At 42.2% G+C, this 72089-nt stretch overlaps 4 protein-coding genes, 2 long non-coding RNA genes and 1 pseudogene across 6 annotated transcripts in view; 1 reads left to right on the forward strand and 6 right to left on the reverse strand.

Moving 5' to 3' along the window:
• On the reverse strand, window positions 11910-14504 carry LOC110429612. Its single transcript, XM_021445804.1, has 4 exons — window positions 14001-14504; window positions 13146-13192; window positions 12792-13049; window positions 11910-12235 (listed from the first exon to the last, which is right to left on the reverse strand). Exons 1-4 carry the CDS (start codon window positions 14157-14159, stop codon window positions 12226-12228), a joined length of 474 nt encoding a protein of 157 aa, XP_021301479.1. The 5' UTR covers window positions 14160-14504; the 3' UTR covers window positions 11910-12225.
• LOC8084741 lies at window positions 19026-28408 on the reverse strand (annotated as a pseudogene).
• LOC110429640 lies at window positions 34062-36669 on the reverse strand. Its single transcript, XM_021445893.1, has 4 exons — window positions 36141-36669; window positions 35286-35332; window positions 34932-35189; window positions 34062-34387 (listed from the first exon to the last, which is right to left on the reverse strand). The coding sequence occupies exons 1-4, from the start codon at window positions 36297-36299 to the stop codon at window positions 34378-34380; spliced, it is 474 nt and encodes a 157-aa protein (XP_021301568.1). The 5' UTR covers window positions 36300-36669; the 3' UTR covers window positions 34062-34377.
• On the reverse strand, window positions 37725-49174 carry LOC110437671. Its single transcript, XR_002455586.1, has 3 exons — window positions 49162-49174; window positions 48922-48924; window positions 37725-37811 (listed from the first exon to the last, which is right to left on the reverse strand). It is a non-coding gene; the product is annotated as an uncharacterized LOC110437671 (long non-coding RNA).
• On the reverse strand, window positions 42811-45381 carry LOC110437670. Its single transcript, XM_021466236.1, has 4 exons — window positions 44870-45381; window positions 44033-44079; window positions 43679-43936; window positions 42811-43136 (listed from the first exon to the last, which is right to left on the reverse strand). Exons 1-4 carry the CDS (start codon window positions 45023-45025, stop codon window positions 43127-43129), a joined length of 471 nt encoding a protein of 156 aa, XP_021321911.1. The 5' UTR covers window positions 45026-45381; the 3' UTR covers window positions 42811-43126.
• LOC110437493 (G-type lectin S-receptor-like serine/threonine-protein kinase At2g19130) lies at window positions 68421-68984 on the reverse strand. Its single transcript, XM_021465956.1, has one exon. It carries the CDS (start codon window positions 68982-68984, stop codon window positions 68421-68423), a length of 564 nt encoding a protein of 187 aa, XP_021321631.1.
• The window catches only part of LOC110429939, a 2993-nt gene continuing 484 nt past the window's right edge, over window positions 69581-72089 (forward strand). The window contains exons 1-2 of the long non-coding RNA XR_002447130.1: window positions 69581-70489; window positions 70638-72089. The exon at window positions 70638-72089 is cut by the window's right edge and continues 484 nt beyond it. This is a non-coding gene — a long non-coding RNA (uncharacterized LOC110429939). The remainder of the gene's footprint in view (window positions 70490-70637) is intronic.

Below are 72089 nucleotides of genomic sequence, written 5' to 3' on the forward strand. Positions count from 1 at the left end.
CTTCCAGCATAGTTGGCCAAAAGTAACCTGCTCTCCTAATCATCCATTTCATCTTACGAGTAGACTGATGTGCACCACAAACTCCCTCATGAATCTCCCCCATCAAACTTTAGCTTCTTCTTGATTAAGACAATTGAGGAGCACGCCATCAACTATTTTATGATATAGCTAATCATCAAGAAGAACAAATTTAAGAGCTTTATACCTTTGTTTCCTGGATACTTGTTGTGATGGATCCTTTAAATATTTAATGATATCTTTTCTCCAATCTTCTTCATCAACAACTGCATCAGCTAAGATCTCAACAATCTGTCGATAACCAGAAGCACTATGAGCCACTTGATTAGTTTCTTGCTTCTGACTCCTAGGAATATGCTTCATAATAATGGAAGAAAAAGAACTAAGAAGCTCTCGACATTCTTGATAATATTTCTTCAATATATCATCTTTGGATTCACATAGGTCGAGCAATTGATTAATCACTAATTGAGAATCACCAAAAATTTCAACACACTCGGCATTTACCTCATGTAGAAGTTGAATTCCTCTAAGTATAGCTTCATACTCAGCTTGATTATTAGTAGATGTCGGTTTTATAGGAATAGCATATTCAAAATTCATTCCCTATGGAGAAATCAATACAATACCAACACATCCTCCTTGTTTGCAAGTAGATCCATCGAAGAATAAAGCCTAAGGAGTTATTTCTAATAGTGTTATTTCCCCTTCTCGATGATAAGTAATGAAACCAGCTATAGCTTGACCTTTAACTGCCGTTCATACCTCAAATCAAATTATATGCAAGAATCCACTTACCAATCCTTCTATTTAAAATAGGCATACAAAGCATATGTTTAATCACATCAAACTTGGACACCACTGTGCATTCAGAAGATAACAAATAATGTCGAAGTTTAGTGCATGAAAAATATAAGCACAAACATAGCTTTTCAGTAGGAGAATATCTGGTTTCTGGATCCAATACTTAAATAGAAAATTACTCTTTCTTTTCCTTCAAATTCTTGCATTAAAGCCGATCTAATAGTAAGGTCACCGGCTGCTACGTACAACTTAAAAGGCCTCCCTTTCTAAGGAGGGATTATACTAGTGGAGATTTCATATACTCTTCAATCTCCTCAAATGCCTTTTTTAGTTTATTTCCCCATTTAAATTCCTGATCATTTTTGAATTTCAACAATGTGGAGAACGGCAAAACCTTAGCTAATAAATTTGATATAAACCTTCTGACGAAATTAAATTTGTCGATCAGAGATTGTAACTCAGTTTTCAAAGTTGGAGGTATTGTCTTACTGATTGCTTCAAAGCTCTTCTATCCAACTTTAGTTCCCTTCTCATGCACAGTGAAACCTAAGAACTATCCAGCTGATACTCCATATGCACATTTATGAGGATTCATCTTTAACCCATGCTTTATTGCACATATAAGAGTTTCATTAAGATCTCTCAAATGTTCTTGATATCCCTTGGATTTTACAACTACATCATCTATATAAATCTCAACAATTTTGCCGATCAACTCATGAAAAATATAATTCATTGCTCTCTGTTAAGTTATACTAGCATTTTTCAAGTCCAAATGTCATAACCACCCATTCATATAATTCCAATGCACCAAGACACCTAAAAGCTATTTTATGAATATCCTATTCTGCCATAAATATCTAGTTCCAGCATTACCATCTATGAAACTAATCACTTTATGTCCTACTGCTGCATCCACTAACATATCAGCAACAGACATTGGATAACTATCCACATGAGTGGCTTTATTTAAATCTCTAAAATCAATACAAACCCTGACTTTACCATTTCTCTTATATACAGGGACCACACTAGAAATCCATTCGGCATACCAACATTGCCAAATAAATTTTGCTTCATATAATTGGGTATTTTTGCCTTGACATCGGCCATAACTTCTGGTTTGATTCTTCTTGAAGCTTGCTGAAAGGTCCTAATATTGCTAGAGAGGGGGTGAATAGCCTATTTAAAAATTCTACAAACTTACTAGAGCACGAGGTTAGTAAATAACAAAGCGAAGCTTTTTGCTCTAGCTCTAATGAGGTGTTTGCAAGCCGCCTAACCAACAATTCTAGTTGCTATAATCACTAGGCACACAAGACCTATGTCACTACAAGATACACTAGTGAACTATGCTACACAAGGTAAGACTAGCAACTAAACTAGTCACACTACTTTCTGGTAAGTAAATAGAGAGGAAGAGACATTTATACCTCCGTGTATGGGATGAACCAATCACCAATATATAGAACATCAAGCACCGGGAGAATGTCAATCAATCACAATTGAGATAACGATTTTTCTCCCGAGGTTCACGTGCTTGTCGGCATGCTACATCCCCGTTATGTCGACCAACACTTGGTGGTTTGGTGGCTAAGAGGTGTAGCACGAACCTCGTCCTCACTAGAACACCGCAAGAACCTACCCACAAGTCAGGTAGCTCAATGGCACGAGCAATCCACTAAAGTCGCCTTTGGTTCTCTGCTGGAGTAGGCACAACACCCCTCACAACACCGGAGCCGGCCACGAACAATCACCAACACGTGTCGGTCCTCCACCGCAGCTCCAAGCCATCTAGGTGGCGGCAACCACCAAGAGTAACAAGCAAACTCGCTGCTCAACAATCACTAGTGCCACTAGATGCTCAAACTCTAAGCAAATGCAACTAGGATCTCTCCCAATCTCACTTAGGATGATCAAAACTCAAACAAGATGATTGGGATGTGTGGGAGTGTGCTCACAAGATGTATCAACAAGTTAGAGTGTCAAGAGAGTGAGCAAGAGCCAGCCAAGACATATTTATAGAAGCCCCAAGCCTCAAAGAGTCGTTGGCCAACACATCCCACAAACTACACACTCATCGGTCGCACTTCATGTTACACCGGACGCGTTTGGTGCCTGTTGAAATAGTGTTCGAAGCTCAAAGCAATCTAACCGTTTGAAATCTAACTGTTGCCGCCAACGGCTAACGCGCGAGTTCCCCTGAGGCAGCAACACCGGATGCTCAGCCGGTCCACACAGGACTCGTCTAGTGCACACCAGACCTATACGCAGAGAGCAACACAAACTGTGGGGGCAACGGACGCACCCTCAATCAGAAAGCTCCAGAGATAGTGTCCACACTGGACACGCCACACCAGACGATCATGGCACACTGTTCCTGCGTCCGGTGCTGTAGAAGAAGCCTCTGAAGGTTGTTACAACAGCTGAACTTCACCGTACCAACTTCAACCTCTTCCCTTGCTTCCATGTGCCAGCACCAAAGTGTTTCAACACTTGTGCACGTGTGTTAGCAATTTTCAAAAGCATTTTTCAAGGTTAATTATTTAGTTCACTAGGTCCTAATGCATATGCAAGGAATTCAATCACCTAGTGGCCCTTAGACAACCGTTTTCATAACTAGATCACCCCTCTTAATAGTACGGCTATCTATCCTAAATGTGATCACACACTCTATGGTGTCTTGATCACAAAAACTAAAACTCTAAGCAATACCTTTGCCTTGATCTCTATAGGGCTTTGTTTTTCTCTTTCTTCTTTTCCAAGTTGAGCACTTGATCATCTTATGGTCATTACCATCATCATTATGATTATCACTTGCTCCATCACTTGGCATGTACCAACCTCATTAAGTCTACACACACTTAGTATAAAGATTAGTACTAGGGTTTTATCAATTATCCAAAACCAAACTAGGGCTTTCACTTGCTTGAAAGGCCGATATCCAGGTTTAATTGGTAGTCGATGTTCAACAAACTTTCTGTTAAGACCAGGCATTTTATAATATTCCCAAGCAAAACAATCTTTGTATTCTTTTAGCAAAGCTATCAACTATTGTTTATACTCAGGATCTAACTTAGCACTAACATATGTTGGCTTAGGCTTATCACCATCTCCTATATCCACTGCTTCTAATTCATCAGCCGACATAAATCCTTTGTCCATCTTGCATTTGTCTTCATCGACTAAAAAATCCATTAATTAAAGCTTTGAGAGCTAACTGCTTGAATCGACAATTGATCATCTTCAAATACTTTGATGATACTCCTTCATATATCTTTCCAGAGAAACATTCCATACCTTTAAAACTCCACTCATTTGCCCTAGCATAAGAAATACTAACAGAAGAGTCAGCTGGGACAACTTCCATATTATCTTCAATCCACTTAATAAAACTTTGGTGCATAGTAGATGGAATACAACAATTGGCATGGATCCAATCTCTCCCAAGAAGTATACTATATGTTCCTTTAGCATCAACCACAAGGAAAGTAGTAGGCAAGTTCTTACTACCAACTGTTAGTTCAACATGCACAACACCCTTGGTCACTGAAATGTTACCACTAAAATCTATCAATCTCATATCGGTTGGACATAAATCTTCTGCCTTCTTACCAAGTTTTCTAAATGTTGAATATGGCATTAGATTGACAGTTGCAGCCCCATCGACTAACATCTTATTCACTGCCTTCAAATGCAAATGTTTCTCAGGCTTCTCAAAGGTTGCATTTTCTGCCTGGTAAACCCACTGAGCCATAGCTATCTCTTCATCTGACTCTCCCTCATTGTCATTAGCTCTAAACTCAGCAGGTAACATGAAAATAGTAGAAATCTCAGCTGGTGTCTTGCCTTTACCTTTGTCAACTATTTGTTTAACTTGCCAGACTTTATGTCAATTTTGATGTAATTCATCATTCCTCAAACGTTGAACTCTCCTTTTCTGACTTCTTGTAAGCCCACTTGGACACCAATGATTTTCCTACCAGATATACTCCTTGTCATTTATTTCCTAATCAGCTATCTCTTCTTTCAACCAATCATGAATATTTTTTATTTTTATGCGCCGACCTGCTCCTCCAAAATTTAGTCGCTCATGTACAGGTCGGTGGTTGACTCTTGCCTGATGATATTCCCAATACTGATCACTACATTTAGGACAGTTATTGAGAGTTGGCAACTTCAAGCCTTCATTCCAACAATATCGAAAGAAAGGACAATTCCAATGATATTCATTCTCTTCTTAAATTCTCCTTCTGTCATGCATCTCTTGATATCTCCAATAATCTCTCTCCTGACGCATCTAATCCTTTTCTTTCTGCCTCTGCCATTTATTTAACAGGATCCTAACAGTAGGACGCCTACGTATTCACCATCCTTAGAAGTCTCGGGATGATCATATCGACTATTTTGTTGATCCTATTTCTTCCTAATCTCTTGATATTCTACAGCCGATATTTGCCTCTCAGAGTCAACTGCCTTAGTTTCCCTAGCTCTATCAGAAGTAAGCACCTTGAATTTCCCTCTTGGGAAAGAAGATGCAACCATATTTGTCAGAAAAGGATGATCATCTATACCCATACCACCTTTAGTTTTCTCTAGCCCAATTCTTTCTTTGTTGATGGCTTACTAGATAATATCTCTGAAAACCTTACAATCATTGGTATTATGGGTAGTAGAATTATGATATTCGCAATACTTTTTCTTCTTGAGTTCTTCAGCCGAAGGTACCCTATGATTTCCTATCAGCTTAATTTGTCCTTTCTCCAATATATAATCAAAGATTTTGTCAGCTTTAGTGATATCAAAGTTAAATTTCTTTCCCTCTTCATCTTTGGATTTATTCTTAGCTCATGGAATATATTCAGAATATCTCTAGGTCCAGTCTACGACAGCTACTTCATCATCACTTTCAACCTCTTCATCACTGTCATCAACTATTTCTTCAAAGACGCCTCAATCAGAATCATAGCCTACATTGCCTACCTTCTGAGGCTTATTAAAACGTGCATATTTGAATTGTGCCTTCATGCTAGATAATTTTCTAGTTAAAGCAGCTAAATTAGGACAATCAAACTCAATATTTTCTTTAAAATAGCTAGTATTAGTCCTCGAATTGCAATACTAACCAACTCAGCTTCTGAAAGTGTTAGAGTGTAGCATTGATTCATGACTTCTTTGAACCTCTAGAGGTAATGGAGTCCGGATTCATTGTTCCCTTGTTTCACATCGACTAAATCCGCAATCCCCTTCTCTATGACCCCCTGAATCAAAGTACTGAAGGAATTTGGTTTCCAAATCTTCCTGTCCAACAGTAGAGTCATGTGGTAGAGATGCAAACCACGAAAATGCTGGTCCTAATAAAGAAAGAGGGAAGAATCTCACTTTAAATGCAGGCTCATGAGCAACTTCCCCAAGCTGGGCCAAGTATTGACTGATATGTTCCATGGTTGACGTTGAACCTGTTCCAGTGAATTTGACAAAATCAGGTAGCCTATATCTTGGTTGTAACACCACTTGATCATATCATGTTGGACATGGTTTTCTATATGAAACTGTCATATTCTTAGGCTTTAAACCGAACTGGCGTTGAACCAATATCGGTCACTTGATTCATGAGCTGATCCACTTGAAACTATGTCCCTTGCTGATTCATATTATTTGGTTCTAGATAACAAGTATTCTTCCCTCTTGGAGGATTAGGCTAATATCTAGGATTCTCATAAGCATTCAGAGTATAATGCTCAGAAACACAATGATAGCCAGGGGTACCTCTCCAAGTGCTATTCTTCCTTGATATTGTGGAGCATTGAAATCCCTAACAAGTCTTTTTGTTCTGAGGAGCAATTTTTATAGCTGAATGACCATTGTTATAATCTATTGTCGGTTGTTACACTGACTGCGTTACCTCCATTAAAACGATGATTTCCAACCAATGTTTCCCCAGATGCTTGTTCTCCTAATGTTTGCCCAACAAATATTTGTCTAGTTCCAGCAGGGATGGAATATGTTGGACCCCTATTCTGTAATACAATTCACAATGGAGAAAATTCCTTGGTTGCCACTAAAAATTATAGCACTTGTTTCATAGCCATCGAAATTTCTAAAATTCCTTGGTTGCCATCAGATAAATTTTGCGTTTCCCTGATTGCCACTTTCCGTTAAGTTATAGTCACTGACAGTTGGGTCCTACCGTTTCTCCTCCGTTACGATGGTGTCACCCGCTTACCGAGTCCACAATCCTCAACAAATTAAACATGCCCTGCTGTGCGCTCGCAGCCGCAGCGTGATGCAATGGCCAGGTTGACGCTGAGCTACTCCACGATCGTGTCCCACACTAGCGCCTTCCTCGCGGAGCAAGCACGGCTGCCTTCAGCTCCAGCTCCGAGGCCGTCGCACGGCGGTATTTTGCCGCGACGCGAGCACCAGAAGGTTCGACACGTCGCTGGCGAGCACGAGGTCCGCGACGGGGAGGTCGATCGAGCAGCGTGGCAAGGTCGTGCTGGAAGCTCCCGCACGCGCGACCACCTCTTCTAACTGAAGCAACAGGCACATGCGGCTGCACGCGGCGCAGTCGGCCGGCCATGACACGACCGCCTTGAATTGAACCGCTGCACAACCAGGAGGAGAGCTCCCTGAGGCACAGAGGCGCGGAGCGCGGCAGCAGCGCAATGGGTCGTCGAACACGGCCACGAGCCCACGAGCAGGCGCGCCCGTCTCGCCACTGCCGCAAAGACCGATGACAGGTCCCGCGCCAGCCAGGCAGTGCAGGGAGCGACAAGAATATGTATGAAATGTAGTTTGATTTCTAAACCAGCGTATTTTTCAAAATGAAGGATCTGCCTCACTAGTTGTGGTGACTCGCGCTAAGGAAGACATAGAGCAACTTTTGGGAGAACTTTTAGTGGGATGATTGAGTCTTTTTGGCTATGGGCGTTTGTATCCTTTTGATAGTTCTAGTGTGAGGGGTGTTTCACCTTGCCCTTCGAGGATTAACTTCATTCTCTCTATACTATTAATGCAAGGCACCTGTCATTTTTCTTAAAAAACAGTAGTTTCTATGAAAAGCACATGGACATGATTATAGAAATAGTACTGTAGTTCGGGCACATATAGTTCGGTTGTATAGCAAGGACGAACAGTACTTATACTTCCCTGATCTATCGCAGTCCTCTGATTCAAAAGCAGTTTTTTAACTTCCCTCGACTTTTAAAAACCGTTCACTTTTGCATCCTAAGCGGTCGGTTTGATAGTGGTTTTGCTGATGTGGCGCTACATCAGAGGAGGTAAATCAGACTAAGTTGGAAGTTCAAAGAGGTAAATCGGACTAGAAATATATTTTATAAAAAATATCTAAAAACTTATAAAAAAATTTAAAAATTATCAAAATATATTTTGTATGAAAAATAATACAAATAAAAATCCAAAAACCTAGTTTAAAATTCATACAAAATTTGTTTTATCTTGGAAAATTATGAAAGTAGTTTTAGATTTTTTTTTTCAAGACATACTCTATGTTATGGTGCCTAGCTTGAAATATCTTGTTCATGTCACTTGATTATATCTGTATAAATATCATGACCCGTGTGCTACCATCTAGATTTTCATGTCACGTTATGCTTCATAATTCAAGAGGCCTTCATGAGGACAATAAATTCTGCATTTTGGATGGAATTAAACGTAACGCTGAAATTTTTGGCACTTTGCATTCCATCATTTTAATGTAGTTGGCATTTTGCATTTTGTTTTTTTTAACTAAACACCCCCTTAATTAAAGTGAACCTTACCGAACTAAGACAAGCATCTTTGAAGAATTACATTTTAAACCTCACTCTCTAAATTGAATACCTAGCTCGATTGATGAGTTTACATGAAACATCAATAGGGAATTTATTCTTAGCTGCCATCTCTCCGTCTATTTCTTTGCATGCATTGAGCCCACTTCGATTTCTCTTTCGCATGCAGCGCTGCATTTGGATACAGATGGCAACATTCCAGTACGGTTATATCTTGTGTGTTGCTGATCTCCAGATTGATGATTTTCAAGTGTTGGAAGGTGTAAGATGCTTCGTCGCATATATCAACACCACGATGTCCAATGCAAGTTGAGAGATGGATGCTCGGCTGGAAACCATATTCTTCTAAGGTACAATACCATATGGTTGCTCACCGTGCGATTGTTTTCTTTCTGAGATCGAGTAATTTGCATCTGCAACAAAGGTTGAATCTTGAGCGATTGTTTTGCTCAGTTTTCTGAGTTGGGTTTCTGAGTGAAACTTAATGTACCTCAATGGCAAATGCTGAAAGGAAGCCGCGGATTAGGTGTCCATACTTGTTATGTTTTCAATGTCTGATGCTGCTCTCATGAAACATACGCCTTACCTAGCTTGATGCATCTGAACAAAGGTTTGTATTTTGCCCCTGCATTTACACATGTGCGTGAATCTGCAAGCAAAATGGTTGAAAAGTTCACCATTGTTGGTCAGGTGTTGTAGAGTTAGTTGCAGATCATGTAGTTTTGTAACGAAGGGAAACCCCTTTCACCAGAAGATGCACAAACTCTGGAAAGGTCATCTTGTTGTAGAGTTGCTATATAATCTGAGCTGCGTATTTGATTTAAAATGAACCTAATCAAACTAAGAGGGACATCTTTCAATTTTAACTGTAATTAATTACATTTTGACACCACATTCTAAAAATTAAGTACCTTGGTTGATGAGTTTACATAAGACATCAATAGGCAATTCATTCTTAGGGCAGTCCTAATGAAAGAAACTATGTAGTTTCTATGACATAGGATGCCGCACCAAGAAACTGCTCCTTTGCAATTCATGATTTCTACAACTTCATTAACATAAATGATAACTTAAATGCAGTACTAAAAACAGATAGATCAACTGTGGCAACTATTTTTACAACTAACATATGTCGACAACACACAATTGCAAAGAACCATAAAAAATTGTCATCAATTTCCAATAGCTGCCGGCCAGCAAATCAACACGATGGCAAACATATATATAATGTTCCAGATGAATCATCGTGCTGAATCAACCCATATAGCAAACACACTTTCCAGAACTAAATATTATCATATAGCAAACTGGGGAAAAAGATAACAGTTAGCACATATGCAAAATAAAATAGTAAGGTGGCATGTCCATATGCCAGGTACTGTTGCACATGCACTCCAAATCACGTGAACTGAAGCCAAGCCGCACGTCTCCAGATGCCAGGTCTCCTCAGTACTGAAGCCATCACATCACTGCAGAAGCCATCACGTGAAAGGGAAAAGGGAGCAGGAGCGCGCACAGGATAAACGAAGGCCGCGCGCGGGAAGTTTCTAGCACGGGTGCGGGAGAAGCCACGCGCTCGCAGGAGAAGCGGCCTGCCGCCGCAGGCGCACTCGATCCCATCAATGCCGATAGAAACAGACGATTTCTCCCCGGTGGTGTTTTTGGCGTTTCCATCAGCCTCGTTGCGAGCGTAGACCTGGTTTCTCAGGGTAGAAACGATTTCTTCAGTTTGTACTCTCTCCCTTCATTAATTCTACTGCCACATCAGCAAAACAGTGAGTTGACAACATAATTAATAGAGATAGAAACTGCTCATTAATTACTATTGGGACTGCCCTTACTGCTATCTGCTCTTCATTAGACTATATTAGAGTGCTCAGTAATAGTCCAGTACCTACCATTTGTCCATCTCTTAACTGTTGAAATCCGTCATCATGTTTTATACTGGTCTATTTCTTTGGTTTGAGCCCACTTTGATTTGTCTCTGGCAACACTTGCTTGGGATACAGGTGGCAACATTCCGGCTATACCTTGTGTGCCGCTGGTCTTCCTCACAAGCTGATGATTCCTCTTAATCTTGTGTTTCCTATATGCAAGGCGTGCTTGCTGTCTTGTGTTGGGGCAGTTTTTGGTATTGTGCTTCGGCCATGTACCCATGAGAGTTGGAATTTTGATAGACGCGACCTGCAGAAATTCTGCTATTGCGTTTCCTCACTCTGTCCCATCTTTACCCTGGTGTTGGAAGGTGTAAGCTGGTTAGTATATCATATCAACAATATGTCCAAGTTAAGAGGTTGATTCATTGGTAACGTATATTCTTGGAAGGAATTGCTGCACATCAAGCTATTGCTTATGAGATCATGGAGTATTTTGCATGTGTGAAGAAAGTTGAACCTAGAGCAATCATTTGACTTCAGTTTACTGATGAGTTTGGTTTCGTCCTGAGACTGAATGTATGTTGCTCAATGACAAATGCGCAATCTGTGCCTGATAGCTATGGAACGTATGGTTGATTAGGTTCCAGTCATTAGATGTTTCCACTGATGTGATGCTGCATCTCATAATGAAACATGTGCCCTGCGTGGCTCTTGCGTGTGGTGACGAACTGGGTGAGTGATTACACTGACTGACTCAGTGCTTAGAGAATGGGAATCAGTACTAGAAGCAGGAACACATTTTGTTCCTGCTGGTCAAATCATTCTGGGTGAATGATTTGACCAGCAGACCAAGTAGCTAATTGCAACAGTATATATGGCCAAAACTACAAAATGAATGAAACAACATAATAACAGCCTAAAGGGACACAAATCAGAGCAAACGTTGAAGAGCAGACTCGACCTCTGAATCTCTAACAACTGATGGCACACTTAACTAACACTAACAGTAGTTCCTGATTCCAGTTTATCCTCTTAACATTTCAGCTACAGCCTTAATTTCCTTGTCCTTTATTGGAGTATAATCTGGGAAAAAGGGCTTAATCCAATGCAATATTGAGCTCGGATGTCGCAAGCTCGGCGGTCCTTATGCAAGCTCCTACCTCCTTGACTGTACAGGATTCAAATTCTTATATTTCAGTAAACAAAGTGCATCCCATCAATAAATCTTACTCTCTTTCTGACCTCAACAACTGCATCGGGTACTCAGTGCCGATACTTATTTCGACTTGAACATGTTTTCAATCTAATCTACTCAGGAGTCAGGACCATCATCATCCAACCCCTACCCTGCCCTTACCTAAAAAGAACCAGTAACCGAAAAGATCAGGATTTGCTATGGGAGAGGAGCAACAAACCATTCAAATCAACACGTGCAGGTTATTACTTCCTTGATTCATTCATCATGTCTAGATCATTGGAAACTATTTTCATTACAGTCATGAAGCTAACAGATGCTATCACAGACCATTTTTTGTCGCCGCTCAACAAAGAAGATACAATTTTGTTTCTGATAATCAATTATCATAAACAAAAACAAAAAATCACACATAAGTTGCTCGTCTTTGATCTCCATTGTCAGTTCCATATCATTTCTTGTCATCCTCATCCTCCTCCAAGGATTGTTTGAACTCTTGTTTCCAATGATCACCTTAAGCCACCTAAGCAACATGCTCTTACTTTGTCCTAGATGGTGCACAGAACAATAAAAGTTAGCAATTTGCACTGCTGAAAAGCGAAACACATGTAGTTGATGCAAATAGCTAAAATGAAACCAATTGTGTTTCAACCAAGTAAGCTTACGCACCAGAACCACACAACTGATCACAATTGATATAACAATCATAGACCACCAGACTAATTATGATATAAATGCCATGCACTTTCTAAAATGGTAGTGTGTAGTACAATAGTATGCCATCTAATATCGATTTGTACAAAATAGGTCATATAATATTATTTTCTGTTCAGCAGTAGTTCCCCTCGGATTATTGCTGCATCCATTTCAAACTACAAGTGCAACCGAATTCCGAACACTGATTTGCCTTATTTCATATTTATTATTCCTGATAGAATGATGGACCTAGGAAAGTAATCTCAAATTGGAAATGAATGAAAAAACTTTTTTTGTGTCACAAAATGTGTACCATTAGATGAATCACTGATCAAAGATGACAAAGTTTGAAAGTCAATAAGTATGGGCAGCATATAAAAAAATAGAGAGTATAATTAAAACTAATACCCGATGCCCGTAATCCTTTTGCCTTCAAAAACATCTGTAGCTTCAATCTGACTTTCCTTATTAGAAACGAGGATCGCACGTGTCCTTTCATGGCTTTTCTTAGTCTCTTCCCTCAAGGAGGCCCATGATTGACGTTGAGCGTCCAAGTCAGCCTCTATGCGGTCCAGTGCTGGACTGACACTAAAATGCATAAACGCGATGCCACCCCAAAGGAATAAAGTTACAATGGATGCAGCTTCGTTGAATGCAACTATGGCCCTGAAAAGAAACAAATGGATGTAACAATTCGTACAAACAATTATCAGTTGTTGTTTCTTTATAGATAGAAATCGAAATTGGAAGGAGAAGTCATACCTGTACCCCAGACTGCTGGGAACTTCCTGGTTATGAGTTTGCGGGCCCTAAAGAAGAACAAACAGCATCATCAATACCAGTAATATGATGGTTATCACAATCACAACATGTATCTAGGTTCAAATGGTCACATTGAGCTAGCATGACAAAAATCAGCCATTGATATTACTAACTTCATTTCATGTAGAATCATATAAGAATAATAGTAATCTCAAGTAAAGGATCAAATGTGAATGTGATCCGGTAGGATCAGAATGTGACAACAAACATGTCGACATTGAGAATTTATAGCAATTTAGGTTTATGTAGCTTAATAATGATAGATATGACGATAGGTGATAAGCTTCATGGTAGAGAGGGAAACAGCTCTGATCAGCAGCTAAGGCCCTAAACGACCGGGCTTTGTAACCTTAAAAATCAATCTTCTATGTCAAACGACAATATAATTTATAATTGCTTAAAAAACAGTATATCGAGTAACATTAATAAACAAAATTAAGTAAGTTGAATAGAAGTTGCTACATAAAAGGTTGTAAGAGAATAAGAGATTGGCAAATCGTTATTGCTTCAGATTCAGTTCGACAAAAGAAAAAGAAAATATTTTTCCCCTCACCTACGTTTTCTTATATAAAGATAAAGGTTATACTTTTTTTCTATAGTAAAGAAAAATTTATATGAAAGATGTTTTCTAATAAAAATTATACCTTTTTCTAATATATATATGAAGGAAAGATGCCTATAGTCTACTAATTACTGTCCTATGTGGCCACCAAATTTAAAGACTACCAAACCAAACCAAATCAAAGAGGAGCAGCGTACTCAAATCTCAAATCAGAGACCTAGCTAGCAGCATACCTGGTTGGCTGGCTGCGGCGTAGAACCAGTAGATGTAGAGAATCTAGAACCCGTTGAGAGTCGGCCATGGCGCTCCAGGGCAGATGGAAGGCGGCGAGGCGGTGCGCGGGCCATCTTGGTTGCCACGGATCGAAGGAGCGCTGCTCCTGCGGCTGCCATGATGGATTTACCAGAAAGGGATCGGATTTTGTTCCTTCTTGGCGACAAGAGAAGAGTCCAGTCGAATCGAATAAAGGATAGCTAGGGTTGACGACGTGGTTTGGGTTCTCCTGATCTCTCCTCGCCCCCCTCTCTATTCGGCTGCTATTTACGACGGCACACAAAGGGGCGGCGGGAACGGAAAGGATTAGGTTTTCCTTCTCGGTAATCTTCGGTCGGAGCTCGGGGTCGGGGCCAGAACTTCCTCCCCCACGGAAACGGAAACGGAAACGGGCGGCGGCTCCCCGGCTCTGCTCGGAGCTCTTGGTTGGCGCGTGCGCGCTAACAACAATCGCAACGCGTGCGTGCCAATTTAGATTTTACGAGTTTTTTTTTCTCTTTCGGGATAGCGGGTTCGTGGGAGATAAAAAGGTCGAGGAGATAGTTTCTAACATCTAAATAGTAGAAGTACTACTATTTTTAAAAATTTATATATCTTTCTATGTTCCATAATACTTTTGTACAGGATTAATAATTCAACCAATAGAAAAAAAATAAAAAAGTAGTTATGAAGTTTAAAAAACTAGAAAAATGAGTATATCTAATTTGTCGAGATGCAAATAGCTAATATAAAAGCACACACGATTTCTGTTCTTCGGTACCAAAATAGTTGTCAATGAATACCCAGTTTAAGGCCTTGGTTTAGTTCCGAAAAAATTTCGGATTTCGGCACTGTAGTATTTTTGTTTTTATTTGACAAATATTATCCAATCATAGACTAACTAGGCTCAAAAGATTCATCTCATGATTTACAGACAAACTGTGCAATTAGTTTTTATTTTTGTCTACATTTAATGCTTCATGCGCTTCAAGATTTGATGTGACGTGGAATCTTAAAAAGTTTTTGCTTTTCGGGGTGAACTAAACAAGGCCTAAAACTTTAAACTAATACCTTATACACTTTACACTGCTAGGTTCAAAACTTTAACTCAGGATTTATAAACTTTCAACTGATATGACAAACTTTATACTTCTATGTATAAAACTTTGAGCTATGATATTTAAGACTTTGTGCTTTTAGGTAAACTTTCAACTATGACACTACATATTTTAAATTGCTAGTTTTAAAACTTTAAATTATTACACTACAAGGAGTGTAAAAATGGCCGACAGTTGTTATACTGTTGGGCATTTACTTGCACCGTCGGAAAGTGTAATGCCCGAGCGTATACCGTCGGGAACCTCCCGTCGGGCATCCATGGTCGGGCATTCCCCCTTTTACCGACGGGTAGTCGGTCATTGTGTGGCCGACCGTATGTTTCCGACGGTTAACGCTCAACAATTAGTTTGTAAACACACCAAAAAGACTTTGGTCGGACATGAATTGCCGAGGGTACCCCGGTCGGGGACTTGTTACTTGACAGTTTTTTAAAACCCATCGGGAAATATATATACAGTCGGAGTTTTGTTGAATGACGGCTTTTTAAAACCCATCAGGAAATATATCCAGTCAGGAATGCATTGCATGACGGGTTTTTAAAACCCGTCGGGAAATATATTCGGTCAGAGATTTGTTGCATGACAGTTTTTAAAACCCATCGGAAAATATAATTTGTTGGGAATTTGTTGTACGACGGTTTTTTAACCCATCGGGGAACATATTAGCAACGATGTTTATTAACTATTAGGAAATATAATCGGTTGGGGATTTGTTGCATGACGGTTTTTGAACCCATCGGGAAACATATTAGTAATGGTGCTTGGGATATTTTGTAGCCATAAATAATTAATATTTAACAATGAAGATCAATTCTAGATGTACATTCACACTATAACTCACGATATTTCATAACCAGCTCTACAATATTGCATAGTACAATGAAAGTTTGAAGCCCAATGACAACTAAAGAAAGGTACGAACAAGAGATTCCAAAAGTTTCTAAGAACATTCTTCAACGTAACATAAATTAATGTTTAGACTAAAATACTTGACTAAGATGCCGCTATTCACAAGGCATAACAAATACTACTTAAAAGTGCCACACACTTCATATGTTGCATAGAATCTCTTCTCATCAATAGGCGCCATCATCATCATAACCATGGTTCACATAATATTTGCCATCATCTTGGGAACGATAGAATTCATCTTCATAATCATAGGTATCATCCTCACTGTCATCACCACTATAGTTTTATCCACCAATGTTATCCTACAGAAGTTGTAAAATTATTTCTATAAACATATGAACTAACTTGAATACATATAAGATAGATTTTATAATACTTTGGCATGAATATGCAACACAAATAATACTTACATGTTCAGATGCATTAGGAACAGTTTTCTTATGCTCTCTAGAGAATGCAACCTCGGATTCAGAAGTAGGCTGCATGTCATGCATATATTAGTTTATACTTTGAAGATCAGTTTACTTTAATAATTTGTGCTATGTGAGGTAGAAGTAAAACTTACCAAGTTAATCAAAGTCCATTCCTTGTTTAGCGGCAAGTGTCTGTAAAAACATCATAGGTTAGAAATAGGTATTTATTTGTACGCATGTTTTTATTCTAATGATAGTTACCCGCACAACATGTTCAAGGTTGCTATATTTATTTTGTAGCTGCAAATTTTCCCTTTCAAGTCGCTTCTCTTTAGCAGAAACAAGTGGTTGGGCACTTCTTTTTCTTGTCTTGATTGCTTCTTTCTCATCAACACTAATTGCTCCATCACCAATTCCTAGCTTACCATGCGGCATTCTACCTACACACTCATAAATGACACTTGCATCTAATTCTGGATGCTCAGTTTTCCAATTCGTGCCATACTTTTTTTCCATTCCTTCTTCATATTGTGCCTTTTTCCAAAAAAACATAGAAAAGCTAAGGTTCAGTTACAAGACAAGTACAAGAGCTATCTGTTAGATAATCCAACCCCCAGACCGTTGGCTATTGGACATAAAAGCCGACGGTGTCACCCAGACCGTTGGCTATTATACTTCCCTCTCGGCATTCTAGTGTAGTTTCTGACGGGTTGATATCTAACCCTCGGGAATAGGTTGTACCGTCGGCTATACTACACATGAGTGACGGTGGACCTTATAACCGTCGATCACATATTCACTGTTGGCCATTCACGGTTTGGCCAACTACCCATCGGCTATTATACTTCCCTGTCGGCAAAGGTTGTGTTTCTAATTATATTAAAAACTTTATAATACTCGGTTGAGAACTTTAAACTAGATTTTATAAACTTTTGATCCACGACAATCTAAACTTTGTATTAATATATTCAAGATTTTGATCTATCATAATATAAACTTTGTACTACTAGTTTTAGAACTTTGCATCCAAAATTTATAACCTTTAAAAACTATGATACTATAAACTCTATATTTCTAACTTTAAAACTTTATACTCCGGATTATAAACTTTGAACTATCAAATTATAAACTTTGCACTACTAGGTTCAAAACTTTACACCTAAAATTTATAAACTTTCAACTATTAAATTTAAACTTTGTACCATTAGATTCAAAAATCTTTAAACTATCACACTATAGGCTTTGTACTGCTATGTTCAAAACCTTACACCCAGAATTTATAAACTTTAAACTATTAAATTATAAATCAAAACTTTATACTACAAGATTTAAAACTTTATACTACAAGATTTAAAACTTTATACTTCTAAGTGCAAAACTTTATCATCACGAAAATTGTTTCAAAACATATTCAACATGGATCTACTTTTATAAATCTTGTCATAACAAACATAATGGTGCAACCAAAATTAAAAATAGATGCTTGACAAGAAAATTATCATATTATAAAATTTTGTGTACCATATACATATTTCGTATAAACATGATCTGACGCAGATCTAACATACAGGTGCACCTCCCACCCCCTCTCACGCGTCCACCCTCTATGAAAAGAAAGAAAACAGATCCAAAATATAAAATGGAGATAGCTAAAATAGAAAGTAGACACGTACTACTCATGATCAGTGACAGTAAAAAAAATAAAAAAAAAGCGTGCGTTGAAACGTCGCTTGGCGCACACACGCTGTATAAGAATTGTGGTATGTAAAGTATTAATGAGACCGTTTGTTACGGATTACTGTAGTGACTATTCACGACATAAAAAATAGCACCTTTACAAATTAAGTGTCATAACCACTGCAGTTGTGCAATAAAATGAGGTGAAAATATCAAACTTTTGATATTTTTTCTCCATACAACGCACGGATATATTTACTAGTTGGCAAAAAAAAAAAAGAGAAAATCCTGTCGAAGAACCTGCCCCTACCGCTGCTACAGTACTGCCACTACTACCAAATCTCTCCAATGAAATGAACAATGGTCTGAGATCATGGGAGCACCAATACCACTCTAGGCGACTGATATTAAGCACTAATCTCTAACATTGGTGGTTGGCGAGCACCAATACTACTCATGCACAGCCAACTCCAATTCGCCTCATGAAAAATGAACCACAGCTTATATCATCGTAGGTTACTTGTTAGAGACTCATTCTATCGGAGGAATACATGTAACCAATTGTTCATAATCAAGGAATAACAGTAAGTGAAATGATATAAATGGAACCACCTGCGTTCCTCGCAAGTCCAAACCGTGGACTGTGGAGGGGTCGTCAATGCAAACAGAGAACCAAAGGGACGGCATCACCAACAGATCGGCTTCTGAGCAGTTGAGCTGGGTGGCGAGTCTGCAGAGACGAGGCCGCTGCGTTGGGGTGACCACGAGGTGTCTGTTTAGAACATGAATGAAATGTTTTAAATAAAATATTGGAAACCTTATTCATTGTGCTGGAGAATGAATCAGTGAAACCTATACCTTCTCTCATTTCTTTCAAGTGGCGATATTAAACGAAGCGCTTCCAGCGGATGTGTGAAATCTGTGACCAGCTTTCTCCATCAGGCTCTCGGCAGTTCTTCTTCAAGTCGTCACAACCATATATATTTATGCGCTGGAGGGAGGATGGCAGAACTGGTAAAGATGTTATGTTGGGGCAATTGCAGATATCAAGACTCTCCAGACTTGAGAGCAATTTTAGATTTCCTGGCAGGGACTCCATTTTGCAGTCCGGAAAGTACAGGTGCTTGACAGATAAGAGATTTGCACATTCTCCAAATGAAGCTGGCGGCTCCTTGCAATCACAAAGAGCAATATTTGGTGGGACTATAAACCCTTCAGCCTTGAGCATCTGGTTGAGCAGTACGAAACTACTGACAGTGAGCCATTTCTGGACACGAAACTGTGAGATGCACTTGGCAGTGAGGTTCGGAACATCTATCAAACTTAGGTCATCAATTTGCCAGGAAGACAAGCCTTCAATAGAGCACAGATCGGGGAGATGATGTAAATATAATGATTCAAGGGAGGTCAGGTGGCCAATCGATAAGGACGGGAAGCTTCTGCAACATTTAATTAAAAGAGATTTTAGGTGTGCCAAGCCATTAATGAATGAATCGGCTGCAAGAATGCAGCCACATATGTATAGGCGTCCAACAAGGTTGAATGACATAAATTCTTCTCGACATGCCAGATCTAAAGAAGGGCAATCAATACAACGATGTCTGGAAAGAGATGGAGCAGCACTTAAGCCCCCCCAGTGATCTGAGACACCAACAACCTCTTATAGTCAACGAGTCAAGCTTTATCAAATGCTCAAACACCTCTTCTAACGGAAGTGCAGATAATGCCATATTATATTCCAGTCTGAACTTTGTCAATGAAGTGAGGCCACGGAGGCAAATAGCTAAAGCTTCATCTGTAATACTGCATGAAGAAAGACGAAGTTCACGTATTCCTGATGGTAGAACCAGTGGCACCTCCATGGTCCTTCCATAAATGACTGTTATCCTCTGCTCATGGCAAAAAAGCCATGCCTTGATCATATTTTCTTTCACCGATATTATATCTCCTCCTTCCTCCAGGCCACTTTCAATAACTTGAAGATGTTGCGATATATCAGCACCCATCTGCGTTGTTAACTGCTTCAGTGATGAATAGCCCTCTTGAAGAATCATGCACCGCTGCTGCTGGACCTATGCACCGCGCCATGGGCGAGGCCACGGTTCAGATTTGAGTCCATCTGGGTACGCTTCGATGGCTTCTTGGAGGTTGTCAGCTCGGCTTGGGTGTGCACCCTACCGCACGTGGATCACTGCCAGGCACTGGACTACCTTCTGCGGAGGACGGCCAAAGCACTTAAGTGTTGGAGCGCAAAACATGTCGGCAGCATTCGTTTTCAGCTATTCGCTGCACGGGAGATTGTCGCCCAGCTGGATGCGGCACAGGAATCTCGGTCCTTGTCTGATGAGGAGCATGACCTTAGAAAAGAACTCAAACGGGAATCGCTCGGCCTGGCATCACTGGCAAGAACTATTGCTCGACAGCGATCGTGAATTCATTTCTTGGGCGAAGGTGACGTGAATACAAGGTTTTTTCACTTGCAAGCCTGCCATCGGAATCGAAAAAACACCATCACAGCACTTCAGCAGGACGGGCAGTGGATCACTGCAGAGGAAGCCAAGGCGGATCTGATCTACGATTATTATTAGGATATGTATATATCAAGATCAATTAGAGATTGATTGGCAATCCCCTAGATAGACTAGCTGCCATGTATAGCCTAGGATTGTTTCTATTTATAGCCTAGGATTGTTTCCTTGTACAGGGAATAGCTTCCCATGTATGTAACTTCCATGCATGCCTATTGGCTATATATATATGAAAGGCTCCCCACCCACAATGGGTGTGTGGTGATTCCCTCCATTCTATTCCCTTCTACATGGTATCAAGCTATTTTTAGGTCCTCTCCCTCCCATCGCACCAGCCCTCCCTGTTGCGCTGCCCCCCCTCCTAGGTCGCCATGACCGATTCTGCCTCCAGCTCCATCACGTCCTCCAGCTCCTCGAGCAGCATGAACACCCTCTCTGCTCCTACTGTGTTTGTCGCCCCCTATGCGACGATCAACGTCAAAAACCACATCCCGGTGACCCTTGAACTGATGAAGCCCAACTTCAATCAGTGGGAACCGTTCTTCACCTCTCTCTGCGCGAAATTCGGTCTCCTTCCACACGTCGACGGCACGGAGGCGGCCAGACCTGTCGATCCTGCTTGGGCCATTGCTGACGCCTGCGTCCGCAGCTGGCTGCTCGGTTCTGTCGGGCCAGACGTCATCGGCCTGGCTGCGGCGCCGAACCAGACTGCGCGCGAGCTCTGGGTCGCCATCAGGCGCCTCTTCGAGGCCAACAAGGCTCCGCGTGCCATCTTCTTGGGTCACGAGTTTCACTCCATGACGCAGAGCGATTCCTCCATCAACAACTACGCGCAGCGGATGAAGGCCACCGCCGATGCACTCCGCGATGTCGGGCGCACCATCACCGACTCAGAGCTCGTCCTCAACTTCCTCCGCGGCCTCAACCCCCGCTTTGCCAGCACCGCCAACAACATCGCCGACTCGCACCCGCTGTCGGACTTCGCCACCACTCGCGAGAAGCTCGTGCTGAAGGAGCTCCGCCTCTCCAACGAGGGCACCGTTGCGGCCCAGACAGCATATCACGCTGCGTGCGGTACCGGCTGCCGCACCAGCACCACCGGCGGTGGCCCCATCGCCGGTCGTCAGGGCGGCTACGGCGGCAGTTCCAGCAACGGCGGCGGTCAGGGCAGCGGCAATGGTCGCTGGAAGAAGAAGGGCAAGGGCAGCGGTGGCGGGCATAGGTCGCCTGTACCTGCGGCCCCTTGGTACTGCTACCCTCCCTGGACCGCCGGGGTGCACCAGCAGCCCTGGCGCCCACAGCCGCCGGCGACAAACCAGGCCTGGCACGGCCCTAGGGTCCTCGGCACCTTCCCCCAGGCCCAGGCGCACACTGCGTTTGCCCCTGCCCAGTTCTCCGACACCTCCGCACCATCCCCGCAGCAGCATGGTGGCTGGGATTAGGCCGGCCTCGTCGCTGCCCTGAACCTGATGTCCCTCTAGGGGCCTTCTCCCTGGGTTCTCGACACCGGCGCGACAGCTCACATGTCATCGTCGGATGGTATACTCCTCTCCTGTCTCCCCCCTCCTCCCTCCGGTATAACAGTTGGCAATGGCACCACCATTCCTGTCACCTGCAGTGGCACATGCACACTCTCTTCCCCAAACACTATTTTCCACCTTAACAATGTTCTGGTTGCCCCTGCTCTGGTGCGCAACCTCCTTTCTGTTCATCAATTCACCCGTGACAATGCTTGTTCCATTGAATTTGACGCTTGTGGCTTTTCTGTCAAGGACCAACAGACGGGGCGCGTGACTCTTCGCTGCAATAGTGGTGGCGACCTCTACACCTATCCCTCCACATCAGCTCACTCTTGCAGCCTCGCCACCACGTCGTCCCTATGGCACCACCGCCTCGGCCACCTCGGTTCATCTAGCCTCGCCACTCTACGGAGCATGTCGGTCATTTCCTACAATAAGAGCTCGTCTTGCCTCTGCCATGCCTGTCAACTTGGCAAACATGTGCGACTTCCATTTAGTCACTCCACTTCTATAACCATGGCTCCCTTTGATTTACTTCACTGTGATGTGTGGACATCCCCTGTGCTTAGCAACTCTGGTTTTAAATATTATCTTGTCCTCCTAGATGATTTTTCTCATTACTGCTGGTCCTTTCCGCTTCGCCACAAATCTGAGGTGCACCGCCACATTGTTGAGTTTATAGCATACGCTCAAACACAGTTTGGCAGCACACCTAAATCCTTTCAGGCAGATAATGGAACTGAGTTTGTTAACCACACCACCACCTCTTTCCTCACTGCCCCGTGGGATCACCCTACGGCTTTCCTGCCCTTATACCTAACCACAAAACGGCAAGGCTGAACGCATGCTCCGCACCACCAACAACACCATCCGCACCATGCTCCTCCACGCATCCATGCGACCTCCCTACTGGGCTGAGGCCCTCTCAACAGCCACCTTCCTCCTAAACAAGCGCCCATCCTCCTCCATCCGCAACCAAATACCTCACCAAATCCTTCACGACACCCTCCTAGATTACTCCTCCCTTCGCGTCTTCGGGTGTCTCTGCTATCCAAACCTTACTGCCACAACCCCCCACAAACTCGCACCTCGGTCCACACCTTGTGTCTTCCTCGGATACCCATCCTCCCACAAGGGCTACCGTTGTCTTGACATGGCCACTCGCCGCATTATCATCTCCCGTCATGTCATTTTCGACGAGTCTGTGTTTCCATTCTCGGCAACATCATCAGCGGGTTCCATGCCGTTGTCACTTGACTTTCTGATGCAGGGACTCTCCTCCTAGACGACACCAGCGAGCACTTCTCCACCACTCGCTGACAGCAACGAGGATGTGCTCCCGACGCTCCTGGACCCGGCCAATACTACAGCTCGACCCCCTGGCCACCCCTGCGGGCGGGCACACTCCAGCTGCCCCTCTTGTGGACGGGCCACAGCCGGGCGGCCAGGGGCGGCCGACTGCTCCTGCGGGCGGGCCACAGCTAGGCGGCCACCGCTTCGGCATCGTCTTCAGCTGCCGAGCCCGTCCTCTGACCACCAAGGCTGCAGCTCCGGCTGCCTCCGTGGCCCCTGCTGCAGAACCAGCAGCACCACCAACACCGCCACCTGCTCCAGCGACCCAGTCTGCTGCAGAACCAGCGGCACCACCAGCACCGCCACCTGCTCCAGCGACCCAGCCTGTGACGCACTCACAGACCGGCTCCCTTCGCCAAGTCCAGCGATTCGGCTTCACCGCCTCCGTCGCCTCGCCCACCCCCGCAAACTATCGCAGCGCCCTCGCCGATCCTAATTGGCGCGCTGCGATGGCAGAGGAGTACAAGGCGCTGATCGACAACGGCATTTGGCGCCTTGTACCTCGGCCACCTGGTGCGAACATCATCACTGGCAAGTGGCTGTTCAAACCCTCGCCTGACACAAGGCGCGCTGGGTTGTTCGCGGTTTCTCTCAGGAGGCCGGCGTCGACTACGACGAGACGTTCAGCCCGGTCGTCAAACCAGCCACGATCGGCACCGTCCTCAGCATTGCTGTGTCTCGAGACTGGCCCATACGCCAGCTCGACGTGAAGAATGCCTTCCTCCATGGCAACCTTGAGGAGACGGTCTACTGCGAGCAGCCGAAAGGCTTCATCGACCCCGCTGCACCTAACTCTGTTTGCTTGCTGCAGAAGTCCTTATATGGGCTTAAGCAGGCACCGCGAGCTTGGAACCAGCGCTTCTCCAACTTCATTTACAGCATCGGCTTCACCCCATCCGAATCGGATGCCTCCCTGTTCGTCTACAAGGCTGGCAACGACATGGCCTATCTCCTTCTCTACGTTGATGACATCATCGTCACCGCGTCGTCACCGGCTCTTCTCCAGCACGTCATCTCCAGCCTCCCCTCGGAGTTCGCCATGACAGACCTTGGTGACCTCCACCACTTCCTCGGCATCTCGGTGACACGGGACAACAGTGGATTGTTCCTTTCTCAGCGACAGTACGCCGTTGACCTCCTCCAGCGTGTTGGCATGTCTGAATGCCACCCGACACCTACTCCGGTGGAAGCTCGGAACAAGCTGTCCGCCTCCGAGGGTGCTCCAGTCACCAACCCCTCGGAGTACAGGAGCCTCGCTGGTGCCCTCCAGTACCTCACCCTGACGAGGCCGGACCTGGCCTTTGCTGTCCAGCAGGTCTGCCTCTTCATGCATGACCCTCGTGAACCGCACCTGCGCTACGTCAAGGGTTCTCTGTCCGCAGGTCTGCATTTGGGCTCCGGTGCTGTCGATCAGCTCACAGCCTACTCTGACGCCGATTGGGCTGGCTGCCCAGACACACGCCGCTCCACCTTCGGCTTCTGCGTCTACCTCGGCGACAACCTGGTGTCTTGGTCTTCCAAGCGTCAGACGACCGTGTCTTGCTCTAGTGCCGAAGCGGAGTACCGTGCAGTAGCCCATGTTGTTGCTGAGTGTTGCTGGCTTCGTCAGCTACTGCAGGAGCTCCACATCTCCATCCCGCTTGCGACGGTTGTCTACTGTGACAATGTGAGCACTATCTACATGGCTGCTAACCCAGTACACCACCACCACACGAAGCACATCAAGATTGACATCCACTTTGTCCGCGAGAAGGTAGCTCTAGGACAGTTCCGTGTTCTCCATGTTCCATCTGCGTACCAGTTCGCCGACATCATGACCAAGGGTCTGCCCGTCCAACTCTTCACTGATTTTCGGACCAGTCTATGCGTTCGTGATGCTTCCGCTACGACTGCAGGCATGTATTAGGATATGTATATATCAGGATCAATTAGAGATTGATTGGCAATCCCCTAGATAGGCTAGCTGCCATGTATAGCCTAGGATTGTTTCTATTTATAGCCTAGGATTGTTTCCTTGTACAGGGAATAGCTTCCCATGTACGTAACGTCCATGCATGCCTATTGGCTATATATATGAAAGGCTCCCCACCCACAATGGGTGTGTGGTGATTCCCTCCATTCTATTCCCTTCTACAATTATTATAGTGATATACATGGCAAGCCCTTCACACGATCGCATGGCATCAGTTTTCAGCAATTGGGCATTCCGCAACTAGAGCTTGAGCACCTCGGTGACTGCTTCACTGAGGCTGAAATCTAGAAAACAATTAAGGAATTGCCAAATGACAGAGTGTCTGGGCCGGGTGGCTTCACCTGTATTTTCTACAAGGTGGCCTGGCCGATCATTAAAGTGCAGATTCTCAATGCTTTCAATCAGCTATGGTCCCTTGATGGAAGGAGTTTTTACCTGCTGAACGATGCACTTATGGTGCTGCTGCGCAAAACTCCTTAACCTTCATCTCTGAAGGATTACCGGCCTATAAGCTTGATGCACAGTTTTGCTAAGCTGCTGTCCAAGTGCCTCGCCCGTCATTTGGCGCCACTCCTCGCAACCTTGGTGCGGAACAACCAGAGTGCGTTCATAAAAGGGAGATGCATACATGATAATTTCAGAACTGTTAGGCTCACTTGTAAGTGGCTGCATACCAGACGTTTTCCCTGCCTGCTGATCAAGGTGGACATTGCCAATGCATTCGACTCGGTGTCCTGGCCATTCTTGCTGGAACTACTACGCCACATCGGCTTCCCACAACATTGGACGGACCTGTTGGCCATCTTGCTGTCCTCGGCCAGCACTAAGGTGCTTGTCAATGGGCGGCCAGGACGTCGTCTCTGCCATGCTCGCGGTCTGCGGCAGGGAGACCCTTTGTCGCCAATGCTTTTTGTCATAGTGATGGAAGTTCTCAACTCCTTGATCGTCGAGGCTGATCGTCGTCGCATTTTTTCTCGGCTGCCAGGCGACGCCATTCAGCAACGTGCATCCTTATATGCGGATGATCTAGTCGTGTTCTTAGCTCCTACTGCACGCGACCTTCAGTGCCTCTGAGCGATACTGGACTGCTTTGCGGGAGCATCGGGGCTGGTGACCAATGTGGACAAATGCCTAGCAACACCAATTAGATGCTCTGATGAGGAGGTTGCCCAGCTTCAGGCAGTATTCCCTTGCAGACTTGCCCCCTTTCCATGTCGCTACCTTGGGGTGCCCCTGTCCATCTACAGGCTTCCGCATGCCCAGGAACAGCCTATCATCGATGCAGTCGCCGCAAAAATCCCGTTCTGGAAATCTGGACTGCTCACATCCTCAGGCAGAGCCCTACTCGCCAAGGTTACACTGTCAGCCATCCCGGTCCATGTTTCCATAGCTACATGCCTTTCTTCCTAGGCGATCGAGCAGATTGATAAGCTGAGGCGGGCGTTTCTGTGGACCGGAAAAGAAACGACGGGAGGCGGTCAGTGCAAACTCGCTTGGCGAACGGTGTGTTCTCCGACCATCTATGGTGGTTTGGGAATGACTGATCTCCGGCTATTTGGCTTTGCTTTACGGCTCCGGTGGGAGTGGTTGCAACGAGCTGAGCCGGACAGGTGATGGGTTCGGCTGCCTACAAAACGCGAGCCGATTGCAGTTTCCATGTTCCAGGCCTCCTGCTCGGTGTGGCTGGGGGACGGCAAATCTGCGAGTTTCTAGAACGATCGTTGGCTACCGAATGGCCCGCTGCGCTGCCTTGCTCCGGTGCTTTTTCAGGCAACCTCAAGGGCCGGTAGAGGACGCACGGTCAGTGAGGCTGTTCTCAACAGAAGATGGGTTAGGGATATCTCTGGTGCAACAACAGTGCAAGTGCTGTGTGACTTCCTCAGAACTTGGGCGCTTGCCTGCGACATCGTTCTGGACCCCCTACAAGCGAACTGTTTCGTCTGAAGTGGTCGCCGGATGGAAAGTTCTTAGTGTCATCCACTTACCGAGCTTTCTTCGCGGGCTCGACGGAGCTGTATGGCGCTAAAGAGCTTTGGCGTGTTAGGGCGCCACCTAAGGTGAAGTTCTTCTTTTGGTTGGGTTTGCACAACAGGCTTTGGACGAGTGATCGCCGCAAGCGCCACGGTCTGCAAGACGAAGATGGCTGCGCCCTCTGCAGCCAGGCATCCGAAACGGTCTCACATCTATTGGCGGGATGTGTGGTCACCAGGGAGGTTTGGTTTAGGGTCCTAGTACCTGTTGGCCTACACCAGCTTATGGATACCCTCGGCGATGAAGATGTCGCTGCTTGGTGGCTGCAGAAGAGGTTGTTGCTTGATTCGGAAAAGAGGCAAGGTTTTGACGCCTTGGTCCTCCTTGTCTCATGGGAAGTTTGGAAAGAACGGAACGCGAGGATCTTCCGAAATGAAGTGTCCACGGTGGCGACCATCGCAAAGCGCATCCACGATGAAGGAAGCCATTGGATCGAGGCCGGCTTCATCCCCTTAGCTACGGTCTGGGCGTTCTTTGACAACGCCAGTGTCGCGCAAATAAGCGCCGTATAGTACTTTTCTTCTCTAGGTTGTTAGTTGCGCTAATTTGATCGCTTGCCACTCGCAAACGAGTGAAGGTAGCGGACCTAACAGCTTTTGTAATTTCAAAACTCCTTTCATCTTAATGAAACACGGGAGCAGCCCTGTTCGCGAAAAAAAGTCCTCTGAAAGAACTCTCCTAATATTTGATCCCGAATTGACCTCCCACATTGATGCAAGTTTAGACGCCAGGTCCTCTGTCTTCATTATATTTCCCCTCAAATCATGCTGGTCAAGCTCATTTTTGGAGACAAACATAAGCAGTGGGCACGTCTGAATTGACAATTTTGTAAGCATTGCTGGAAGACAAGGTAATATCTTCAATTTTGAAACATTTTTTAGACACAGCCTAGTGCAATGCCGTAGGAGCTCAGTATTACGGGGTAGGCCTTCTAACAAAGTGCAGCCATTAAGCTTAAAACTTTCCAAATTTTCAAAATAGGATGGCTCAAGTAACCACTTTGGATATGTGTCAGATTTGTAGCCTTCGATTGTGAGGTCACTAAGTTGGGGTGATGGTCTCAGACCTTCTAGAATATCCAAATGTAAAGTATCTGCTGCATCCATTCCATTCTCGCTACTCCAGACAAGACTTAAATTTTTAAGGCGATTCTTCTTATATAGCATGGTCTCTAAGGCTTCTTCCTTTTATGAAACATTCTCAAGATTTTCTACTTTTAAACTGCCACCAAGCTCATTCAAGCCCTTCAGCTGCCACAACTCGTATCCTTGCTATTTGTACATGGGAGAAACATTTTAATGTCGAATTTCTAAAGTTGAATCTTTTTTATGCTATTTTACTAAACTTTGGTTCTTCCAATTGTACAAATCTAATTTTATTATTTTAATTTGATATAGATTTAATAGAGCATTGTCATATTATTACCAATATTAATTTACATAAAATAAATTATAAAAAAATATGTAAGTACACATATTTTTTATAGCTTATTCAACGCACGGACATATTTTGCTAGTACAAATAAAAATCCAAAAACCTAGTTTAAAATCCATACAATAATTGTTTTATCTTCGAAAATTATGAAAGTAGTTTTAGATTTTTTTTTTTTGAGACATACTTACGTTATGGTGCCTAGCTTGAAATATCTTGTTCATGTCTCTTGATTATATCTCTATAAATATCATGACCCGTGTGCTACCATCTAGATTTTCATGTCACTTATGCTTCATAATTCATTGCACTAAAATTTAATTAATTTATTTAATGGTCCATAAAACATAATTAAATATATTAAACAAAGAGCGCATGCATGCACATGTGGCATGGTGTATGCAGCCACGCAAGCTAACGTAGATACTTTAACATTTTATTTAGGGTAGGGAACCAGTGCCCACTATAGTCATGATGATGCTTTACTAGCGCTTCTGTGTAGTTTGTTTTTAGATAATGGATAAAATATCCGGCTTCATCTACCAAAAGGTAGAATCAGACCAATTATTACAAAGTCCAAATTTGAGCACACAACCGCTCACACGACTATGGAAACAAAAGAAACGTTCTTGACTAAGCAAAATCGACAAATCTATGTGACAGCCAACTATTGGAGCTAAAGAATTCTAAAGCCGACGTCTCTAGGTGCTGCGCTGCATAGATCATTTGATCCTTCAAATCATGCCACTGACACAGCCCGTGTGTGCCTCGAAACAGTATCTGTAAAAAAGATTTTAGTTTACATTTGTCAAAAACAATTTCATTTCTTGTTATCCGTATTGCCCATAAGAGTGCTGCAGCTGCCATTAATAACAATGTATTATACTTCTTATTTACCCGTTTTGACCAATTAACAAATAAATCATCTATATTCAAAAGGAGGTACAATCTCAAAAAGCAATATCGACTAATTATAATAGATATGAGAACTTCTACTAGAAAATAAACATCAAAATGAGTCCATTAAGATTCAAACAATTTCAACCGAGGCACCATAACATAGAGCATGATTTTAAAAATTTTGAAACAAGTTTCATAATTTTCCGAGCTATAATTTTTTTATGAATTTTCAAGATTAAACCAAGTTTTGGGATTTTTAATCACATTATCTTTCCATGTAGAAATATGTCTGAATAAATTTTTAAATTTGTTTATTAATATTTAGATATTTCCATAAATAATAATTCTGCTTTAATTTACCTCCTTGAACTTTTAGTTTAGTCCAAATTACCCTTTTAGAAGTGGCGCCACATCAGCATAAACGACTCTCAAAATCATCAGTGTGCAAAAGCGAACGATTTTCAAAAGTTGAAGAGGTTAAAAAACTGGTTTTGTAGAGCAGGGAGGAAAATCGGATGACTGCCATAGTTGAGCTAGGGAGAAACAAGTGAAACAAGGCCCAACTGAAAACCTGCTCCGATCCCTTCCCCGACGTCGGTCCTCCGCTCCGCAACACCATCAGAGAACCAAGGAGCCACGATGACAAAGGCGACGGGATATGGCCACGGCGAGGGCCATGAGTGGAGGTGGAGGATAGAGTATACGAGCTTTGTCATTCTCTGAGGCGGCTAGCCCAAGACTAGACTGATTCTAATCTATTTTATATTTTATTTAGACGGATGGTTATTTTATATAATAATAATTTCATTTGTCCACATTAATTGCGATTTCGTTTCGCAGGAATCTGCAAGCAAAATGGTTAAAATGTTCACTAGTTTGTTGCAGATCATGTAGTGTGTGAGGAAGGGAAACCCTTTTCACTAGACACTGCACAAACTCGCGTTTGCTGCATATTTGATTTAGGGGGTTGTTTAGTTTCCCTTTTATTCTAGAAAAATTTGGGTTTTAGTTTATTATTTTGCATAATACAACTAAACACTTGCAAAAATTTTGGCGAAAAAGTGGTTATTCTTCATTTTGGATTTTGGCCTCAAAAGGCAAAAAAAAAAAACCCTCAAGAGACCTTCATGAGGGTAATAAACTCTGCATTTTTTATTGAACTAAATATAACCCTGAAAATTTTGGCATTTTGGATCCCTTCGAAAGAATTGAACGAGGAGCCGTATGAGGTGAAAATCTCATGTACGGTTCTGTAGAGGGACAGTAAGGATGACTTATCTGTCGACTTTTCCACTATCAACCCCAAAAAACCCAACTCTGCCTTACGTAAAGTTGCCAGAGTACGATTAACCTCTGGATTTGAAAGGGATAAAGCCATAATAATTTATAAGCACTAGAAAGTTTGACTTCAGTCACCCCCTTAATTAAAGTGAACCTTACCAAACTAAGACAAGCATCTTTGAAGAATTACATTTTACACCTCACTCTTTAAATTGAATACCTAGCTCGATTGATGAGTTTACATGAAACATCAATAGGGAATTTATTCTTAGCTGTCATCTCTCCGTCTGTTCCTTTGCATGCGTTGAGCCCACTTGTTATATTTTTTTTTCTTTCTTTGCATGCATTGAGCCCACTTTGATTTCTCTTTCGCATGCAGCGCTGTATTTGGATACGGATGACAACATTTCAGTACGGTTATATCTTGTGTGCTGCTGATCTCCAGATTGATGATTTTCAAGTGTTGGAAGGTGTAAGATGCTTCGTCGCATATATGATATATCAACATGATGTCCAATGCAAGTTGAGAGATGGATGCTTGGCTGGAAACCATATTCTTCTAAGGTACAATACCATATGGTTGCTCACCGTGCGATTGTTTTCTTTCTGAGATCGAGTAATTTGCATCTGCAACAAAGGTTGAATCTTGAGCGATTGTTTTGCTCAGTTTTCTGAGTTGGGTTTCTGAGTGAAACCGAATGTACCTCAATGGCAAATGCTGAAAGGCAGCTGTGGATTATGTGTCCACTTGTTATGTTTTCACTGTCTGATGCTGCTGCATCTCATGAAACATACAGCTTACTTGGTTTGATGCATCTGAACAAGGGTTTGTATTTTGCCCCTGCATTTACACATGTGCGTGAATCTGCAAGCAAAATGGTTGAAAAGTTCACCATTGTTGGTCAGGTGTTGTAGAGTTAGTTGCAGATCATGTAGTTTTGTAACGAAGGCAAACCCCTTTCACCAGAACATGCACAAACTCTGGAAAGGTCATCTTGTTGTAGAGTTGCTATATAATCTGAGCTGCGCGTATTTGATTTAAAATGAACCTAATCAAACTAAGAGGGACATCTTTCAATTCTAACTGTAATTAATTACATTTTGACACCACATTCTAAAAATTAAGTACCTTGGTTGATGAGTTTACATGAGACATCAATAGGCAATTCATTCTTACTGCCATCTGCTCTTCATTAGACTATTAGAGTGCTCAGTAATAGTCGAGTACCTACCATTTGTCCATCTCTTAACCGTTGAAATCCGCCATCATGTTTTATACTGGGCCTTGTTTAGTTCCGAAAAGTGAAAAGTTTTCGATACTGTAGCACTTTCGTTTGTTTGTGACAAATATTATCCAATTATGGACTAACTAGGATCAAAAGATTCGTCTCGTGATTTACAGCTAAACTGTGTAATTAGTTTTTGTTTTCGTCTATATTTAATGTTTCATGCATGTGCCACAAGATTCGATGTGACGGGGAATCTTGAAAACTTTTTGGTTTTCAGGGTGAACTAAACAAGGCCCTGGTCTATTTCTTTGGTTTGAGCCCACTTTGATTTGTCTCTGGCAACACTTGCTTGGGATACAGGTGGCAACATTCCGGCTATACCTTGTGTGCCGCTGGTCTTGCTCACAAGCTGATGATTCCTCTTAATCTTGTGTTTCCTATATGCAAGGCGTGCTTGCTGTCTTGTGTTGGGGCAGTTTTTGGTATTGTGCATCGGCCGTGTACCCATGAGAGTTGGAATTTTGATAGACGCGATCTGCAGAAATTCGGCTATTGCATTTCCTCACTCTGTCCCATCTTTACCCTGGTGTTGGAAGGTGTAAGCTGGTTACTGGTTAGTATATCATATCAACAATATGTCCAAGTTAAGAGGTTGATTCATTGTTAACGTATATTCTTGGAAGGAATTTCTGCTCATCAAGCTATTGCTTATGAGATTCATGGAGTATTTTGCATGTGCGAAGAAGGTTGAACCTAGAGCAATCATTTGACTTCAGTTTACTGATGAGTTTGGTTTCGTCCTGAGACTGAAGTATGTTACTCAATGGCAAATGCGAAATCTGTGCCTGATAGCTATGGAACGTATGGTTGATTAGGTTCCAGTCATTAGATGTTTCCACTGATGTGATGCTGCATCTCATAATGAAACATGTGCCCCGCGTGGCTTTTGCGTGTGGTGACGAACTGGGTGTGTGATTACACTGACTGACTCAGTGCGTAGAGAATGGGAATCAGTACTAGAAATAGGACAGACGATTTCCTCGTTGGTTCTCCACCCCAAAACATAGATATGAATATGAATGATTTGACCAGACAGACCAAGTAGCTAATTGCAACAGTATATATGGCCAAAACTACAAAATGAATGAAACAACATAATAACAGCCAAAAGGGACACAAATCAGAGCAAACGTTGAAGTGCAGACTCGACCTCTTAATCTCTAACAACTGATGGCACACTTAACTAACACTAACAGTAGTTCCTGATTCCAGTTTATCCTCTTAACATTTCAGCTACAGCCTTAATTTCCTTGTCCTTTATTGGAGTATAATCTGGAAAAAAGGGCTTACTCCAATGCAATATTGAGCTCGAATGTCGCAAAAGCTCGGCGGTCCTTATGCAAGCTCCTACCTCCTTGACTGTACAGGATTCAAATTCTTATATTTCAGTAAACAAAGTGCATCCCATCACTAAATCTTACTGTCTTTCTGATCTCAACAACTGCATCGGGTACTCAGTGCCGATACTTATTTCGACTTACAAAATGAACATTTTTCAATCTAATCTACTCAGGAGTCAGGACCATCATTATCCAACGCCCCCTACCCTACCCTTACCTAAAAAGAACCAGTAACCGAAAAGATCAGGATTTGCTATGGGAGAGGAGCAACAAACCATTCAAATCGACACGTGCAGGTTATTACTTCCTTGATTCATTCATCATGTCTAGATCATTGGAAACTATTTTCATTACAGTCATGAAGCTAACAGATGCTATCACAGACCATTTTTTGTCACCGCTCAACAAAGAATATACAATTTTGTTTCTGATAATCAATTATCATAAACAAAAACAAAAAATCACACATAACTTGCTCGTCTTTGATCTCCATTGTCAGTTCCATATCATTTCTTGTCATCCTCATCCTCCTCCAAGGATTGTTTCAACTCTTGTTTCCAATGATCATCTTAAGCCACCTAAGCAACATGCTCTTACTTTGTCCTAGATGGTGCACAAAACAATTAAAGTTAGCAATTTGCACTGCTGAAAAGCGAAACATGTAGTTGATGCACAATAGCTAAAATGAAACCAATTGTGTTTCAACCAAGTAAGCTTACGCACCAGAACCACACAACTGATCAATCAATTGATATAACAACCATAGACCACCAGACTAATTATGATATAAATGCCATGCACTTTCTAAAATGGTAGTGTGTAGTACAATAGTATGCCATCTAATATCCATTTGTAGAAAATAGATCATATAATATTATTTTCTGTTCAGCAGTAGTTTCCCTCGGATTATTGCTGCATCCATTTCAAAATAATTCCGAACACTGATTTGCCCTATTTCATATTTATTATTCCTAATAGAATGATGGACCTAGGAAAGTAATCTCAAATTGGAAATGAATGAAAAAACTTTTTTTGTGTCACAAAATGTGTACCATTAGATGAATCACTGATCAAAGATGACAAAGTTTGAAAGTCAATAAGTATGGGCAGCATATAAAAAAATAGAGAGTATAATTAAAACTAATACCCGATGCCCGTAATCCTTTTGCCTTCAAAAACATCTGTAGCTTCAATCTGACTTTCCTTATTAGAAACGAGGATCGCACGTGTCCTTTCATGGCTTTTCTTAGTCTCTTCCCTCAAGGAGGCCCATGATTGACGTTGAGCGTCCAAGTCAGCCTCTATGCGGTCCAGTGCTGGACTGACACTAAAATGCATAAACGCGATGCCACCCCAAAGGAATAAAGTTACAATGGATGCAGCTTCGTTGAATGCAACTATGGCCCTGAAAAGAAACAAATGGATGTAACAATTCGTACAAACAATTATCAGTTGTTGTTTCTTTATAGATAGAAATCGAAATTGGAAGGAGAAGTCATACCTGTACCCCAGACTGCTGGGAACTTCCTGGTTATGAATTTGCGGGCCCTAAAGAAGAACAAACAGCATCATCAATACCAGTAATATGATGGTTATCACAATCACAACATGTATCTAGGTTCAAATGGTCACATTGAGCTAGCATGACAAAAATCAGCCATTGATATTACTAACTTCATTTCATGTAGAATCATATAAGAATAATAGTAATCTCAAGTAAAGGATCAAATGTGAATGTGATCCGGTAGGATCAGAATGTGACAACAAACATGTCGACATTGAGAATTTATAGCAATTTAGGTTTATGTAGCTTAATAATGATAGATATGACGATAGGTGATAAGCTTCATGGTAGAGAGGGAAACAGCTCTGATCAGCAGCTAAGGCCCTAAACGACCGGGCTTTGTAACCTTAAAAATCAATCTTCTATGTCAAACGACAATATAATTTATAATTGCTTAAAAAACAGTATATCGAGTAACATTAATAAACAAAATTAAGTAAGTTGAATAGAAGTTGCTACATAAAAGGTTGTAAGAGAATAAGAGATTGGCAAATCGTTATTGCTTCAGATTCAGTTCGACAAAAGAAAAAGAAAATATTTTTCCCCTCACCTACGTTTTCTTATATAAAGATAAAGGTTATACTTTTTTTCTATAGTAAAGAAAAATTTATATGAAAGATGTTTTCTAATAAAAATTATACCTTTTTCTAATATATATATGAAGGAAAGATGCCTATAGTCTACTAATTACTGTCCTATGTGGCCACCAAATTTAAAGACTACCAAACCAAACCAAATCAAAGAGGAGCAGCGTACTCAAATCTCAAATCAGAGACCTAGCTAGCAGCATACCTGGTTGGCTGGCTGCGGCGTAGAACCAGTAGATGTAGAGAATCTAGAACCCGTTGAGAGTCGGCCATGGCGCTCCAGGGCAGATGGAAGGCGGCGAGGCGGTGCGCGGGCCATCTTGGTTGCCACGGATCGAAGGAGCGCTGCTCCTGCGGCTGCCATGATGGATTTACCAGAAAGGGATCGGATTTTGTTCCTTCTTGGCGACAAGAGAAGAGTCCAGTCGAATCGAATAAAGGATAGCTAGGGTTGACGACGTGGTTTGGGTTCTCCTGATCTCTCCTCGCCCCCCTCTCTATTCGGCTGCTATTTACGACGGCACACAAAGGGGCGGCGGGAACGGAAAGGATTAGGTTTTCCTTCTCGGTAATCTTCGGTCGGAGCTCGGGGTCGGGGCCAGAACTTCCTCCCCCACGGAAACGGAAACGGAAACGGGCGGCGGCTCCCCGGCTCTGCTCGGAGCTCTTGGTTGGCGCGTGCGCGCTAACAACAATCGCAACGCGTGCGTGCCAATTTAGATTTTACGAGTTTTTTTTTCTCTTTCGGGATAGCGGGTTCGTGGGAGATAAAAAGGTCGAGGAGATAGTTTCTAACATCTAAATAGTAGAAGTACTACTATTTTTAAAAATTTATATATCTTTCTATGTTCCATAATACTTTTGTACAGGATTAATAATTCAACCAATAGAAAAAAAATAAAAAAGTAGTTATGAAGTTTAAAAAACTAGAAAAATGAGTATATCTAATTGTCGAGATGCAAATAGCTAATTAAAAGCTGAAGTGTCCACGGTGGCGACCATCGCAAAGCGCATCCACGATGAAGGAAGCCATTGGATCGAGGCCGGCTTCATCCCCTTAGCTACGGTCTGGGCGTTCTTTGACAACGCCAGTGTCGCGCAAATAAGCGCCGTATAGTACTTTTCTTCTCTAGGTTGTTAGTTGCGCTAATTTGATCGCTTGCCACTCGCAAACGAGTGAAGGTAGCGGACCTAACAGCTTTTGTAATTTCAAAACTCCTTTCATCTTAATGAAACACGGGAGCAGCCCTGTTCGCGAAAAAAAGTCCTCTGAAAGAACTCTCCTAATATTTGATCCCGAATTGACCTCCCACATTGATGCAAGTTTAGACGCCAGGTCCTCTGTCTTCATTATATTTCCCCTCAAATCATGCTGGTCAAGCTCATTTTTGGAGACAAACATAAGCAGTGGGCACGTCTGAATTGACAATTTTGTAAGCATTGCTGGAAGACAAGGTAATATCTTCAATTTTGAAACATTTTTTAGACACAGCCTAGTGCAATGCCGTAGGAGCTCAGTATTACGGGGTAGGCCTTCTAACAAAGTGCAGCCATTAAGCTTAAAACTTTCCAAATTTTCAAAATAGGATGGCTCAAGTAACCACTTTGGATATGTGTCAGATTTGTAGCCTTCGATTGTGAGGTCACTAAGTTGGGGTGATGGTCTCAGACCTTCTAGAATATCCAAATGTAAAGTATCTGCTGCATCCATTCCATTCTCGCTACTCCAGACAAGACTTAAATTTTTAAGGCGATTCTTCTTATATAGCATGGTCTCTAAGGCTTCTTTCTTTTATGAAACATTCTCAAGATTTTCTACTTTTAAACTGCCACCAAGCTCATTCAAGCCCTTCAGCTGCCACAACTCGTATCCTTGCTATTTGTACATGGGAGAAACATTTTAATGTCGAATTTCTAAAGTTGAATCTTTTTTATGCTATTTTACTAAACTTTGGTTCTTCCAATTGTACAAATCTAATTTTATTATTTTAATTTGATATAGATTTAATAGAGCATTGTCATATTATTACCAATATTAATTTACATAAAATAAATTATAAAAAAATATGTAAGTACACATATTTTTTATAGCTTATTCAACGCACGGGCATATTTTGCTAGTACAAATAAAAATCCAAAAACCTAGTTTAAAATCCATACAATAATTGTTTTATCTTCGAAAATTATGAAAGTAGTTTTAGATTTTTTTTTTTGAGACATACTTACGTTATGGTGCCTAGCTTGAAATATCTTGTTCATGTCTCTTGATTATATCTCTATAAATATCATGACCCGTGTGCTACCATCTAGATTTTCATGTCACTTATGCTTCATAATTCATTGCACTAAAATTTAATTAATTTATTTAATGGTCCATAAAACATAATTAAATATATTAAACAAAGAGCGCATGCATGCACATGTGGCATGGTGTATGCAGCCACGCAAGCTAACGTAGATACTTTAACATTTTATTTAGGGTAGGGAACCAGTGCCCACTATAGTCATGATGATGCTTTACTAGCGCTTCTGTGTAGTTTGTTTTTAGATAATGGATAAAATATCCGGCTTCATCTACCAAAAGGTAGAATCAGACCAATTATTACAAAGTCCAAATTTGAGCACACAACCGCTCACACGACTATGGAAACAAAAGAAACGTTCTTGACTAAGCAAAATCGACAAATCTATGTGACAGCCAACTATTGGAGCTAAAGAATTCTAAAGCCGACGTCTCTAGGTGCTGCGCTGCATAGATCATTTGATCCTTCAAATCATGCCACTGACACAGCCCGTGTGTGCCTCGAAACAGTATCTGTAAAAAAGATTTTAGTTTACATTTGTCAAAAACAATTTCATTTCTTGTTATCCGTATTGCCCATAAGAGTGCTGCAGCTGCCATTAATAACAATGTATTATACTTCTTATTTACCCGTTTTGACCAATTAACAAATAAATCATCTATATTCAAAAGGAGGTACAATCTCAAAAAGCAATATCGACTAATTATAATAGATATGAGAACTTCTACTAGAAAATAAACATCAAAATGAGTCCATTAAGATTCAAACAATTTCAACCGAGGCACCATAACATAGAGCATGATTTTAAAAATTTTGAAACAAGTTTCATAATTTTCCGAGCTATAATTTTTTTATGAATTTTCAAGATTAAACCAAGTTTTGGGATTTTTAATCACATTATCTTTCCATGTAGAAATATGTCTGAATAAATTTTTAAATTTGTTTATTAATATTTAGATATTTCCATAAATAATAATTCTGCTTTAATTTACCTCCTTGAACTTTTAGTTTAGTCCAAATTACCCTTTTAGAAGTGGCGCCACATCAGCATAAACGACTCTCAAAATCATCAGTGTGCAAAAGCGAACGATTTTCAAAAGTTGAAGAGGTTAAAAAACTGGTTTTGTAGAGCAGGGAGGAAAATCGGATGACTGCCATAGTTGAGCTAGGGAGAAACAAGTGAAACAAGGCCCAACTGAAAACCTGCTCCGATCCCTTCCCCGACGTCGGTCCTCCGCTCCGCAACACCATCAGAGAACCAAGGAGCCACGATGACAAAGGCGACGGGATATGGCCACGGCGAGGGCCATGAGTGGAGGTGGAGGATAGAGTATACGAGCTTTGTCATTCTCTGAGGCGGCTAGCCCAAGACTAGACTGATTCTAATCTATTTTATATTTTATTTAGACGGATGGTTATTTTATATAATAATAATTTCATTTGTCCACATTAATTGCGATTTCGTTTCGCAGGAATCTGCAAGCAAAATGGTTAAAATGTTCACTAGTTTGTTGCAGATCATGTAGTGTGTGAGGAAGGGAAACCCTTTTCACTAGACACTGCACAAACTCGCGTTTGCTGCATATTTGATTTAGGGGGTTGTTTAGTTTCCCTTTTATTCTAGAAAAATTTGGGTTTTAGTTTATTATTTTGCATAATACAACTAAACACTTGCAAAAATTTTGGCGAAAAAGTGGTTATTCTTCATTTTGGATTTTGGCCTCAAAAGGCAAAAAAAAAAACCCTCAAGAGACCTTCATGAGGGTAATAAACTCTGCATTTTTTATTGAACTAAATATAACCCTGAAAATTTTGGCATTTTGGATCCCTTCGAAAGAATTGAACGAGGAGCCGTATGAGGTGAAAATCTCATGTACGGTTCTGTAGAGGGACAGTAAGGATGACTTATCTGTCGACTTTTCCACTATCAACCCCAAAAAACCCAACTCTGCCTTACGTAAAGTTGCCAGAGTACGATTAACCTCTGGATTTGAAAGGGATAAAGCCATAATAATTTATAAGCACTAGAAAGTTTGACTTCAGTCACCCCCTTAATTAAAGTGAACCTTACCAAACTAAGACAAGCATCTTTGAAGAATTACATTTTACACCTCACTCTTTAAATTGAATACCTAGCTCGATTGATGAGTTTACATGAAACATCAATAGGGAATTTATTCTTAGCTGCCATCTCTCCGTCTGTTCCTTTGCATGCGTTGAGCCCACTTGTTATATTTTTTTTTCTTTCTTTGCATGCATTGAGCCCACTTTGATTTCTCTTTCGCATGCAGCGCTGTATTTGGATACGGATGACAACATTTCAGTACGGTTATATCTTGTGTGCTGCTGATCTCCAGATTGATGATTTTCAAGTGTTGGAAGGTGTAAGATGCTTCGTCGCATATATGATATATCAACACGATGTCCAATGCAAGTTGAGAGATGGATGCTCGGCTGGAAACCATATTCTTCTAAGGTACAATACCATATGGTTGCTCACCGTGCGATTGTTTTCTTTCTGAGATCGAGTAATTTGCATCTGCAACAAAGGTTGAATCTTGAGCGATTGTTTTGCTCAGTTTTCTGAGTTGGGTTTCTGAGTGAAACTGAATGTACCTCAATGGCAAATGCTGAAAGGCAGCTGTGGATTATGTGTCCACTTGTTATGTTTTCACTGTCTGATGCTGCTGCATCTCATGAAACATACAGCTTACTTGGCTTGATGCATCTGAACAAGGGTTTGTATTTTGCCCCTGCATTTACACATGTGAGTGAATCTGCAAGCAAAATGGTTGAAAAGTTCACCATTGTTGGTCAGGTGTTGTAGAGTTAGTTGCAGATCATGTAGTTTTGTAACGAAGGGAATCCCCTTTCACCAGAAGATGCACAAACTTTGGAAAGGTCATCTTGTTGTAGAGTTGCTATATAATCTGAGCTGCGCGTATTTGATTTAAAATGAACCTAATCAAACTAAGAGGGACATCTTTCAATTCTAACTGTAATTAATTACATTTTGACACCACATTCTAAAAATTAAGTACCTTGGTTGATGAGTTTACATGAGACATCAATAGGCAATTCATTTTTACTGCCAACTGCTCTTCATTAGACTATTAGAGTGCTAAGTAATAGTCCAGTACCTACCATTTGTCCATCTCTTAACTGTTGAAATCCGTCATCATGTTTTATACTGGTCTATTTCTTTTGAGCCCACTTTGATTTGTCTCTGGCAACATTTGCTTGGGATACAGGTGGCAACATTCCGACTATACCTTGTGTGCCGCTGGTCTTGCTCACAAGCTGATGATTCCTCTTAATCTTGTGTTTCCTATATGCAAGGCGTGCTTGCTGTCTTGTGTTGGGGCAGTTTTTGGTATTGTGCATCGGCCATGTACCCATGAGAGTTGGAGTTTTGATAGACGCGACCTGCAGAAATTCTGCTATTGCATTTCCTCACTCTGTCCCATCTTTACCCTGGTGTTGGAAGGTGTAAGCTGGTTACTGGTTAGTATATCCTATCATGTCAACAATATGTCCAAGTTAAGAGGTTGATTCATTGTTAACGTATATTCTTGGAAGGAATTGCTGCTCATCAAGCTATTGCTTATGAGATTCATGGAGTATTTTGCATGTACGAAGAAGGTTGAACCTAGAGCAATCATTTGACTTTAGTTTACTGATGAGTTTGGTTTCGTCCAGAGACTGAATGTATGTTGCTCAATGGCAAATGCGAAATCTGTGCCTGATAGCTATGGAACGTATGGTTGATTAGGTTCCAGTCATTAGATGTTTCCACTGATGTGATGCTGCATCTCATAATGAAACATGTGCCCCGCGTGGCTTTTGCGTGTGGTGACGAACTGGGTGTGTGATTACACTGACTGACTCAGTGCGTAGAGAATGGGAATCAGTACTAGAAATAGGACAGACGATTTACTCGTTGGTTCTGGAACCCAAAACATACATATGAATATGAATGATTTGACCAGACAGACCAAGTAGCTAATTGCAACAGTATATATGGCCAAAACTACAAAATGAATGAAACAACATAATAACAGCCTAAAGGGACACAAATCAGAGCAAACGTTGAAGAGCAGACTCGACCTCTGAATCTCTAACAACTTATGGCACACTTAACTAACACTAACAGTAGTTCCTGATTCCAGTTTATCCTCTTAACATTTCAGCTACAGCCTTAATTTCCTTGTCCTTTATTGGAGTATAATCTGGGAAAAAGGGCTTAATCCAATGCAATATTGAGCTCGGATGTCGCAAGCTCGGCGGTCCTTATGCAAGCTCCTACCTCCTTGACTGTACAGGATTCAAATTCTTATATTTCAGTAAACAAAGTGCATCCCATCAATAAATCTTACTCTCTTTCTGACCTCAACAACTGCATCGGGTACTCAGTGCCGATACTTATTTCGACTTACAAAATGAACATGTTTTCAATCTAATCTACTCAGGAATCAGGACCATCATCATCCAACCCCTACCCTGCCCTTACCTAAAAAGAACCAGTAACCGAAAAGATCAGGATTTGCTATGGGAGAGGAGCAACACAAACCATTCAAATCGACACGTGCAGGTTATTACTTCCTTGATTCATTCATCATGTCTAGATTATTGGAAACTATTTTCATTACAGTCATGAAGCTAACAGATGCTATCACAGACCATTTTTTGTCGCCGCTCAACAAAGAAGATACAATTTTGTTTCTGATAATCAATTATCATAAACAAAAACAAAAAATCACACATAAGTTGCTCGTCTTTGATCTCCATTGTCAGTTCCATATCATTTCTTGTCATCCTCATCCTCCTCCAAGGATTGTTTGAACTCTTGTTTCCAATGATCACCTTAAGCCACCTAAGCAACATGCTCTTACTTTGTCCTAGATGGTGCACAGAACAATAAAAGTTAGCAATTTGCACTGCTGAAAAGCGAAACACAATGCATGTAGTTGATGCACAATAGCTAAAATGAAACCAATTGTGTTTCAACCAAGTAAGCTTACGCACCAGAACCACACAACTGATCAATCAATTGATATAACAATCATAGACCACCAGACTAATTATGATATAAATGCCATGCACTTTCTAAAATGGTAGTGTGTGCCATTTAATATCCATTTGTACAAAATAGGTCATATCATTTTATTTTCTGTTCCTCAGCAGTAGTTTCCCTCGGATTATTGCTGCATCCATTTCAAAATAATTCCGAACACTGATTTGCCCTATTTCATATTTATTATTCCTAATAGAATGATGGACCTAGGAAAGTAATCTCAAATTGGAAATGAATGAAAAAACTTTTTTTGTGTCACAAAATGTGTACCATTAGATGAATCACTGATCAAAGATGACAAAGTTTGAAAGTCAATAAGTATGGGCAGCATAGAAAAATAGAGACTAGAGAGTATAAAACTAATACCCGATGCCCGTAATCCTTTTGCCTTCAAAAACATCTGTAGCTTCAATCTGACTTTCCTTATTAGAAACGAGGATCGCACGCGTCCTTTCATGGCTTTTCTTAATCTCTTCCCTGATGGTGGCCCATGATTTACGTTGAGCGTCCAAGTCAGCCTCCATGCGGTCCAGTGCTGGACTGACACTAAAATGCATAAACGCGATGCCACCGAGCAGGAAGAAAGTTACAACGGATGCAGCTTCGTTGAATGCAACTATGGCCCTGAAAAGAAACAAATGGATGTAACAATTCGTACGAACAATTATCAGTTGTTGTTTCTTTATAGATAGAAATCGAAATTGGAAGGAGAAGTCATACCTGTACCACAGACTGCTGGGAACTTCCTGGTTATGAGTTTGCGGGCCCTAAAGAAGAACAAACAGCATCATCAATACCAGTAATATGATGGTTATCACAATCACAATATGTATCTAGGTTCAAATGGTCACATTGAGCTAGCATGACAAAAATCAGCCATTGATATTACTAACTTCATTTCATGTAGAATCATATAAGAATAATAGTAATCTCAAGTAAATGCTCAAATGTGAATGTGATCCGGTAGGATCAGAATGTGACAACAAACATGTCGACATTGAGAATTGATAGCAATTTAGGTTTATGTAGCCTAATAATGATAGATATGACGATAGGTGATAAGCTTCATGGTAGAGAGGGAAACAGCTCTGATCAGCAGCTAAGGCCCTAAACGACCGGGCTTTGTAACCTTAAAAATCAATCTTCTATGTCAAACGACAATATAATTTATAATTGCTTAAAAACGGTATATCGAGTAACATTAATAAACAAAATTAAGTTGAATAGAAGTTGCTACACAAAAGGTTATAAGAGATTGACAAATCTTTATTGCTTCAGATTCAGATCGACGAAAGAAAAAGAAAATATTTTTTCCCCTCACCTACGTTTTCTTATATAAAGATAAAGGTTATACTTTTTTTCTATAGTAAAGAAAATTTTATATGAAAGATATTTTCTAATAAAAATTATACCTTTTTCTAATATATATGAAGGAAAGATGCCTAGTCTGCTACGAAGTAATTACTGTCCGATGTGGCCACCAAATTAAAAGACTACCAAACCAAATCAAAGAGGAGCGGCCTACTCAAATCTCAAATCAGAGACCTAGCAGCATACCTGGTTGGCTGGCTGCGGCGTAGAACCAGTAGATGTAGAGAATCTAGAACTCGTTGAGAGTCGGCGATGGCGCTCCAGGGCAGATGGAAGGCGAGGCGGTGCGCGGGCCATCTTGGTTGCCACCGATCGAAGGAGCGCTGCTCCTGCCGCTGCCATGATGGATTTACCAGAAAGGGATCGGATTTTGTTCGTTCGTCTTCCTTCTTGGCGAGAAGAGAAGAGTCCAGTCGAATCGAATAAAGAATAGATAGGGTTGACGACGTGGTTTGGGTTCTCCTGATCTCTCCTCGCCCCCCTCTCTATTCGGCTGCTATATACGACGGCACGCAAAGGGGCGCCGGGAACGGAAAGGATTAGGTTTTCCTTCTCGGTGATCTTCGCTCGGAGCTCGGGGAGTCGGGGTCGGGGGAAGAACTCCTCCCCACGGCAACGGAAACGGAAACGGGCGGCGGCTCCCCGGCTCCGCTCCCTTGGATGACAAGAGGTTTCTGGTCTTCTTCGGTCGGAGCCGGCGCCTGCCCTTGCTTCGCCTTCGCGGGCTGCTGTTGGGCTGCGGAGACGTGGATAGTTGGGCCCGTGGCCAGAATTGGAGTATCACGAAAAGTTCATTTTTCCTCCCACAACTTTAAAACCGGTCAAATCACTTTCTTCAATTTTTCAAATCATAAATTTGAAGGTGGTTTTGCTATAGTGAATGGTGATTTGCTATAGTGATTGTGGTTTTTTATTCTTTTAATTATTTTGGCTAAATCTTTGAAAAATCATAGTAAATCACAAAAAATTATGAATAAAAATCCAATTTTTTTTACTCCACACATGTAGATCTACACAGTGAACATATAAAATGATATGCTTTAGTACAAAGTTTTTGCTATGAAGGTTTTACCTTTTGATTTTTTTATTTATTTGGCTGAATCTTTGAAAAATCATAGAAAAACCATAAAATAGAAAATCTAATTTGGTTAGACTCCACATGAGTATATATACACAATGAACATATAATATGGGTATGCTTTAGCCCGATAAAATAAATATAGAAGCTGCAACTATGAATTATGTCAATTAATTACAAAAACGCATAGATCTAAAGCTACGACAAAAAAATGTAATAAAGCATACTATATTATATATATATAATTAGAAACTACAGTGATGGTGGTTTTGCTACAGTGATGGTGGTTTTTTCTTTTTCTTTTTTAATTATTTTAGCTAAATCATTAAAAAATCATAGTAAATGACAAATAAATCATAAAATGGAAAGTCCAATTTTTTTTTACTCCACACAAGTAGATCTACACAGTGAATATATAATATGATACGCTTTAGTATAAAGTTTTTGCTATAAAGGTTTTGTCTTTTTCTTTTTTTATTTATTTGGATGGATCTTTGAAAAATCATAGTAATTTATAGAAAAAACATAAATAGAAAATCTAATTTTGTTGGACTCCACATGAGTATACATACACAATGAACATATAATATGGGTATGCTTTAGTCTGACAAAATAATTATAGAAGCTGCAACTATGAATTATTTCAATTAATTACAAAAAATATAGATCTAAAGCTATAGCAAAAAAAATTATGACAAAACATGCTATATTATATATTTCATGTGTATATATGCTCATGTGGAGTCTAATAAAATTGGATTTTTCATTTTATGGTTTTTCTGTAATTTACTATAATTTTTCAAAGTTTTAGCCAAATAAATAAAAAAGACAAAGACAAAAGCTTTATAGCAAAAAACTTTATACTAAAGCATATCATATTATATGTTCATTGTGTAGATCTACTTACATAGTGTCCAACAAAATTAGATTTTATATTTTATAATTTTTCTGTGATATACTATGAATTTTCAAATATTCAACTGAAATAATTAAAAAAAGAAAAAGACAAAACCATTCTCGTTGTAGCAAAACCACCATTCATTGTAGCAAAACCGCCTTCGAAACTGCTCTAGGGAGGTAAAATGCACTGTTTGAAAAGTTGAGGGAGTTGGTTTACCCGGTTTTGGAGTTGTGTGAGGAAAAACAGACTTTTATAAAAGTTAGAGGAGGAAAAGTAGACTTTTTTCCTGTGTGGGTTGGGTCCTCAGCCGGTGGGTGTGCAAATACATGAACACTTAGGGCGACTCCAACCTTATCCCACAAATTTTGGCTTCTTATATAAAATGAGAGTTCCTCATCTATATTTAAGCTCCTACCTCTCTAATTTATATCCTAAAACTTTTCTACTTTATACAAAACTTATGTTGTAGTGTGCCCTACTTATGGTCACCGCTTCTCAGTTTGTAAGAAGAGAGGAAAGAGCAAGCAGGAGGGATGTCGATATTTTACCACCGATAGTCTACCACGAGGATACCAGGACAGTTGTTTGGGCTTCGACATATGCTGGAACTCGACGCTGATCGCAAGATCGCAAAAGATAGTCAATTTATCCTAGTTCGGGCCCTCAAGCTCAATCTCGAGTAATAGTCTTTACGTCGAGTCGGCGTTAGCCTTTATATTATAATTGGTGTATTGTATTGTTTATTATTACAAGGGGTGCCCTCAGTCTCTCTTTATATCAGTAGAGATGGCTGAAAGGTAGCTTTTTTATCCTAGACAGATTCATAGATAGTGTTCCGTTTCTAATACAGAATGTACTTTCCATAAGAATTCAGCTAGTCCGGCCTTATTCTACTTGGAGTCAAAGACATGCTTCATTTCGCTCCTTTTTCTGGAATTGTGGGCTAGGCCAGGGCCTACCTACGCGTAACCTGCTAGTGAGGAACCCTGGGGATCCCATACCGATAAGCCCCTGAGCGTTCTATGGTTGATCTTAAAAGTTGTCTTTGTTTCTTCTGGTCTTGACGGATAGGAGTAAGTCTTTCTTGGGTGATGTGTGTTTTTTCTTTCGGTAAAACTGCACTAATTGAATGTAGCCCCCGAGCCTCTTGCTATTTGGTACAAAAAAACTCGAGGGTCTTCTAGTTTTTTTTGAAAATTTTGAGGGTCTTTTCCAAGGATATGTTCCTATGAAAGCCTAAGTTTAGTTTTGGTAATTAATGACGCCAAGTTGCTAATATTATTGTGTTAAAGTAATTTGAGTTAGCCATATCAACACAAGTGTTGAAGGAGCAAAGTGACATGGAGTGGTGGCCACATGATCACAAAGAGATGAAGTATGAACATTGAAATAAAGATCATGGTGATCAAACACTTGGTGATGGATAAAGAGTAAAGTGATCAAGGCACTGGTATAACCATAGGGTAGAAGTGATTGATCGGATTTTAGGATAGGTAGTCGACTATCAAGAAGGGAAATTATGGTCATCTCATGAATCAAGTGCTACTACGTCAATATCTTGAGCATATGCATTAGGAATTTAGGATCTAGTAGAGTGCTAACTTATCTCCTTTGGGAATTTGTTTATGAAAATTCTAACACACATGCACAATGGTGGTGTACACTTAGTGGTGTTAACACTTTTATAAAAGGAGGTAAAGTTTAAGAGGTAGAGAGAGGTTTCGGATCCTCTATCCCTCCCACTGAGCTTGTCGAGAGGCGTTTTCATGGAAATGAAATGTCTATTTTCCATTGCACTGGAGGAAAGTTTCAGCAAAGTCGTATGAGTGTTTCTTGTTGAGAAATACTCGTCAGACGCTAGGTCAAAGAGCATCGAATGTTGAGCCCGCATCCGATGAGTGCAGCGTGGGGAGGTAAGTTTCATTTGTATGTCGGAGCGTCCAGTATTCGCACTATAGCAGAAGGGTTCCAACGTTATGTGCATCAGACGCTGGCGTGCATTTGATGCCGCACTGTCTGACACATCAGACGCATCCTAGAGAGTTTGTTAAACTCTTTGAGTAGCGTCTGATGTGAGAGTGGCACGTCTGGTGTATAGTACCTAACGCGTCCAACGCCTTCTTTCTAAGGACTTTAACGCTTAAGTGACCGTCCAGTGCAATATTTGTTTCCTATGAACAATATTTATCTTAGTGTTAAACTAAAATTTTTGTGGCACTATGCAATATTTAATTCCCACAATCACTCTAGAGGCAGTACCTTCTTATGATCGTTGGATATGGCATGCCTTCTTTGATGTTGTTGGATCTAACAATGATATCAACATGCTTAATCAATCAGATTTGTTTGTCAAGCATTTGAGAGGAGAAGATCCTAAGGTTCAGTACTATATCAATTGAAGAGAATATAATATTGACTATTACATGGCTGATGTTATATGTCCAGAGTGACCCGTTTTCATGAAGTCCATACGTAAACCACAATTAGACGAACACAAACCTTTTGCACAGAAGCAAGAAGGGGCAAGGAAGGTTGTTGAATGCACTTTTGGCATTTTGCAGTCTCACTTTTGCATTTTGTGTCAACCAGTGCGTCTGTATGAGCAGGGAGATCCTGAGAATATAATGCTTACCTGTATAATTCTCCACAACATGATAATGAAGATTAGAAGGATATAGAGCAAGTTCCACTTGATTTGAATGAGGAAGGCAACACATATACTTTTCAAGAAGCTACAATTACTCATGGAGAAAATCCAGAGATGGAAGATGAGCTTAACAGAAATACAGCCTTACATGATCGGCAAGCATGCAAACAACTTCAATTTGATTTGGTTGATCATATTTGGCAAAAGTTTGGGAGGTACATATGTAGCTTGTATTCATTGTTGATCTTATAGTACATCAGTTTGTACAGATATGTTCCAATAGATCAGTTTCTTTGGTTTTCCATTCATTGTTTCTTATATTTTTTTCACTTGTATTGTACATGATGCCATGGAACTTGATGGCTTCTGGAGGAATTTTGCAAGCTGATGGATTCTAGAGGACCGCTGGACGTACCTAAGATGATGTTGTGCAATCTGATGATTCCACCATATTATTTTATATAGTATAATATATCATGAACTTTAGTTATCTTGTTGCCCAACTATATGAACCTATCTGAGATGACGGATGATGCCATCTGTTATCTTTATCTATGAATTTGTGTTTTATGAACTATATGGTACCTATTATCTTTATTTCTGGATTGCTATTGTTAACTAGTATGGTTCGGGTAACATAGTTATTGTAGGATCTCTGGATGTACAGAAAGTGGCCTAGAGGGGGGGGTGAATAGGCCTGTTCAAACTTTTTCAGCGAAGTTTATCAGTCACACAGGCAAGGGCGGCAGTGAGGCCCTCCCAGGGCTGCACTGACGGCCTCAACAGAAAAACAGACAGAAGCTTAATTGAATTGATTCAAAGTTTACCCAGGGAAATTTAGATCGACTAAATTTCCAAGCTTCCTGCAAGATGTTAGAGCACAGGTACGTGGCTAGAATGTGCTGGAGCCTCCCCACCAAGTAGATCGGCCTCAAATCCTAACACAAACTCATACACAAGTGAAAGCACACAAGACACACGATTTTTACCGTGGTTCAGCTGTTGCCACAACAAGGCTTGGCCTACTCCACGTTGTTGAGGTGCCCACACTAGGACCGGCTTAGCCACACAGGCTTACCTTCTCCTCGTTCTCAAAGCAAGGATTTTACCCCTTGCAAAGAGTAAAGAATGTATTAGCTGCACGGGTAACCTTACAAACCTTCCCTTGGCTGCCACACAAGTTGGCAAGCTCTAGGGCGACGCCTAGCCGGCTAGGAGCAAGCTCCAAGAGTAACAAACTCAAGGCTGCCGGCCAAACGTGAACCAAAAGCTCTTTTTGACGCTGGGAATCAATGGATCTGCTCTCCAATCGAAGTTTGTTGCCTTTTCCCTCAAGTTTTGATGGCTAGAATCAAGGATTGGCTTGGGGGCTTGAGGAGCAACAAAGGAGGGAGAGAGAAGTGAGCTCTGGTCTGTTTGCAACGGTTGGGAGCGAGGAAGATGAGCAGGTTACCGTTTGAGACGGTCTGGAAGGGTATTTATACCCAGCTCTCCAACTGTCACAGGGTAGGGCGGCAGTGCCGCCCTTGCCTGAACCAGCCTGAAAACACCAAAGTGTAGAGAGAAAGATATGCTGGCTAGGCTTGGGTCTGAGGATGTTGATGAGCTTTTGAGCCTTTGGTTCACAATTTGATCCACAACCTTGGAGTCCCTCTTTATAGTACGGCTTTTCCTATACTCAAATTCAAACCGAAAATGAATTAAACCTCCTTTGGAGCTAGGAAAGCCATCCTTTAGAAATGGGGGATCCTCCATGGTATTCAACAACCTCTTTGTTATATTCCCTGCTTGTCATCTCAGCAAAACTCATTAGTTCCCTAATTCGGTGGTCATCAACGCCAAAACCCACAATAGGCTTGATTGCACTTACAATCTCCCCCTTTTTGGTGATTGATGACAACCAAATTAGAGCTTACAAAAGATAATAATCATAACTGAGATTTAAATGGTCATGGGCATAGGAGCTCCCCCTAAATGTATGATTGGAGTTTTGAATACTCAAACTTGACATAAAATTCAAGCTTCATACATTTAGCAAGTGATGGAGGACCTCCCCCTATGTCCATGACCTCTGTGGGGTGCAACAAACTGTGTCAGAAAATAACCGTGTATGCATATGACAGTTTATACAAGCAGGACAGCATGCTGCTGTAGTAGAGGGCCTCACTGCCGCCCTGGTAGGGCGCCACTGCCGCCCTTGCTACACCAGCAAGCTGACAGAAATTTCAGAAAAGCATTACACCACACAAGCAGGTTAACCAACAGAATTTAAACTAATAATTAAGACTGACAAGCAGTTCACAAGTACATGTTCACATCCGAAGCAAATAGAGACAAGTAAGTAGCATTATTACAACTTAAAAATAGTTTTTGAAGAAGCACTCATGCTCACAAACTAACAACTAACACTCTCATCGGATCTGAACATGAAGATTTGCAGCTGCAGTAACGAAGTCCAGTCGAAAAGAATTGACCCCTCTAATTTCTCTAATTTTCTCCCCCTTTGGCATCAAGTACCAAAAAGAGAAAAGAAGAGAGAAAGAAGAGAGAACAACTCACTCATCATCGTCACTGGAAACCACAGCACGACCAGCCCTATGAGTAGTAGCTGTGAAGCGAGAGGCACGCGTGGAACGTCGAGGAGCAGCCGCTGAAGTGCTAGCCCGACGCTGTCTAGCATCATCCCTGAACTGCCGATAGACACTGCCTAGTGTCTCCTGAAGATCTGGATCATCATCATATCCCTGGTGCTCATCATAGCTGCCATGATCTTCACCAGACTCCGTGTCAGACAGGTGAGGAAGATCTGGAAACTGAGGAGGTGGAGCCACGGGTGGAAGAGGAGGTAGACCCTGAACCTCTCTAGCTGCATTTATTGCATGCCTGCTCTCCATCCTGTCATTATACTGATTTTGTGCCATGTAAGAGCAAGTGCCAAAAATAGCCTTCACCCATTCTGCCAACTTCTGAAAGTGCTTCTTCTTCCTTCCATCTCTCCTCTGTGGCACACTGTGGCCTCCCTCACTATGGTATGAGCTCTCTACTGCAGGAGGTGGGGCTGTTTTACCACCTTTGGTTTTCTTGATGTTATACACCGTGTGGCTACAATCCTTAGGATATCTAACTCCAGTCACTCTCTCAATCATAAACATCAGATAAGGAGCATAAGGAAGTGACCTCCTCCCATTATCCATAGCATATGCCAGCTCTACCCATATGAACCTTGGAATATTAAATTTATCCCCTTCTGGAAATCTGGACAGCACATTAGTAATATGGCCATTGAGATCAGTGGCATTGTCTTTTGGGTTGAGTGTCATTTTGATAAGGTTGTTCATCACATAATAGAAACTCTTCAACCCAGTCCTCCTGTTGTTCACTTGGGTTGGATCCTCCCACATAAAACTCACCTCATGTGGCTCAAACCTTCTCTCATTGTGAATTCGAGAGTAGGTTCTATGGTCATTTCCAAAACCCAATATCCTGCAGAAGGTAATGAAATCAATCCTATAATGTGTACCATCTGTCATCCAATGAACCTCATCATTGTCTCTGTTCCAGAAGTAGGTAGCATGAAATTGAGCAAGTATCTCTCTATTCCAGTCATATTTAAAGGACATGAGAGTGGACAGCTCAAACTTATCACATACTTTAATTGCAGCATCAAAGTCAGGCTCCTCTTTTGCTTGCATAGCATCAAAATCAATGAAATGTATCTCACAAATCTTTCCCTTTCTAGCTGGTAGAATAGCAGTGGCATAGAAATTTGAATGAAAAACATTCCAGAAACGATAATCAACACCACTTATCTTGCTGTGAGCATAGGGATCCATCTCTCTAGCTTCCTCCACAGCTTTCCAGCTTGCTGCATAATTGATTAAGGGATGATCCACTGTGTCATTTGGTGCCTTGAGTTCAAACTCATCAGTGTTGTCCCTCATATAGCTGTCATCAAATTCTATAATGTGCAAGGGAGTGCTAGGACAGCCTATGGGAGAGATCGTGAAACCAGCCTGCTGCAACATTTCTTCTTGCTGAATATACTGCTGCCTTGCTGCTCTATCATCTCCAAAGAATACTCCAGAGCTGCTGCCTCTGCCCCTGCCTCTACGAACTTGTTGCTTGGTGGTTATTTTCCTCTTTCCTCGGTCCATCTATGCCAAAATTGAGCCAAATCAGGAACTGTACATCTGGCATATAGTGGAACATATGTAGAGTCAATTGATCAAGTGAGATGTGTAGAATATGGACTGTGGGAACTCCCCCTAACCAAGCTGGTCAGGTGAGGGCGACACTGCCGCCCTCTGAGGGTGGCACTGCCGCCCTGCAGAGTTTCTGCAGTCCCTACTCTACACTTCATCTCTTATTCAACTTACACACATATGCACCACTGTCCATCATACAATCTCTAAGATAGTTCATAAGCAGACTAAGTCTAGATGAGCATGAGCTTAAAGAGGATGAACAAACGAACTAGGATAGATTTAATCTATGAACTTTAATCGATTTACTTTCCCTTCAATGCATTGAAACTGCAGAGAAGCAGTTGCCAAGGCCGGCACTGCCGACCTTAAGCTCCGGCACTGCCGGAGGGCATCTTTCAATACGTCAAGAGAAATCAAATCCATTCAAATCCATCCACTAAACCTCTTCCTAGTTCATCATCCATCCCCTAGAAACTGAAACTTTTGCCCAAAAATAGACATTGCATAGATCGGGATAGGTTAGGGTTTCACCTTGCTTTTCTTCCTTGGATTGAGGGGATGAGAGAAGAATGCCCCTCCTTGGAGAGGGAGCAGCACACCCAATGCACCACTGGAGAAGACCAAGGAGGCCTTCCCCTTTCTCCTTCCTCACGGCAGAGAGATGGCCGAAGGGGAGAAGTTCCGTGGAGCCTTGCGTGAGGGAGAGAGAGGGAGAGAGAGAGGCGGCGCAATGAGGAAGAGAGAGGAGAGAGATCACGGGCACGACTAGAGAAGAAAAGAAAAAGTGGGCCCGTGAGATCCAGTCCAGGGCGATTTTGCCTGAACCGTTAGGGCGGCACTGCCGCCCTCTAAGGGCGTCACTGCCGCCCTCCTTGACAGCAGAGGGATTTAAGAGAAAATAAATTTTCTCTATTGCATTAGATATGAACACATACAACCCAAACACCATGACTAGATACAAGGAAACAATCAAACTATAGTCATGATATTTGAGACAAATTTTTTAAGAGGTTTTGAAAGACATAATTATATCTTTTCAAGCATCTTCTCCTATGCATACTAGTTAATCAAACAAGGTGTGTGCTGGAGTTCAAACCACGTTACGAGAACCCAAGATATTCAGTTCACTACGCAAAGCACAAAACCTTGTCTCGTCTAGAGGCTTAGTGAAGATATCGGCTAGTTGCTTTTCGGTGCTCACATGGCGAATTTCGATATCTCCTTTGGCTTCGTGGTCTCTCAAGAAGTGATGTCGGACGTCTATGTGCTTGGTTCTTGAGTGACTTACAGGGTTGTTTGCAAGTTTTATGGCACTTTCATTGTCACACAAAAGTGGGATTTTGGTAAATTGACATCCGAAATCACGAAGGGTTTGCCTCATCCAAAGTAATTGAGCACAGCATGCACCGGCTGCAATATACTCGGCCTCAGCTGTGGAAAGGGCTACACAATTTTGCTTTTTAGAACTCCAAGACACTAAGGACCGTCCAAGGAATTGACATGTCCTCGAAGTGCTTTTTCTATCTACTTTGCAACCGGCATAATCAGAATCTGAATAGCCAAGTAGATTGAACTTGGAGCCCTTAGGATACCACAAGCCAAGGTTAGGAGTGTGTACTAAATATCTCAAGATTCTCTTAACAGCCACTAAGTGACATTCTTTCGGATTAGCTTGAAATCTAGCACACATGCACACACTAAGCATAATATCAGGCCTAGATGCGCACAGATAAAGTAAAGACCCGATCATGGAGCGGTATACCTTGATGTCCACGGCCTTCCCTTTATCACCAAGATCAAGATGTCCATTAGTTGGCATGGGAGTATTGATAGGCTTCGCTTTCTCCATGTCAAACTTCTTCAGCATATCAAGGGTGTACTTGGTTTGACTTATGAAAGTCCCTTCCTTCAATTGCTTGATTTGAAACCCGAGGAAGTACTACAGCTCACCCATCATGGACATCTCAAATCTCTTTGTCATGATCCTACTAAATTCCTCGCAAAACACTTGATTAGTACTACCAAATATTATGTCATCGACATATATTTGGCACACAAATATATCATTACCAATTTTACGAGTGAAGAGAGTAGAATTAGCTTTGCCTATTTCAAAGCCTTTCTTGAGCAAGAAATCCTTAAGGCATTCATACCATGCTCTTGGTGCTTGCTTAAGCCCATAGAGCGCCTTTTGGAGTTTATAGACATGGTTTGGAAACTTGGGGTCTTCAAAACCTGGTGGCTGCTCAACATACACCAACTCTTGTATAGGGCCATTGAGGAATGCACTCTTGACATCCATTTGGAACAGCTTGAAGTCGTGATGGGCAGCAAAGGCTAAAAGCATTCGAATTGCTTCAAGCCTTGCCACCGGTGCAAAGGTCTCCTCGAAGTCCAAGCCCTCCACTTGAGTGTAACCTTGAGCCACCAATCTTGCCTTGTTCCTTGTCACCACGCCGTTCTCATCTTGCTTGTTGCGAAAGACCCATTTGGTGCCAATCACATTGGTATTGGGCCTTTCAACGAGAGTCCACACTTGGTTCCTCTCAAAGTTGTTGAGCTCTTCTTGCATGGCCAAGACCCAATCCTCATCCGCCAACGCCTTCTCTACCTTATCTGGTTCAATGGAAGACACAAAAGAGAAATGTTGACAGAAACTTGCTAAATGTGAACGTGTCAACACTCCCTTTCGAAGACTTCCAAGGATGTTGTCGGCAGGATGATCTCTTTGAATTGTTTGGCGTAGTCTTGGATGCTCAACACCGTCTTGTTCTTCATCTAACTCTTCATCAGCTTCAAGCTCAAAAACTGGTGCAAGATCCAGCCCTTGAGGTGTTGAGGAAGTTGCTGCTGCTGAGGGAGGGGCAGCACTGCCGCCCTGGACAGCCTCACTGCCGCCCTGTTGCTGAGCAGCAGGTGTGGCTGACACATTTGCATCGAGTGCATCAGCGGAAGACTTGTCAGCAGCATCTTGGGGATCCTCCTGAGCAGTGGCTTTTTCTTCTTGTGGCCTTATGTCACCAAGAGCCAATTGCTTGATTGCCTCACATGGTGGATCCTCCTTTTCTGCAACACTTTCATCAATATGCTCTACTTGAGAGCCGTTAGACTCATCAAATGAGACATCTACCGCAACTTCAACTCTACCAGAGGTTTTGTTGTAGATGCGGTAGGCATGCTCATTTGATCCATAACCAAGAAGAATCCCTTCATCAACTTTAGGTGCAAACTTAGAGGTTTTGGGCCTTTTATTGAGTATGAAACACTTGCACCCAAACACTCTAAAGTATGACACCTTTGGTTTGTTACCGGTTAGCAGCTCATATGAAGTCTTCTTGAGTTTCTTGTGTAGATAGAGGCGGTTGATTGCATGGCAAGCGGTGTTGATTGCTTCGCACCAAAATAGGTCCGAAGTCTTATACTCATCAAGCATTGTTCTTGCCATATCAATGAGTGTTCTATTCTTCCTCTCTACCACGCCATTTTGCTGCGGGGTGTATGGAGTTGAAAACTCATGCTTGATGCCTTCATCATCAAGAAATTCTTCAACTTGGGTGTTTTTGAACTCGCTGCCATTATCACTTCTTATTTTCTTGATGGGCAGCCCAAACTCTCTATGTGCTCTTCTCACAAAGATCTTTACTTTCTCTTGTACCTGAGATTTCTCAAAGACAAAGAATACCCAAGTGAAGCGAGAATAATCATCAACAATAACTAATCTATATTTGTTACCCCCGATGCTTAGGTAGGCGACCGGTCCAAAGAGGTCCATATGTATCAACTCCAATGGTTGAGTGGTCGTCATGATACTCTTTGGTGGGTGTGGTACACCTACTTGTTTCCCGGCTTGGCAAGCACCACATATCCTGTCTTTCTCAAATTCAACATTTGTTAGTCCAATGATGTGGTTGTCCTTTTGGAGTTTGGCCAAGTTCCTCATGCCAACATGTGCTAGACGGCGATGCCATAACCAGCCCATGCTAGATTTTGCCATTAAACAAGTCTCAAGCTTGGCCTTACCTTTATTGAAATCAACTAGGTAAAGCTTGCCCTTCAAGCGACCCGTAAAGACAATAGAGGAATCCTCCCTCTTAAAGACTTCCACACCTTTCTCCGTAAAGAGACAATTGTAACCAGCCTCACACAATTGTGAAACTGATAACAAGTTGTATCCCAACGGATCCACATGCAAGACATTTGAAATGGAAGAATTTGTTGTGATAGCAACCTTACCAAGACCGACAACTTCCCCCTTGGAGTTATCACCAAATATGATAGATTCTTTTGAATTTGTAGTTGGGGAATACGTTGAGAACATACTCTTCTCTCCGGTCATATGATTTGTACAGCCGCTGTCAAGCACCCAACTTGACCCACCGGAGGAGTATGCCTGCAAAACAAGTTTAGTTCCTTGGTTTAGGTCCCCAATCTTTCTTGGGGCCTTGCATGTTAGTCACAAAAATTTTAGGAACCCAAATGGAAGTGTTAAGATACACATTTCTGCCCTTGCCAACATATTTGGCAATCACTTCCCCTTTGCTGTTATTTTTCAACACAAAGGAAGTATTCACAATTGGGCTTTGTGTCTTTGCCTTTGGTTGATAGAAACTTTTCTTTGGAGTCCCCCTGTTCTGCTTTCTGGGTTGCTGGGACTCCCCCTGAGGCTGGCATACCTTCTTTTGTGCTTTCATAAGCTCAGGTTTGAGGTTGGTAGCCTTCCCTTGTCTGGGGAGGGCGGCACTGCCGCCCTTCAGGGCCTCACTGCCGCCCTTGGCTGGCCAGTGGGCTCGGGGCTGCTTTTGTGCTCCCTTCTGTGCAGGCTGCTCTACACCAACCTTACCTTTGCTCGTGAATTTAACACACTCAATGCCATTCACCAGGTCTCTTCCATTTGTCTTTCCTCCTTTTGTGTGGCCAAGTCCATCCTTGACTTTGGGATTTCTCCCATCCTTGTAGTTTGGCCTATTTTGCTGAACTTCTTTACCTTGTGGTTTGTTCTCATACTTGGTGTTCAACAGATGTGTGAGCCTCGTGATCTCCTTTTTCATAGCCTCCATGTTTGCAAGATTTGTGGAATACATGTTTAAGTCAAGATTATTGCATTTTCCACAACTTTCACTAATGGAGGGAGTACTAGTCTCATTTGACTTAGAGGACTGTGAGGTACACTCCCAAAGAAGATTATATTGCTGCTCAAGACCTTTATGCTTTTCATCTAAGCCATAATACTTTTGCTTGAGTGCATCTACTTCCTTCTTTGTGAGAGTGTGGCTTTCTTTTTCTTTCTTTATACTTTTCTTTAGTGCAGCCAACTCACTTTCCAATGAGTCAATCTCTTTAATTTGAGCCAGATTTTTCTTAGCTTGCTGCTTGATGTCATCATTTCTTAAATCAATTTCATTATTGAGATCTAGTACTTCCTTCATTAGCCTAGAGATGTAGACTTTAGTTTTATGATCACACTTTTTAGTCATTTCATTAAATTCATCATCACTAGAGTCATCATCACTAGAGGAGTCACTTAGTTCACTACTAGAGATTTCTTTGGGGATTGGAGAAGATTTGGATTTGGTTTGTACCTTCCCACCCTTTGCCATAAGACAAATGTGGGAGCTGCCATCTTGCTCATCATCGGTCATGTTGTCGAAGAGCCTTGGTGAAGATGTTGATTTGAGAACAGCCATGGTAGCCACCTTCTCATCTCCACTTGAGGTCTCTTGAGTTGAGTCTCATTCATGCCCGATGTGTGCTTCTCCAACCCTCTTGTAATTTCTCTTGTTGTCATGCCTTTGTTCCTTCTTTTTCTTTGCCTCTGGACATTCTGCAACAAGATGCTCGGTGCTGCCACAGTTAAAGCACAATCTCTTCTTCATGTTTTGGAACTTCCTTGGAGTGAACTTGAATCCATGTTGTTTCAGCCCCCGTCTATGCTTGCTTATGAAGAGGGCAATATCATCTATCTTCTCATAATCACCATCATCACCATCACTATCACTAGAGGATGAAGATGGATCACATTCTTGAACTTGCTTTGCTTTCTTGGGCTGACTTGTTGATACTTGCTTGCTGCTCTTGGATTTGCTGCAGCCACCTTGCTTGTTTGATTGCTTTGCCTTGAGTGCTATATCATTGACCTTCATGCCTTCTAACTTGGCTTGCAGCTCGCCAAGCTTTCTTCTCTCATTAGCCTCTTCTCTTTGCATGTCAAATGTCAACAATCTTCCAAGCACATCACTTGGGGTGAAATGCTCGAAATTCTTCTTGTCTCTAATGAGAGTGACCACGGTCTCATTCCTTGGTGAGTATGCTTCCAACATTACTTTCACAACTCTATGGTCATCAAGGTCACCACCATAGCCTCTAATTTTTCCAACTAGCACCATCAACCTATCAAACATTTCTTGTGGCCCTTCATCACCAATAATCACAAACCTATTGAGCTTGGCCATCATCAAATCAATTTTGGCCTTCCTCACTTTGTCAACACCTTCATGAGCTAAAACCAAAGTATCCCAAATCTGCTTGGCCACATTCTCATTCATCACCCGATTGTACTCATTTCCATTGAGAGCACTAAGGAGAATGCTTGTGGCTTGATTATTGAAGTGGATAGCAATCATTTCTTCATTTGTTGGATTCTCTGGATCTGCAGGTTCCTGAAATCCATCACAAACAACATCCCAAAGACCGGGGTGAAGAGCTCCAAGATAGCGACTCATCAAATGCTTCCACTTAGCAAAGTCGGTCCCATCGAAATGAGGCAACTTGCCAGCGGGCACGTTGACAAGACACTTCTTGTCTCAGTTAGACAAATAAGAATAGTTAAAGGATACAGCGGAGTATTTCTTTTTGTTGTTGTTGTCCTCCTTCGTTGATTTGCCCTTCTTGTCCTTCTTGGAGCGGTTATATGATTCATCATCATCACCATCATCCGTACTAGATGATAGCTCACTTGATGATGCATCATACACCTCCTTTTCTTTCTTCTTCTCTTCTTCTTTCTTTGCTGCCCTTCTTTTGGCTCGCTCTTCTCGTTTGGCTTTTCTTTCTTCTTTTCTCTTTTTCTTGGCAGCTAGCTTTTCATCTTCTTTTCTTTTTGCTTTAGCTTCTCTTCTTGCTTGCCTTCTTTGCCTTCTCTCGGGGTCGGTAGTCATACCACCATCAGGCTTGAGGGTGGAGTTGCTCGCTGTTGAGACTGATAGCTCACTGCTATCACTCTCAACCAGCACATCCTCAGCTTGTGCAGCTGGAATGGACTTATCCTTTGCCCCCGAGCTTCCCGCAACTTCCATACTTCACGCGGTGAAGCGTATACGAAGCAACTCGGCTCCGATACCACTTGTAGGATCTCTGGATGTACAGGAAGTGGCCTAGAGGGGGGGTGAATAGGCCTGTTCAAACTTTTTCAGCGAAGTTTATCAGTCACACAGGCAAGGGCGGCAGTGAGGCCCTCCCAGGGCGGCACTGACGGCCTCAACAGAAAAACAGACAGAAGCTTAATTGAATTGATTCAAAGTTTACCCAGGGAAATTTAGATCGACTAAATTTCCAAGCTTCCTGCAAGATGTTAGAGCACAGGTACGTGACTAGAATGTGCTGGAGCCTCCCCACCAAGTAGATCGGCCTCAAATCCTAACACAAACTCATACACAAGTGAAAGCACACAAGACACACGATTTTTACCGTGGTTCAGCTGTTGCCACAACAAGGCTTGGCCTACTCCACGTTGTTGAGGTGCCCACACTAGCACCGGCTTAGCCACACAGGCTTACCTTCTCCTCGTTCTCAAAGCAAGGATTTTACCCCTTGCAAAGAGTAAAGAATGTATTAGCTGCACGGGTAACCTTACAAACCTTCCCTTGGCTGCCACACAAGTTGGCAAGCTCTAGGGCGACGCCTAGCCGGCTAGGAGCAAGCTCCAAGAGTAACAAACTCAAGGCTGCCGGCCAAACGTGAACCAAAAGCTCTTTTTGACGCTGGGAATCAATGGATCTGCTCTCCAATCGAAGTTTGCTGCCTTTTCCCTCAAGTTTTGATGGCTAGAATCAAGGATTGGCTTGGGGGCTTGAGGAGCAACAAAGGAGGGAGAGAGAAGTGAGCTCTGGTCTGTTTGCAACGGTTGGGAGCGAGGAAGATGAGCAGGTTACCGTTTGAGACGGTCTGGAAGGGTATTTATACCCAGCTCTCCAACTGTCACAGGGTAGGGCGGCAGTGCCGCCCTTGCCTGAACCAGCCTGAAAACACCAAAGTGTAGAGAGAAAGATATGCTGGCTAGGCTTGGGTCTGAGGATGTTGATGAGCTTTTGAGCCTTTGGTTCACAATTTGATCCACAACCTTGGAGTCCCTCTTTATAGTACGGCTTTTCCTATACTCAAATTCAAACCGAAAATGAATTAAACCTCCTTTGGAGCTAGGAAAGCCATCCTTTAGAAATGGGGGATCCTCCATGGTATTCAACAACCTCTTTGTTATATTCCATGCTTGTCATCTCAGCAAAACTCATTAGTTCCCTAATTCGGTGGTCATCAACGCCAAAACCCACAATAGGCTTAATTGCACTTACAGTTATGGGTTACTATATATATAATTCTAGAAATATAGGGTTCTCAAAATCGGTGAAAATGTGGCAGAACTATATATGTGGCTTGCAATGGGCTGTGGCAACTTGATCACCATGCAACCTGGTTGTTTTCCTTTCTTTCCAGCGTTTGGTTTATTGATGTCTGTTGGAACATAAAAATGTGGCATCGTGTGTGCTGTAGAGAGTTGTTGCCACAATTGATCCATCTCATTTCAATGGATCATTTGATTTATCCTTTGAATAAATATTGCTATGCAAATAAGGTCAGTTTTAGTGAAGAGTTTTATAGCGTTGTTTCCAAGGTTGCTATGTCATGTGAAATAAAATGAAACTTGGATGAAACACCCATCTTAATAGAGAGTTTCATTCCATGGTTTCATAGGCATTTAATTCCAAGACTCATAGAGAGTTGGTAATCGTGTCAAGAGAGATTCATCTAGATGAAACTCATTTCTTCTCTTTTTTTTCTTAAACTAGGTGAATTCCCCGCGCGTTGCTGCGAGATTTTCTTAAAGGAAATTACTATATGATATTAATTATATTATATATGTATACATATATATGAATTTGACTTGCATGTATTTTATTGTATTAGATCTAGTAAAAAATTGCTAAGCTAATAGAAGAAAAACTATTATTTGGATGAAGAGATAGAACATTTAGTGGGTCACTTAGTGGAGAATGATGTGGACACCTTGCATGAAGAGAGAATTCATCTAGTGGGGTTTAGCTTTATAAGAGTATAAGATACGCTGTCATGTCATCCAAAATGCCTATGTGGCAGCCTATTTAATGTGAATGAAACTCACATAAAACTTCTACTAAGACTGACCTTAATGAATTGTGGAGGATAGTTTTTATAAATATTAATTACAGAAATGCTGTGACTCGGCCGTCCTAACGCCATCGGACGACGTCGTTGGTGGGTTGCGACGCGGACCAAACGGCCCAACAGCCGAGCAGCCCGGTTTCGTTCCGACCGTAGTCGCATTCCCGTTCCCGGCCCCGCATTCCTATTCCTACCCTCGCATTCCACTACGCTCTCGCTCGCATCGCCGGGGCGCAGTGCGTCGCGGACACGACGCCGGCCCCGCACTGCCGCGGCGCTCCACCTCGCTCGACCGGCCTCCAGTGGTCCACCTCGCTCGGCCGGCCTCCAGCGCTCCATCTCGCTCCGCTGCCCGCCCTTCTTCGTCGCTCTCCACCGCCACCGCTCGGAGCAGCACGAGCTCGGGAGGAGCGAGATCCGGAGCGGCTCCACCTCGCTCGGCCGGCCTGCAGCGCTCCACCTCGCTCGGCTGCCCGCCCTCCTTCGTCGCTCTGCACCGCCATCGCTCGGGCCAGCACGAGCTCGGGAGTAGCGAGATTCGGAGCGGTCGGTCCTCTCCGGTGGTGCCAGTAGCGGGGCCCTTCCCGTATTGTTCTCCACGACACACGCACCCGATCAAGGCCTCGGCGACGACATCCAGTGATGCGAACGAGATCGAACACAGTGATCCCGCCAAGGAGTGGCGACTCGTCGAGCACAGGCGACGATGCGGGGGAAGAGGATGCTGTTGCTCCGTTGAGGCCTCGTCGTGTGGCACTCAGGAAGTTGTCTATGAGTCAGAGCTGGCTGAGGAAGAGAGGCCAACCATCTTCTAGCAGAGGAAACCCTAGCAACATTGGTGTGAAGCAGTCTCCACTGAAGAAATTCTGTAGGCTGTGAGGTAGTGTGAGGAAATCTCCACTGGCGAAGGGCTCTCCACTGGTGAAGGGTTGCGAAGTGCAAGGTTTGAGCAGCGATTTTTAGTTGCATATGTGATGATGATTATGTACATTATGGTACCAGTATGCAAGGGTTTCTAATGCTTCCTAGTTTCAAGTTCGATTCATGTGTAGTTGGTGATTTTGGTAGCATTATGCTAGTGTGTAGGCATCACTATGTCCATTGTTAGATTTGTACATGCTAAGTTGAATTCGTGTTATTTCTTTGTTTCTAGGAAATGAGCTAGGAGCAATTGAAAAATTTTCAGTGTATAGGATACGTGAGCTTCAATTTACTGAAGATCAAGTGGGTTGGATTAAGGAGTCTGGCCATGGTTATCTATTATCTATGTCTGAATTCTGTGTTCCAGTAAAGCTAGTCAAGTGGATAATGCAACACACAGATCCTTTGTTGCGTGAGTTCAGGTTTGAGAAGAAGGTGATTGTATTTTATCTCCCTCTAGTTTGCAAGATATTAGGATTTGAAAATGGTACAAAACCTTTGGACTTATCTGTTGATCTTCAGAGGGTTGATGAGTTCTAGAAAATGCGAGATTAGTATAGGGTTGGCAAAAGGGCTACGCTAGGCAGGTGCATAGAGGAACTCAAATCTAGTAACAGTAAGGATTCGTTCATGAGGTCTTTTATGCTTCTAGCTCTGGGGTCAGTTTATTGTCCTGGTACAACAAATTCAGTGTGCTTGAAGTATCTTCATAGCTTACATGATGTATCGAAGATCAAAGAATTTGATTGGGCTGGCCATATCCTAGATGTATTGATGGAAGAGGTGGATAAATACCAGAAATTGTCTTCTAAGAAACTTGAGCATGACCATAACATTGCTGGCTGTCTTGCAATTTTCACGGTATGTTGACTTTCCTTCTTTTTACAGTGGTTATGTTCCATGTACTGTGTTTCCTTCAGATCATTGTAATTTTTAAAATTTATACCATGTGATTTGGTTGTGTGCAGATTGCATACATGGATCATCTTGATATCCCACAAAACCGTGATACACATCATATTTGTTATGATCTACCTCGCATTTGCAATGTCTCCAAAGAGGACTTTGATTTTGTGATGAAAGTCGACATGCATAGGCTTCGTTTATGTTCATATGGGAGGCTTCCGGTGTGTACATTTCTTCCTTGTTCTTGAACTTTTGGTCATTCATAAATACAATGTATTCAATGACCCTAACTCTATCTATTTAAAATTTCAGTTTCGGTCTGTTACACCTTATTCAGCTCCTCCAAGTAGAACTGATCACCCTATAGCTGATGAAGTGCATGTTCAAAGCTCCATAGCATCCGTAGATGATTGGCTACACCCTTCGGGTTCCAACACTTCAAGTGCACAACAGGTAATGGTATTTTTAGACGGTTGTAATACTGCTGCAGCAAGCTCATGTGATGTCTTTTGTTTGTTTGTTGGAATAGATACCATTCTATGTTGTCGTATATTTCCATCCATGTTTCATTTTGTTTTGTAGTGTTGTACCCTTGTTTGACCTACCTTTTTCCTATCCAAACAGGTGCCTCCTTGTTACTAGCCCTATATAACAGAGATGAATTCACTAATCGAGCGTGACATTGATGAGCTGAGCAAGGCTATGGCCGAAGAATACAAGGTCAAATGGAAGACCATATGCCACAAACGTATGGCTGAGATGATAGCTAAGATCTCCAAGGGCCCATGCAGTACTTGCAATGCAACCTCCAAGGCCTCTACTTGTGGTGGTGTGCCCCACTGTAAGGTTTCTGACGGGAATGTGGGTCAGGGTGAGAAGACTAGAGAAGATGATGATGGAGACATCACAGAGAAGATCTCTTCTATGGTCATTGATATTGTCAATGCAGCAGCATGTTTGGAGTCCTCTAATGCAAATCCCAGCACTCACAGAAATAGTGAGTCTCGAACAATCAATCGTGATGATATTCCATCTTTTGATCTATTTGGAGAGGGAGATCCAGAATTTGATTTCATGTATGGTGATGACATGGTGGGAACCAAAATAGGAAAGCAAGTGACGCAGCACACTACCACGGCACCTATTCTTGGTTTCTACTTTTCTTATTCACATTTGCTTATTTCTATCCTACTTTTTGTCTTTGTGTTCTTACACGTGTTCACTCATGTTTCTTTTTTTGCTAGATGCTGCCACCAAGATGGATGTCAGTGGCAACAAAATGAGCTCATGTTCACTTGAAAAGAAGAATAGAAGGAAGAGGGCTGCGGTTGAACTCAACCCTGGTAAGAAGCCCAAAAGGATAAAGCTAGAAGAAGATGTAGGATTGGCTTACGAGACATATGTAGTTAAGAAATTGGCGATTAAAAGGCCACCAATAGGGGCAAGTTGTGAACTGTGAGTTATCCACTTTCTTATTTAAATGAGTCTTACCTCAATTAGTGTTATTTAAATCTACTGTACACTCCTACTTCCCAATTGATGCTTTTTATGACAACATCTTTTGCATGTTTGAGACATATTAATATTATGTTTGTTTAGTGCTTTTCGAATGTTGCACTAATATTCTCTCCAATTTATGCATTTCACAAATATTATATGGTTCATTTGTTCTTCATCAGTTTGATTTTTTTATTCCTGCTACTGTTATTTTATATGCCTATGTCATGCCACCACCACCTTCTCCTCTGCCATCTATCTCTGCACCTAGCTGGTGCTGCTGCATTCAGTCATAAATTGGAACTTTCTGGCCACCAACCTGTAGGTGGCGGTGGTCTTCTCTCCCCCACTGCCTGCCCTTTTTTTGGCTTCCAGCTGCTGATTCCTAGCCCAAAAGTTCCTGCCGTGCTTGCTGTTTTTTCTTACCATGTTGCACAAGCCCTACCAGTATGTTGTATTAGATTATGTTATATGTTTCATTCTTTATTACAATATAAACTGTGAAGTTCTTTAATTGTTGTTTAGGCCACTTTTTATTCAAATCGCTGGATTCCACATAACCTATGATGACTTCTATGAATCCCTCAAGCCAAGGGGGCACATTGCTAACACAATCATGACAATGTGGACCTACCAATTTAATCATAACTGTCAAGCTGCTTGGAAACTCAACAACAACATTATCAAGAAATTTGCATTCAGTGCTATGATGACAGTAAGCTTCTAACATCAGTTTCTACCATTTGTGTATCCATTGTAGAATAGTTGTTGTTTTTCTATCAATGGTCTGTCAAACAACACTCCTTTTTCCTAGGACAAGCTAATCATAGATCCAAAACATTTCAAACAAGAAAGTATCACATCAGCATTGATGAGGCTTGACAAAACATGGAGATTGTCAGAGATGCACTTGGTACAGGCCCTTAGCTTTGTCATTTATGTTGCATTTTACTTTCTGGAATGTTTGAAATGTCCATGATTATATGTTTCTTTTGCATGTAGTTGTTCTTTCCAATTGTTCACATGGACCATTGGGTGCTTGTATGCATTAATATGTTCTTTCACAAAATAGTTTTCTTCAACTCCATCAATGCTTCGAGGGACACTCCTTGTTTCCAGTGAGCGACAAACTTGGTAATTTGTATGTTATTTATATGTTTCATTCTTGGCATCATTTACACCAAGTTGAAGCACTAATAAAAACCTGAAATATGAACCATTTGTTTCATTTTTAGGTTGAAAACTTTGCAATTGCTGCTCTTGCAAGCGGTGTTCTCAGACGAGATGTGTCAAAGTTTGATTGGCTGTACCCTAAAGAGTACCCACAGCAAAAGATATTGTAAGTGTCTGTCCGATGCACGCCTCTTTGGCAATGTGTGAATCTATTTTTTTCCTAATTTATAATTCATTTCTCTTTTGGTTTTGTTCAAGGTATGACTGTGGTCTTTATGTTATGCTCTATATGGATTTTTGGGATGGGAAAAAGATGGACATCATATTTGAGACGGTTCGTGTTTTCTAATATCCATTTCTCTTTTTCATTTCACTCATTCACACATTTGGCATCAATTTAGTTTATGGCTGCTATTTTTTTTCAGAACCAGATGGGCACCTACAGGAAGGTTGTTGCTGGCTGCCTTCTTCTATCGCCAATGAATGAGATCTCTCCTGATGAGTTCATCAAGTGCAATTGTAGTTAATAATCTAGCCTAGGATGTGTAGTTACTCTATATGTAGTTAATTTAGTGAAACTATGGATCACTGTAGTTGGGTTTGTCATCATTGTAACCTGTTCTGGGTACTACACAGCTGCTTGTGGACATGTGGTGAAATATGGCAAATTCAAATGTTCTGAGACTGTGTGCTACCATGTTGAATTGGTAGTATCTGCCTGTTGAAAGTACCTGAATCAGATGTTGCACTGCTGAAACTCCAAATTTATAAGTTACTTGCATCAGTTGTTTCATTGGTTCGAAATGTGTATCTTCCATCCTATTTTTGCAGCCCTTCCAAAATAATATGTCGCCATGCTCCTTATATGTTGAGTGTCTTCTGGACCTTGTTGAAAATGGATGATTGTACTATTGAAAGTACTTGCTTATGATGTTGCCATGTTCCTGAAACCGGCGGAAAGTTTGTGTGTGTAGTGTATGTGTAGTACTAGTACATGGTTAAGCACAATGTACGTAGGTAGAGGGGCGGTAGAGCTGGTAGATATATAATGGGAGTCGCATTTCGGTATATATGCTCGGAGGCAGGCTCTCGTCCTCCTGCATGCACCAACACGCCACCTTGTAGGCCCGCTCCACTTGGGCCACGTCCGCGCTGCCGCCGAGCTGGCTGTCCACGGCGCTCCTCACGTCGCCGTCGAGGAGTAGGCTAACGGCCGTGGACGGTAAGAAGTCCACCGTGCCGTCTGGGTGCTGGCCGACGTTCCTCCGGCCCGAGACGATTTCAAACAGCATCATGCCATAGCTGAACACGTCCTCCTTGGCGGTGACGGTTGTGCTGGTGATCCACTTCGGCGCCAGGTACCCCACCGTGCCCTGCATCGTGGTGAGCACATGGCTGAAGTCGCGGCCCATGAGCTTGGTCAGCCCAAAGTCGACGACCCTGGGCACGAACGCGTCGTCCAGGAGGATGTTCTCAGGCTTGATGTCGCAGTGGATGATGCAATCCTTGCATTTCTCGTGCAGGTAGTCTACCCCCCCCCCCCCCACGCCTCCGAGCTTCATCGCCGAAATGCGACTCCCAATATATATCTACCAGCTCTACCGCCCCTCTACGTACGTACATTGTGCTTAACCATGTACTAGTACTACCAGGGGCGTCCTCAGGCCCATTGCCTGGTATAAATTTGATGCCCAGCTCCTATTTTTTTTTCTATTCTTTTATATATGGTCTTTGTAATATATTGATATTTCTATTATCTATTTAATTTTGACAATAAATGCTAGGCCTCCATTTGTTGTTTTGAACTGGGCCTCATATTTTTTCGGGACGCGCCTGGTAGTACACATACACTGCACACAAACTTTCCGCCGGTTTCAGGAACATGGCAACATCATAAGCAAGTACTTTCAACAGTACAATCATCCATTTTCAACAAGGTCGAGAAGACACTCAACATATAAAGAGCATGGCGATATATTATTTTGGAAGGGCTGCAAAATAGGATGGAAGATACACATTTCGAACCAATGAAACAACTGATGCAAGTCTCCTATACAACTAAAAAGAATAAAAGTAAGACTATTTTTTGGTGCGACATTCTTTGGTTCCGTCGGTCCGCTCTAAACGCCTGTGCGATCCCTCTCCGCGCCTCACCTTCCTACTCTCCGTGCGATCCCTCTCCGCACCGTCAATCACGCAGCTGGTGCTCGATCCCCGCGCGATCCTTTTCCCCACGCCATCGTCCGACCCCTCTCCTCCCCGCGATCCTTTCTTCCCAGCACTCCTTCCTCTCCGCGCCGTCAATCACGCACCAACGCTCCTTCCACCGCGCGACCCTTCCTTCGATAAAAGGTGGAAGGCTCCCAATCCAAATCTCCGTTGCAAATCCCATCGGGTGCCGCTCTCGCCATCTCCCACCAGCCGCACTCTTCCTCATGCGTGGCACACTTGGCCATCCTCCGCCATCACCATTGCCCACCACCCTCACCCTTGCCCTCGCACGAATCCGGCTGCTACTCGCGCGCGATTTTGGTTTTGGAGCAAAAATTCCATCCCGGCCACCATATATGCCTTCTCATGTGTCTTCTTCAACCCCAATCCACCCCTGTGTTCACCCAAGATGTCGACGATGGAGAGCAAGGCAGTGGCTTTGGCTAGGAAGAAGAAGGGCACGACTGTGACGACGATAGCCATCACTAGCAGTAGCCATCACCATGCCGCCATAGCACCTATTCCCATTGGTTGACGCGGCGGCGGCAACAGCTCCCTCAGCCGGCTTCGGCACAACTACCTTGACTTCCTCCCAGGCCGGATTTCGCGCAGCGGCGGCGGCAGCGGCTTCCTCCTAGGCCAGATTTGGTGTGGCGGCGACGGCGGCTTCCTCCCAGACCGGATTTGGTGCGGCGGCGGCGGCGGCTTCCACCATGGCTGGATTTGGCACGGCAACAGCTGATTCGTCCCCGATCTATGGCAGAAGCTTCACCAGTGCTTCTCCTGTTTGGTGGGATGCAGCCGACGGGGGATCTCCAATTTCTCCCGCATTTCAGCATCCAGCAAGTTGGGATCGGTATAAGATGCTCTGTCCATGTCTCTCAGTTGTTATTGTTCATACTTCTCTTGGTTCTTTTTTTTTATAAAAAACAGATGTGAAGTTCAGTTACCATTTTTTTATAATGCTGCTGCTTAGTGTAAACTGCTGTTTGTTTTGGTTACAGATGCATGACTTCAACCAAACGGCAACAGGATGGTGTATGGTAATCAGGACTAATACTGTGAGTCCGATGGCGGCGATGATCACCATCTCTGTACCTGTCCTGTTCATATCGCTCCCTACTTCTGCTCCGGCTTCGCCTTCTATAGTCTCTGTCCTGATAATCCTCTCGATACCTTCACAAATGGCTAGCACTCATATTAAAAATAAAGATAATTCATCTGAAATACTATACCAATTTTAGTACTATGAGTAACAGAGCTATCATCCCAGCTGAAAATTTCTTAAGTTATATTGTATAGGTCTAATTTGGTGCCTTCGTGGTACCATTTGGGCACTTGAGCAATAACCATGAAACACAACACCATTTTGCAGGGGCCCTTGTATGCTATAGCCTATCACAAAGGTAATATGTGCAGCATACATTCATTTTCATTTCATATTTTATAGTGGAATAGTATTCCTTTAATCCTCTTTATTTGGCATTGTAGCAGTTAAACGAGACAGCTAGGAGTACATCTCTACTAAAGTAGTGAAGTGTGCCTATTCCATTTAGTGCAAGCAACACTTTTCTTTGTTTATTGGTTAATAAGCCTAAACATGAGCAGTTTGGGAGACAAACATATTTAGTACGCAGCAAGATTCACAAAGTCAATAAGGGCATGAGGTCATAGCTAGCTTTTCCTTCAGTGCATGCAATTTTGAAACATCATACACAAAGGGAACAGAGGGAGTACCAAGTATGTCATTGTCAAGATTCAAATATGCAGGCTATTTCTTACCTTGGTCTTGGACTGCGGCTTCTGAAACGACCCCTTGGCTTTGGATTTTCTTCTGTAATTCTACCCCTATGGCTGCAAACACAAACAAGAAGGCAATGCTTAATAAGTGAAATTGCTTTTAGTGTTTTGCCATTCTCTGAGTTGTATTGATGCACTTAATAGATAGTAAAATGATAGTATCAACATATTTTACATGATAGCAAGCGGCATTCTTGATTATTGTAATGGGTGTTTTCTTAGAAAAGAAACAATATGAGTTAAACAGGCCATGTAATGTGACTTTTGTCCTCTGCTAGATGTGTAAACAAGTAATTTGGGTTTGTATGTCTAATAGAAACACTCTTACTTGCCATTTCAAAGTTCTTACTTGCCCATCTAATAGATTTCAGTATTAGATGGGCAAATGCAGTAGCATTTAGATTACACAAGAATTTAGAACTTGGTAATTTTTGTTACCATAATTTTAGTCTAGGACATGAAAAATCAGGAATATATTTTTATTGGAGTGCAAGTTGAGATATCAGAAGACATGCAACTGGTGCTTGCAGATTCTCTCATGCAGCTGTATGCAGCTGCTGCATTTTGGCTTTAATAGGTGAGACAAGAATGTGTCTCTTCCCGCCCCCGTGAAATATAGTTATTACTTATGACTGTTTAGCTAGCTCCATGCTCTT

Source organism: Sorghum bicolor, chromosome 8 (genome assembly GCF_000003195.3).
Source record: "Sorghum bicolor cultivar BTx623 chromosome 8, Sorghum_bicolor_NCBIv3, whole genome shotgun sequence".
Lineage (NCBI taxonomy): Eukaryota > Viridiplantae > Streptophyta > Magnoliopsida > Poales > Poaceae > Sorghum > Sorghum bicolor.

Excerpts from the sequence above, each read along its gene's own strand:
- LOC110429640 (XM_021445893.1), bottom strand. The coding sequence starts at position 36,299 with ATGGCAGCCGCAGGAGCAGCGCTCCTTCGATCCGTGGCAACCAAGATG. Across the intron at positions 35,333-36,140 it reads CGCCGCAGCCAGCCAACCAG|GGCCCGCAAATTCATAACCA; the intron begins GTATGCTGCTAG and ends GTTCTTCTTTAG. Across the intron at positions 35,190-35,285 it reads CCCAGCAGTCTGGGGTACAG|GGCCATAGTTGCATTCAACG; the intron begins GTATGACTTCTC and ends GTTTCTTTTCAG.
- LOC110429612 (XM_021445804.1), bottom strand. The coding sequence starts at position 14,159 with ATGGCAGCCGCAGGAGCAGCGCTCCTTCGATCCGTGGCAACCAAGATG. Across the intron at positions 13,193-14,000 it reads CGCCGCAGCCAGCCAACCAG|GGCCCGCAAACTCATAACCA; the intron begins GTATGCTGCTAG and ends GTTCTTCTTTAG. Across the intron at positions 13,050-13,145 it reads CCCAGCAGTCTGGGGTACAG|GGCCATAGTTGCATTCAACG; the intron begins GTATGACTTCTC and ends GTTTCTTTTCAG.
- LOC110437670 (XM_021466236.1), bottom strand. The coding sequence starts at position 45,025 with ATGGCAGCGGCAGGAGCAGCGCTCCTTCGATCGGTGGCAACCAAGATG. Across the intron at positions 44,080-44,869 it reads CGCCGCAGCCAGCCAACCAG|GGCCCGCAAACTCATAACCA; the intron begins GTATGCTGCTAG and ends GTTCTTCTTTAG. Across the intron at positions 43,937-44,032 it reads CCCAGCAGTCTGTGGTACAG|GGCCATAGTTGCATTCAACG; the intron begins GTATGACTTCTC and ends GTTTCTTTTCAG.
- LOC110437493 (XM_021465956.1), bottom strand. The coding sequence starts at position 68,984 with ATGAAGCTCGGAGGCGTGGGGGGGGGGGGGGTAGACTACCTGCACGAG.